Below are 60,509 nucleotides of genomic sequence, written 5' to 3' on the forward strand. Positions count from 1 at the left end.
TCTCCCCACTTTCATTTATTCTGTTCTCTCTCTCCTTTCATCCTGGCCCTGTCCAAAAGTGTATTGAATCTGAGTACCCTCTCCCTCGATCTTCCTCTCTTCTATCACCTATTCCCATCCCTTTCCTCCCATCCTTCTCCAGGGCAAGATGGATTTCCTCACCCTATTAAGTGTGTATGTTATTTCCTCTCTGAGCCATTTCCAATGAGAATGAAGGCTCACTCATTCTCCCTTGCCTTACCCTGTTCCCCTCCATTGAAAAAGCTTTTTCTTGATTCTTATGTGAAATCTCTCAGCTTCTTCTTCATCTCCTTTTCCTTCCTCCCAGTACTTTCTCCCATCACTATTGACTCCATCCCTTTACCACATCATACCATCATATTCTGCTCCTTCCTATGTCCTATCTATATATGCTCCTTCTAACAGCTCTTATAAATGAGAAAGTTCATATGAGTTATCAATATCTTCTTCCTGTGCAGGAATACAAACAGTTCAACATCAAGTTCCTCATAGTTAGTTACTCTCTTCCACTCCTTCTATGGTTCACCAGTGTCCTGTACTTGGAGATTAAACTTTCTGTTCAGCTCTGGTCGACTCATTAGGAAAGTTTGAAAGTCCCCTGTTTCATTGAAAATCCATCTTTTTCCCTGAAAGAGGATGTTCAGTTTTGCTGGGTAGTTGATTCTTGGTTGTAAATCAAGATCTTTTGCCTTCCAGAACATATTCCAATTCCTATGAGCCCTTAATGTAGATGCTGCTAAATCCTGTGTAATCCTGACTATGGAGCCTCAATAGTTGAATTGTTTGTTTCTGGCAGCTTTTAGAATTTTCTCTTTGATTTGGAAGTTTTGGAATTTGGTTATAATATTCCTGGAAGTTTTTATTTCGGGATCCATTTCAGGGGGTGACCAGTGAATTCTCCTAATTTCTATTTTACCCTCAGCTTCTAGGATCTCAGGGCAATTTTGCTGTATTATTATTATTTTTTTTGCAAGGCAGTGGGGTTAAGTGGCTTGCCCAAGGCCACACAGCTAGGTAATTATTAAGTGTCTGAGGTTGGATTTGAACCCAGGTACTCCAGATTCCAAGGCCAGTGCTCCACTGTGCCACCTAGCCACCCCCCTAAACTGTTTTTTAACATATTATTTTCTTCAGTATTTTTTTGTATATCTTTCGCCAAGCTTTTGATTTGGTTTTCATGATTTTTCTGCATCACTCTCATTTCTCCTCCCAATTTTTCCGCCACCTCCCTTAATTGCTTTTCAAAGTCTTTTTTGAGTTCATCCACAGTCTGAGTCCATTTTTCTATTTCTCTTGGAGATTTTGGATATGGAAGCTTCGATTTTGTCATCATCTGAGTATGTGTTTTGATCTTCCTTGGGACTAAAGTAATTCTCTAAGGTCAGATCCTTCTTTTTCTATTGTTTACTCATTTCCTCAGCCCAAGGCTAATTTACCACACTTTCAAGGCTTTGGGATTGTTTTCTGGGGGGATACTCCACTAGGACCTTTTTTGCTCCAAGGTCTTAAGCTTTCTTGCTTTGATATGTAGATGACCCCGTACTTCCCTCTGCACTGAGGCTATAAGGCAGGATCCAGCAGTATGGAAGCCCAAACTGCAACCTGGGTCTGAGTGTAGGCAAACAGCAGAGTTCTACCCCTACCAGAAAAATCTCTGCAGACTTCCCTTACCATCTCTGGGGGTGCAGGCTGCTTTCTCCTGATTCTCACTGCAGGCTCTGTGGTCAGTGCTCCTCGCTCCTCACACCATACTCACCGAGGTGCAGCAGAGTTCTCTCCCCCATCCCTTCAAGCTGTTGCTGGTGATCTCTGGGCTGCACTGGGCTGGGCTGGGCTGTGCTGTGCTGTGGCTTTTTTTCCCATCCCCTGGTCCTGGTGAAGCACACCTTTCCCATGGAACTTCTAAGTTATCTTGGACTGGGAAATGTATCACTCAATCTTTCTGTGGGTTCTGCCCCTCTAAATTTTGGCTAGAGCCATCCTTTGTTTTTTGGGGGTTTGGGGGGTCGGAGTTGTTGGGGAATGCTGCCTTCATGCTGCCATCTTGGCTCCATCCCCAGTCTTTCTTTCCTTAAAGGAATCTAACTATATCTAAATCTAAAATTTTATATCTATATCTATGTCTATATTGACAAGTACATCATCTATATCTCTATCCATATCTAAATCCACATTCATATCTTTCCCTCTTTATTTATTATATCTCCCCTCCCCCCCAAGGAGAAAGCAAGATATGATCATTAAATCATTAACCCATGGGAATCGGTCTTTTGATCATGAAACCCCCAGAAGTGGGTCTAGAGCAAAGGGAAGGTCCAAGACAGAACCTTGTAAATAGTTACAATTAGGAAGTAGGATATGGATGATGAGGTAGAGAAAGACTGAGACAGAATGATCTGAGAGGTAAGAGGAGAATCAAGGGAGAAAAGCAATGTGAAACTCCAGGGAAGAGAGAGTATGTAGGAGGAGTGGTATCAAATGTTGTAGAAATGAGAACAGAAAATGATTAGAACATTGCTTATAGGGGCTGCTAGGTGACATAGTGGATAGAGCACCAGCCCTGGAGTCAGGAGTACCTGAGTTCAAATCCGACCTCAGACACATAATAATTACCTAGCTGTGTGGCTTTGAGCAAGCCACTTAACCCCACTGCCTTGCAAAAAAAAAAAAGAAGAACATTGCTTATAACTTGGGGGAAAAAAAGCAGTTTTAGTTCCAATGAAAGGGTCAGAAACCAGATTACAAGGGCTGGGGGATGAAAAGGTGAGTAGGAGGAGAGGAAATGGGGGCAAGGAGTATAGATGTTATTTTCTAGACCTTGGATTGTTGAAAAGGAGAAGGGTTGTAGTAGGGTAAGTAATTCCAGTCTTCGAAAATTATTATTGGACTCTGCTGTGGGCATAGCAGAGTCCAATAATAGTTTACAAAGACTGGATATATTTGAAGATCATTTGGGAGGGGGGAGGAAATAGGGAGAGAATAAAAGAAGTTAGAAAAAAAGTATATGATGAGAGTAGGAAAATCTGGTAGAAGAGATTGGAGGCACAAGTACAGAATGTGGCCTTGGCAGAGAGAAAACAGGAAATAAACATTTATTAAGCACCTACTGTATGATAGGTATTATACTAATTGTATTATGATACTGCATTCAGTTCTCACAATCATCTTGAGAGATAGGTTCTATTATTATCCTTACATTATAATTGAGAAAACTGAGTCTGATAGGGGTTAAGTGACTTATCTAGGATCACACAACTAGTAAGTATCCAAGGATCCATTTGAATTCAGATATCCTGGGACTGGCCACCTAGCTGCCTCTAGCACACTAAAAAGGGTGGGCAAAAATCCAATGGTCTTACCTTTTTGTCTTGATTTTGGTTTGATTTTGTCTTCTTCTGCAGTTTCTTTCCTTGGGTTCAATGATCTATATCTAGCCACTGATATCTGATGGATTCAGAGGACAGAGTGAGGCTTTGTACAACTCTCCCAAGATGTCCTGGTCCTCTTCAAGAACAAATGACAAAAAACTTTTCTCCTTCAGTCTTACCTAATTGTTCCTTCTTAGTTTCTTTTATTGAATTGCCATCTAACTCTGTGAACAAATTGTTGTTATCCCCCATCTCTAATGAGGAGAGGGGCAGTTCTCTTTTCTCTGTACACTTTCCTTTTTTGGGGGAGATTTTTTTGCAAGGCAATGGGGTTGAATGACTTACCCAAGGTCACACAGCTAGGTAATTATCATATTTCCCCATGTATAAGACACACCTTAATTTTGGGGCCTGAAATTTTGGGAAAAATGTATTACATAAAGTTATTGAAAGTCAAGTTTTATTTTTTTATTTTTATTTTTTAGGTTTTTGCAGGGCAATGGGGTTAAGTGCCTTGCTCAAGGCCACACAACTAGGTAATTATTAAGTGTTTGAGGCCTGATTCCAGGGCCTGTGGTCTATCCACTGCACCACCTAGCAACCCCACAAGTCAAGTTTTATTCATCCTGAAATTCAAGGACTTTCTGCTCATAGCTTTCTGGCATCTTTTGGGCAAGTCTGATATGTGGACACATGCTTAATCCATTCTGTTTCATGAATCTGAAGCATCAATTTTGTCCTCCTTTGAAATCAGAACTTCTTTTTCATTAGCAATTCTTCCTACAAATTTGCCGATTTCTATTTCCCTATTCAGGGTATTACTATTCATTCAGCTCTGCAATCTTTGAATTACTTTTGACTTCCCTCTGTATTCCTCTGGTTACCTTGTCTTGTTGATCCTATCTCTATAACACTCTTGCATCTATCCCTTGCTTTCCATTCCTCAGATACCAACCCAGTTAAGGCTCAAATAATCTTTCCCTTAGTTACTTTTCCTGCTTTCAGTTTCTCTCCTTTCTAAAAATTCTTCTATGATACTTCCAAAAAAACTTTGTTAAGGCACAAGTATGAATGTGTTACCCCTTTTCTCAAAAAAAAAAATGAAAAAGTATATTTAGGATAAAATACCAACTCCTTAACCTAGGGTTTAAGGACTATTCCAGTCTGGTCCCAACCTACTTTATTTCATACTCTTTCTCTTTATTTTTTGGGGGAGGGATTTTATTTTTGATTTCCAGTTACATGCAATGGGAGGTTTTTCATCATTCATCCATTTGCAAATTTATGAATTCCAAATTTTTTAACTACCCTCTTTCCCTTCCCCCTCCCCATGGTGGTGAACAGTTTGATAAAAGTTATACATTTAGATTACTGTTTAACATATTTTACATATTAGTCAAGTTGTGAAGGAGGAATTAGAACTCAGAGAAAAGAAAAAACCATGAGAAAGAAAGGAAAAACATAAAAGAAGTTTTAAAAAAGCGACTATAGTATGCCTTACTCTGCATTCAGACTTTGTAGTGTTTTTTACCTCTGGATGTGATTGGCATTGTCTATAGCAGGTCTTTCAGGGTTGTCCTTGATCTCTGAACTGCTGAGAGGCACTGCATCTGTCATAGTTAATCATCTCACAGTGTTGTTATTAATGTATAAGTATTCATGCAAGTCTTTCCATGCTTCTCTAAAATCCAACCACTCATGACTTCTTATAAAAGAATAGTATTCTATAGCTCCATACTATAATTTGTTCAGCCATTCCCTAGTTGATGGGCATCCCCTCAATTACCTTTTTTTTTTAGATTTTTCAAGGCAATGGGGTTAAGTGGCTTGCCCAAGGTCACACGGCTAGGCTAGGTAATTATTAAGTGTCTGAGGTCGGATTTGAACCCAGGTACTCCTGACTCCAAGGCTGTTGCTGTATTCACTGCGCCACCTAGCCACCCCATCCCCTCAATTATCAATTCTTAGCCACTACAAAAAGACCTGCCATAAATATTTTTGAACATGTGAGACTTTCCCCATTTTTTATGATTTTTTTGTAATTATAGACCATGTATTATTATTATTATTGCTGGATCAAAGGCTATGATCAGTTTTACTGCTCTTTGGACATAGTTTCAGATTGCTCTCCAGCATGGCTGGGATCAGTTCACAACTCTACCAACAGTGTATTAATGTCCCAATTTTCCCACATTCTCTCCAAAAGTTATCACTTTTCTTTTTTTGTTATTTTAGTCAATCTAAAAGATGTGAGGTGGTATCTCACATAATTTGCATTTCTCTACTCAATAATGATTTATAGCATTTTTTTCATATGACTATCTTTATCTGGAAACTGCCTGGTCATTTATTCAATTGGTAAATGACTTGTAATCTTATAAATTTGATTCAGTTCTCTATATATTTTAGAAATGAGTCCTTTATCAGAAACACTAGCTGCAAAAATTGTTTCCCACTTTCTGCCTTTCTTTTCATCTTGGCAACATTAGCTTTATTGGTTCAAACCCTTTTTAATTTAACATACAGACTCCCTTTATAATAATAGCTAGTATTAAATTAAAAAATCTTATATCCCATCTCACCCTCATAAGATTGATAAAATTGACAAAAAAGGAAAATGACAAAGTTGCAAAGAAAATAGGTACATTAATGCATTATTGGTAGAGCTGTGAATTGGTCCAGTCATTCAGGAAAGTAATTTGGAACTATATACCCTCAAAACTATTAAACCTTACATACCTTTTGATCTAAGGATACTGCTACTAGACCAATGCCCACAAAGATCAAACAAAGAGAAAGGGAACCCTGTGTACAAAAATATTTGTAGCAGTTCTTTTTGAAGTGTTCAAAGAATCAGAAACTGAGGGGGTATCCATCAATTGGGTAACAGCTGACAAGTTATGGTATATGAATGGTGCTATAAGAAATAAGGAAAGATTTCTTTTCAAAGCAACATGGACAAACTTGTATGAATTGATACAGAGTAGAGTGAGCAGGGGCGGCTAGGTGGTCTAGTGGATAGAGCACCAGCCCTGAAGTCAAGAGTACCTGGGTTCAAATCTGGTCTCAGACACTTAATTACCTAGCCATGTGGCCTTGGGCAAGCCACTTAACCCCATTGCCTTGCAAAATCTAAAACAAACAAACAAACAAACAAAAAACCAGAGTAGAGTGAGCAGAACCAAAATGTAGAGATAATCAATTTTAGAGATCCAAGAAGTTGGTTGGTTGGTTCTTGTCCTTCATTAGCTCAGAAGATGGAGATGCCATCACTATGTTAGAGACAGGTTACAGTGTGTCCAACTGTGACTGATCAGATAATTTGAGCTCAGAATGCTTTACCACTAGTCAGACGCAAATAGTCCACGTGGGTATTCTAAACTGCATTTCCTTTGAACTGTTTCCATTTTGCCTTGCTCATAGAGTACAGGACCCTCTCTGACGTGGTTATACCGTGCTGGGTGGTCCTGTGCCAGTGTCTCCCATGTTGCACAATCAGTTCCAAGGTTCTTAAAAGAAACCTTTAGGCTATATCTCTATTGCTTCTTCTGACCCCTGTGTGAGTGCTTGCCCTGTGTGAGTTCTTCATAAAAATTGTCTTCTCTGTAATAAATAGTTAAAAGCTTGAATTTAGTTCAAGAAAAGGACCCCAGTGGGGGGCTGCTAGGTGGTGCAGTGGGTAGAGCACCGGCCCTGGAGTCAGGAGTACCTGAGTTCAAATCCAGCCTCAGACACTTAATAATTACCTAGCTGTGTGGCCTTGGGCAAGCTACTTAACCCCATTGCCTTGAAAAAAAAAAAGGACCCCAGTATCTGGGATTTTATCTTACCAAATGATCTTCAGAATCTTCTTCAAACAATTAAAATGGAAGTGATTCAATTTCCTGACATGATGCTGGTAGACTGTCCAGGTTTCATAGGCATGCAGCAATGAAATCATCGCAGGGGTAGTCAATCTAATACCTCTTCTTTCCCACACTTTCTTTCCAAGCTTCTCAAATACTGAGCAACCTCTGTCAACGCTAGCGTCATCCTCATTGTCGATGTGTATCTCCTTGGAAAGGACACTGCCAAGGTAAGTGAACTTGTCCACAGTATTCAAAACTTCTCCATTTGCTGTAACCAATGATTCCACATGTGGATCATGTGGTGCTGACTGATGGAGAACTTCCATTTTCTTGATGTTAATTGTTAGGCCAAAATTAACACAAACAGCAGAGAATCAATCCATACTTTGTTGCATCTCATTTTCATAGACTGAAATAATAAACAGTCATCTGCAAACAGAGAATTACATACCAATACTCCTTATGCTTTGGTCTTGGCTCGTAGCCTTTTCAAGTTGAAAAATTTACTATCAGTGCAGTAGCTGACCTTGATGTCATTTTCACTGATGCAGATCAGTGAAGGCTGATTAGTGCATATTATTTTCACTTTTTAAAAAATTTGTTTTTTTCTTTCTCATGGTTATTTCATTTTGACATGATTATATATTTACCTGAGGAAAATTGTGTATGTAACTCAGGAGGACCTTAGTTCAAATCTGGTCTCAGACACTTAATACTTACTTAGCTGTGTGACCTTGGGCAAGTCACTTTAACCCATTGCCTTGCAAAAACAAAACCAAACAAAACAAAACAGAATGTTCCAGCCTGAACACAGCCTTGTTTCCCTCCATTGGTGACTGGGACATCTCAAGAGCATCATCTACTATCCAGAACCTGGGCAAGCATGCCATTATGAAATTGATGCTTTCTTCAGGCAACCAAATTTTGACATAATTTTCCATAAACCCTCATGACTGACAGTATCAAGATCTTCTGCAGGTCTATAAACCTTGTATACAGATCTCTGTTCCATTCCTGGCGTTTTTCCTGAAGTTGTTGGGAAGCAAACACCATATTGATTGTCCCCTAACTCTTTCTGAAGCCACACGAACTCTCAGGTAGGTGTTCATTTTTCAGGTGAAGGACAAGTCTATGAAGGAGGACTCTGGCAAGGATCTTGCTAGCAATGACTGAGAAACCCCCCTGATTGTCACAGGATAATCTGTTCCCTTTGCCTTTATAGAGACAGATGATGGAGGTATCCTTGATCTTCTGGGGGATAAGCTCCTCATGTCATATAACCTTGGAAATTTTTAGTCAGCTTTTGTATGAGCAAGGGACCCCCCCCACCTTGTAGATGTTGTAATAGAATCAGCACTAGGTGCTCTATCCCAGCTTCATGGTGCTCCCTTTCACAGCTACTCTAGAAAAACGTGTTTCTAGCTTTGACTCAGTAAGCTAACCTTCCTTTGCCAGCTTTGTTTCACTCAGGGCTGCAATTTGGACGTGACACTTGCTGATTTCTCTTGCAACAAGAGCTGGATCTTGTATCGTCTATGAGTGTGTGCACATTCCATGCACCAATGGTGAATGGAATCTTTTTTGAAGAAGTTTTTGTATATTTTTTTTTTTTGTGTGTTTCAACCTCAGGGTTGGAACCCCCCATCGTAATCAGACCAAGGTTGGATAAGCAGGCAATATTTAGGGCATCTTTTCTATCCCCTTCCTCACACTAGGAGGTGAACAGTGCCATCCTTAAAGGGCTGCTCAGGCATCAGGGGGCTACCGAATCCCACTGCTGCCTCCAGTGAGAAGACAACCCTATGCTCTGGGCCACTTGTGTTCAGGGTTATGACTACACCTCTTGACCTATCTGCATCTGTTGCTTCCATACTTGCCTGTTGCCACAGGATTTTGAGATAGGAATGATAAAGTGGTATAGGTGGTATCTTTTGTTTGATTCATGTATAATTTTTTTTTTTGCAAGGCAATGGGGTTAAATGACTTGCCCAAGGTTGCACAGCTAGATAGTTATTAAATGTCTGAGGTCAGATTCTAACTCGGTCCTCCTGATTCCAAGGCCAGTGCTCCACTGCAGCAACTAGCTGCCCCCGATTCGTGTATAATTTGGATTTAAGTGAGTCAAAGTTGCACGAAATCATTGGCCTCACTCTCTGTTCCAAAGTCATCCTGATCCAGTGGCAAGACAAATTCAGGACAATGGGTAACAACATTAGATGCCATCATGATTAATTTCTTTGTGTCTAACCAAAGTTCTAAGCACTCCACTGCATCTGCTTCAGCTGCTTTCATGGCTGATGGAACAAATTGTTTTCATCTACCCATTCCACCAGTGGAAGACTTCACATGCTTAGGGTAGACATCTCCATAACTCACCTATGTATTTGAGACTCTTTCAGTTCCCTCAACCTGATTTAGTCCATTTGCAGAAATGGTTTGCAGGGTATGGCCACTACATATGCTATAGTTTCTTTGAGCTACCTCCAAGGTGACTCAGGTGGACACCAAAAGTGGGAAGCAATTCTGGAAAGGGCTCAGCAATCTGTACACCAGAGGTACTAATTTTCCTTGAATACAGGCTACACTCTTGATTATCTAGTAAGCAACCACAATTCCAGAATTTCAAGATGAGATATGCTATCACTTCCTGTTAGAGAAGTGATGGGCTCAGCATACAGATTGAGATTTTTTTTTTTGCAAATGTGTCTGAGGCTGGACTTGAATTCAGGTACTCTTGACTCCAGGGCTGGTGCTAGATCCACTGAGCCACCTAGCTGCCCCCAGATTGAGATTTTTTTTTTAAGGAAATGGTCATTATGGGAATTTGTTTTATTCAATTACTGACAACCTCTATGAGTTTGGTCTTAATAAATTAAAATTAAACATGGTGTTGACCTCCAGTGTTTCTCCTAATAAGAGACAGAGTTTGATATCAAGAAAGAACAGAATTAGATTAACATGCATGATGTTTGGAGAGGGTTTTTTTTTTTTTTTAGTTTTTGCAAGGCAAATGGAGTTAAGTGGCTTGCCCAAGGCCACACAGCTAGGTAATTATTTAGTGTCTGAGGCTGGATTTGAACTAAATTACTCCTGATTCCAGGGCCACTGCTCGAAGTATCAGACATTCCTTTAGATTAAGGGGAGTGTCCCTCTCAGCTCAGTACCTTTGTATCTTCTCAGCTACACTAAAAACCTCCCCAAAGCATGTGAATTTTCCAACTTCAAAAGTTGGCCACCATCCAGTGACCACTGATACATTGGAGAGATTCATTTTTTTTAGAAAGAAAAACAAACAAAATTTATTTTTTTAGGTGAGACCAACACTATACATATTCTTTTTTTTATTAAAGATATTATTTGAGTTTTACAATTTTCCCCCCAATCTTACCCCCCCCCCCCACAGAAAGCAATCTGCCAGTCTTTACTTTGTTTCCATGTTGTACATTGATCCAAACTGGGTGTGATGAGAGAGAAATCATATCCTTAAGGAAGAGACAAAAAGTCTAAGACATAACAAGATCAGACAATAAGATATCTGTTTTTTCCTAAATTAAAGGGAATAGTCCTTGAACTTTGTTCAAACTCCACAGCTCCTTATCTGGATACAGATGGCACTCTCCATTGCAGACAGCCCAAAATTGTTCCCCATTGTTGTACTGATAGAATGAGCCAGTCCTTCAAGGTTGATCATCTCCCCCATGTTGCTGTTAGTGTGTATAGTGTTTTTCTGGTTCTGCTCATCTCACTCAGCATCAGTTCATGCAAATCCCTCCAGGCTTCCCTGAAATCCCGTCCCTCCTGGTTTCTAATAGAACAATAGCGTTCCATGACATACATATACCACAGTTTGCTAAGCCATTCCCCAACTGAAGTACATTTACTTGATTTCCAATTCTTTGCCACCACAAACAGGGCTGCTATAAATATTTTTGTACAAGTGATGTTTTTACCCTTTTTTCATCATCTCTTCAGGGTATAGACCCAGTAGTGGTATTGCTGGGTCAAAGGGTATGCTCATTTTTGTTGCCCTTTGGGTGTAGTTCCAAATTTCTCTCCAGAAAGGTTGGATGAGTTCACAGCTCCACCAACAGTGTAAACACTAGGGTGGCTAGGTGGCATAGTGGATAAAGCACCAACCCTGGAGTCAGGAGTACCTGGGTTCAAATCCAGTCTCAGACACTTAATAATTACCTAGCTGTGTGGCCTTGGGCAAGCTACTTAACCCCATTTGCTTTACCAAAAAAAACAGTGTAAACACTATAAATATTTGTAACAGGGGTTTCATTTTTCTTATTACTTCAGTGGGGGGTGGGGATGGGGATCTGAAAATAAAATAAAATTTAATTAAAAATTAAAAACTAGCATTTATTTGTTATTTTTAGGTTTCAAAAGTGCTTTAAATATGTTATCTCATTTGGTCTTCACAACAATTCTGTGGAGGTGCTTTATTATTATATTATAATATCCATGCAACATTATTATGTTCACTTTACAGATGAGGAAACTAAGACTAAGAGAGGTTAAATAACTTAACCAAGGTCAAATGGCTAAGAAAATGCCTGAGATAGGATTCAAACTCAGGTCCTCTTGATTCCATGACCAGCATTCCAACTACTATCTCTTTAGCTGCTGAGTCCCTTCATATATTCTAAATTTCAGATAAAACTGACCTATTAGATGCTCCCTGAACTGAACATGCTATCTTATCTTTAAGTGTTCTTTACTTTTAGAATAAACTGCCTCTTTACTTTAGAGTCTCAGAATCCTATTTTTCTTCAAGGTTCAGTTCAGCTTAGGTACTGCTTCCTACAGAAAGTTTTCCTTTATCCCCTATGCATGTTAATGCTCAATCTCTCCTAAATTTTCCTTGTGTTATACTTATTTGTACACATGCTCATAGGATGCCCTCAGAAAAATGTAAACTCTTTGAAGGCAGGTACTGTTTTGTGTATATCTTCAAAGCTTCAAATTCTCAAGATATCATGTAAATAGTTGGTGCTTAATAAACATGTATTTAATTGAATCTCTTAATTCCCATGGGGTCAGTTATCACCTCTATGCAGATCCCTCTCAAATTAACATATATTTCATTGTCAGTTGCTCGTTGGGAGACTCTTCCTAGAATTCTCAGTAGTCAGCATCTCAAATTCAACACATTCATTACAGAACTCAAATAATCTCAAAGCTGGAAGGCCCCTTAGATTCCAGCCTAGTCTAACCTATTTCTGAACAGGCTTATCCTTTCCAACATACTTGATAAGAGTCATCTGTTCTTACCCAAAGAATTCCTATTATAAGGGGGTAACCAATCAGGTAGCCCAATTTCATTATCTTCCCAAATGTCTCAAATTCACATGGGAGGTATTTAATAAAAGTTTGTTAAATTGAATAAGTTGGATCCAAAGAGTGGAAATTAATAGATCAATACTAACCTTAATTATAGGATTATAGATTTGCTTTCTAATTGACCCTAGGATCAATCATAAATACTTTGTCACTCATCCCCAGTATAAGGCTTTCCCTTCATCTTCCCTGTCTTGTTACATCTTATTCCCTCTCTGACAGCCTCTTCCACCCAGAGACTCCTGGTTATTCCTCAAGAGATGCGCCATGTCTCTCTCCTCACCTCCACCTCCTGACTTTTCTGAGTTCCTTCAGATCTCAACCTCTACTGCAAGCTTTTTCAAATCCTCTTAAATCTAATGACTTCATTCTGAGCCTATCTATTTTTTATCTGGTCTATAGATCTCTTGGTATATATTTGTTTGCATGTCTACCAATTAGACTGCAAGCTTCTTGAAGGGAGAGACTGGCTTTGGTCTTTATATCCTCAAAATTTAGTATAGAGTTTGGCACATAGTAGAAACTTAATAAATGTTTATGGGTTAACTGACAGAAAGGGATCTTGGAAACTATCTAGTTCAATCTTCCCTGAGACCTAGGGAGGTCACATACCTTTCCAAGTTTCCACAAGTAAGGAAGTGGTACAGCTAAAATTCAGATTTTTCTGGAAAATACCTTTTGTACCAAGGTCTCAAGATATCATCCAGATAGCATGCTCTTGGATCTAGCTTTTCCTTTTGCCTCCTTTCTTCTGTTTTTAGCATGTCATTCCTTTGCCCAAAAACTCCACTAGTTTCCATTGCCTCTAAAACAAAATATAAAAAATGTTCAGATCTTTTACAACATGGCTCCAACTTAACCTTTCTGTGGGAATTTCATACTGCTTTCTTTCATACATTCTACATTAGTACTCCAGTCGATAAACTATCTCTCCCCCAAGCCTAAAATGTCTATTTTCCTCATTTACCTCTCAGAATCTTTAACTTTCTTCAAGGCTTAGCTCCAGGTGCTGCCTTCTAACCCCTTAAGCACTGCTCTCTTTCTACTCAAATAACTTTATATTTACTTGGGTCCATATACTTGCTTCCTGAGGACTAGGACTGTGCCTAGCTAATACCCTCTCTGACAGTAGACAATACTTCATGCCTTTGAAACTCTCTAAAGAGTTGTTTGAGGAACAGAGATGAAGTGATCTGTCCAAAGTCACCTAGCCAGTCAGTGTTAGATTGAAGTCTTGCTCTTCATGATTCCAAGTCCTGAAATCATCTCTGCTCCAATATAGCCAACTCTTAAGAAATGTCCATTAAATTGAATTAAATTAGATGGATTCCACCCTCCTTGCCTGCTTTTAAAAGGACAAGTCTAAAGGCATTCTATACTCAAGTGTGGGATTGGTTGGGAAAAGTAAACAGTATCAGTTGATTTCCTTAAGCAGTCCTTTCTTCTGGCTTTGATACCATCACCATGAGCAGAGAGGGCTTTATCTTCTTATGATGATGGCATCAAAGCCAGAAGAAAGGACTGCTTAAGGAAATCAACTGATACAGTAATGGAAAGAAAAATATTAGGAACTTTGTTCTATGCCTTGCCCAGTAACATGGTTCAAGAAGACTCTTCCCACTTCTTGTTAGAGAGATGATGAATGTCAAGGCGGCATTTGAAATACATTTTTCAGACATGGCAAATGAGTGAATTTGTTTCATTTGATTGGACAGATTTATTTGTTATAAGGAAGCACTTCCAGTTAAGATAGAGAATGGTTGTGGGAAAGAGTTGGTGGGCAGTGATAAAGATGAAAAAAGAATAAAGAAAGAAAAGAATAACAATAAAATAATGAAAAAAGACAGATTTAGACAAGCAAGCTACTATCACGTTAAATCTAATAATGTACACTAAAAAAAGCAAAGAGGCTTAGTTTCATATACATCCTCTTCACTGTTCTTTGTATATTGAAATGGTCATGTTGATGGAATTTATTAATTTAATAATAACAACAATAATAAATCCCTCAAAGGTTGGTCAGTGGGGCAACTAGGACCCAAGTTCCAACCTGCCTCTTCAGACTCCTTCATCCATGTCACCCCATTAATTGAGGGTATTCCCTAAAGCTCTCTCCTGGGCCATCTTCTCTTTGCTCCTTTTTTCTTTTCTTTTTCTTTGATCTTTACACTTTATACTCCTTCTACTATATACTTTATACTTTGCTCTTTATAGAATTATTTATATATACTAAATGCCTTGGCTCTCCCCAGTTCAATTATTATCTCTATGTCAATGACTCACAGATTTATATATATATATATATATATATATATGTTTATATGCAAAGTCTCTCCTACCAGTTCATCTCATACTCAACATATCCCAAAATGATACTCATTATCTTTTGCCTAAATCTTGTTTCCCCCAAACTTCCCTATTACTCTAGATAAGCATCACCATCCATTCATTCACCCAGGTTCAGGACCTTGGTGCCATCCTTGGGTCTTCACTTTGACCCCATATATACAAGCAATTACCAAATCTTGTCATCTCTGTGTGCCAAACACGTCTTGTTCTCTCCCCAAGCACACAACTACAATCTTAGTAAAGATCTTTATCACCCCTCACTTGGATTTTTGTATGCCTCCTGCTTGGTCTCCCTATTCAAGTTTCTCCCTAACCCAAACCCATCCTTCACCCATTTGTGATTTTCCTAAACTATAATCTGACCATGTCACTCCCCTACTCAGCATACTCTAGAAATTCCCTATTATGTCTAGAATCAGATATGACTACCCCTTTAGGGAGTGTTAAGCTTTTTTATAGCTTGGCCTTTTCCTTTCTTACCAGTTGTCTTACTCATTATTCCCCTCCACATACTGCATGGTCCTTTGACTATTGATTGGCCTACTAGCTGGTTCTCACTCACATTGTTCTATCTCCTGTCTGCAATCCTTTCCATTGACAGTCTCCCATGACCGGCTGCCTTCTTTTATCACCTTTGCCTTAAAGAATTCTTGGTTTACTCCAAGATTCAACTCAAGCGCCATCTTCTGGAGGAGGATATTCCTAGCTTCCCAGCTCCCAGTGCTTTCCCTATCATTTTTGTTTATATATTGTGGCTACCTCTATATGCCTATATTACCTCCCTCATTAGAATGTAAGTTTCTTAGGGGCAGGAAATCTTTGGGGTTTCCTTTGTTTCCCCTTAGCCAGTGACTGAACTAGGGTAAAATAAGTGCTTAATGCTTATTTATTGTTGCACAGGCTATTCAGTTTCTTGACTTAATTGGAGCTTATCAAAGGCACATACAGAAATGTAGGATGCCTTACAGGAATTGATATTAAATAAACAGAATGAAGACTATATAATATTCACAATGACTATAATAATGTAAATGGTAAGAATTACCAATGAAATGGAAATGTTGTATAATTATAATAATCAAACTTGACCCCTAAAGAAGAGAGGAATACACCTCTTTTTTTTGTATGAAGAGGTACTTTCATTCTCAAAGAGGAGCAAAATGACATCCCTGTATTAGAGTCATGTTACAGTGTGTCAGGACTGACTGGTCAGACCAAAAGGAGCCCAGAATGCCCCACCAAAGGATGGGCACAAGTAGTCCATGTGATCATTTGGGGTAGATTCTCTCAATTTGTGAATTTCTCCCTTCTTTTGAGCTATTTTAATTCTTAGCACAAGCACCCACTCTGAAGAGGGCAAGCAAGCCATGCTGGGCCCTATTGGGAGAGGGTTTCCATGTACCTCAATGAAATTGATATAAAAGCAAAGATATTGATAATATTTTTGGAAGACAACCATTTATTCATTTCAAGAAACATCTATTAATCACCTACTGTGTGCAAAGTGTTGAGCTATGACACGTTCACTTCAAAGAAAAGAAAAAAAATGATGGTTGGCCTCAAGGAGCTCAAGTTCCAGGAGGGAGATGCGATACTCCAAACCAAACTTCTTCAAAGTTTTGATGAGGAAACTACGGGGTTGTTTAATAAAACATTTCTAAATTAAGTCATTTCTACAATGCACCGGGCTTTAGGTGACTCACTGGGGGTTTTGCTTGGGGAGACTCTCCCTCAGACGGATGTGGGTTATACTAGGAACTTCAAATCTGTTCCATCTTAGAACCCAGAACCATAAGATTCTCTGCATTTTGCTGGTTTTTGTTGAGGTCAGTGTGGTGAAGTAGCCGGCCTTGGGGCAGTTATCCCGGCTTGACGACCCTCCCTAGGGGCGTGCCTCGGTTTCCCCATGAGACCCAATGAAGCTTGTGGTCCCGAGGGTTCAGCAGGTCAAAGGGCTGAGCTCAGCCCGCCCCTCCCCCCGGCTTCTCTGGACCTCAGTTTCCCGCCCTGTGACACGAGCAGGTGTCGGGGGGCCCTGCTGCGTCAGCCTGGACCCCCCCAACTGGCAGCGGCCCGGCTCCCGGGAGGCTCCTCCCAGCTCTGACCTCTGACCGCTGCGGGCTGCGGCCGCGCCTCCGGGGCCGGGGGGCGGGGCGGGGCCGTCCGGGGGCGGGGCCTGGGCCGGGGGGCGGGGCTGCTCTGCTGGGGGGGCTCGTCCCCCGCGCCCTCCGGCGCCGCAGCATCGGGCGCAGGCGCACCGGGGGCTCCCTGCAGAGGCTCGGCGCTCCCCTCCCCCTCCCCTGCGGCCCCTCTCCGCCCAGGGGCGGGGCCCCTTCCCCTCCCCTCCCCCCAGCTCTAGCGGGTCTCCGCCGGGGTCCGGCTTGGCTTGTCCTTCCTCCTAGAAGCCGTCGGGGAGGTGAGGCCGGGACAAGCAGGACGCAGGCAGGGTTAAGTGACTTGCCCAAGGTCACCCGGCCGGTAAGGCCAAGTGTCCGAGGCTGGATTTGCACTCAGGTCCTCGGGACTCCAGGGCTGCAGCTCTATCCGGCATGACACCTAGCTGCTCTATTTTAACAGTTGAGGGAACTGAGGCAAACGGGGTCAAGTGCCTTGCCCAGGGTGGGACAGATCGTGTCTGATACCAGAATTGAGCTCAGGAACATAATCTTCCTAATTCCAAGCCCAATGCTCCATCCCCTTTGCCACCTAGCTGAACCTGAACTTTAATCTTTTCAGTTTTCCATTAACCAGCTCACCTATAGTCATACAATATTGGAGGTGGAATTTGAATCCACATCTCTCTGGAATCCAACACCACCTTTTCTTCCCTTTGGATGCCTGCAAGTAGCCATCCTGTGTCCTTTTGCCAAAGTCTATCGATTTTACCTTGGCAACACCTCTCATTTTTGTCCTCTCTTCTGACACTGTCACCCCTCTTTTGCAGGCTCTAGTCACCTATCAGGTGGGTCTGCTTGCCTCGAGCCACCCTCCACTTCAATACATCCTCCATTCAACCACTAAAGTGCTTTTCCTAAATCAAAAGTTCAACCACTTTCAATCCCTTTCCCCCTAAACTTCAGTGGTTCTAAATCATCCCTAGGATCAATCACAAAATCCTGTTTGGAATCCAAAACCCCCCAAAACCGAGCCCCTCCTATCTTTCCAGTCTTACACTTTACTCCCTTAATATATATATATTCTTCAAATTTTATTTAATACTTTACTTTTCCTTGGTTACATGTAAAAACAGTTAACTATTGTTTTTAAATTTTTGAGTTCCAAATTCTCTCCCTTCCTCCTGCTGCACCCCATGCCATTGAGAAAGTAAGCAATTTGATATGTTATAAATGTATAACAGATATTATTTCCTCACACAAGACATTTCACTTGAGTTATTTTCCTTGGCTGTCCTCCCTGGCTGAAATTTTCTCTTTCCTCAGATCCATCTCTTAACTTCTCTGACTTCATTCAAATCCCAGCTGTAATACATTTTTGTTTTTAGGTTTTTGCAAGGCAAACGGGGTTAAGTGGCCTGCCCAAGGCCACACAGCTAGGTAATTATTAAGTGTCTGAGGCCGGATTTGAACCCAGGTACTCCTGTCTCCAGGGCCGGTGCTCTATCCACTGCGCCACCTAGCCACCCCCTATAATACAATTTTTTATATAAAAGCTTTCTCAAGCTCGTTTAATTCTAATGTCTTCCTTCTTTTAATTTTTCCTATTTATTCTGAATATAGCTTGTTTGTACATATTTGCTTGTTATCTCTCCAATTTGTTTTTGCCTCTTTTTGTATCTCCATTACTTAGCACAGTGCCTGCACATAGTAGGAACTTAATAAATACTTTTTGGTTTTCTGAGGCAGCCCATTGCATGTTTGCTTTGCTCTAATTTTGTTTTTGTTTTTAATTTGATAATATTTTTTCCAATTACATATAAAAATAACTTTCTAGGTGGCTAGGTGGCGCAGTGGATCGAGCACCGGGCCCTGGAGACAGGAGTACCTGGGTTCAAATCCGGCCTCAGACACTTAATAATTACCTAGCTGTGTGGCCTTGGGCAGGCCACTTAACCCCGTTTGCCTTGCAAAAAAACTTAAAAAAAAATTTCGGCATTCATTTTTGCAAAATTTTTCACTTCTCTCCCCAAAATTTAGCAAGTAATCTGATATAATACCTATACAATCATGTCAAACTCATCTTCATATTAGTCATATGATAAAAGAAGAATCAGAACAAAAGAGAAAAACCACAAGAAAGAAAAAAATTTTAAAAGTAAAAATAATATGCTATAATCTGTATTCAGACTCCATAGTTATTTTTCTGGATGTGGATAGCATCTTCCATCACAAATCTTTTAGAATTGTCTTTGATCACTGTATTTCTGAGAATATCTAGGTCTATCACAATTAATCATCACACAATATTACTGTTACTGTGTACAATGTTTTCCTGGTTCTGCTCACTTCACTCAGCATCAGTTGATGTAAGTCTTTTCAGTTTTTTTCTGAAATTCAGGTTGAGGCAAAGGGTTTTCTATTCTTTTGTTTTATTTTAATATTGAGCTGAAATCTCCTTCCCTGTTCTATCTGGTTCTACCCTTTGAGTTGTTTTCCCTCTAGTGGAATGTCAGTTCCTTCAAGGTAGGGACTTTCTCACTTTTGTATCCTTATATCCTGATGCCTAACAGTGTCAGGCAAATAGCAGGCTCTTAATGAATGCTTAGTTGTTTGATAGGGCTCTCAAAAACACAGTAATTCAATTTTCCTTACTTTAGATTCTTTCTCAAGAGTAAATATTCTCAGCCCCTGTAACCTTGAATGTTTGTTTCTTTAAATCTTAGGCAGGAGGTCTGGTTTCCCTCTGAGATAACAGGATCTAGACAGGATGAAGGGGGTGGGAGGAATATGGTGGTGTGACTTGCTATAAGCTTATTTTGTAATTTTATTTCTGTAAGGGTCATGAAGAGGTGGACCTGATAGAAATGATACAACAAAAAAGGATTGGAGGGCCTCAGACACTTAATAATTACCTAGCTGTGTGGCCTTGGGCAAGCCACTTAACCTCATTGCCTTGCAAAACCTAAAAAAAAAAGGATTGGAGGACAGGAGAATTAAGTATTGACTTTCAACTTCCCATATAAAACTTTGTTTTAATGCATATATTATACAATAAGTATTATAGTCATCAGTGTTTGTAGTCAACTTTTATCTGTTTTTCTGTATCTCTAATACTTAGCTTGGTACAGTGCCTGGGACATAACAGGTTTATTGACCATTGAATGGAAAGGCAAGTCCAATGGGAGACTATATCTTATTTAAGACTTGCATTTCTCTTGGTATCTCATATATAGAGAGTCTACCACACCAAATAATATTTGTGGATTGAATTTTACAGACATATCCCTGATGCCTTTTGGGTTGGGGAAGCCAAGCTCTTCCATTGCTTGAAGAGGTATCGACTGATTGGGGCGAACTTGGAAATTTCTTTAATGGAGGACTTTTTCTGTGATTCTCAGGTAAAACTTGTAGGACAGTTGTAGATCTAGCTATAAGGAAGAATTTTCTTATGATGGTCACTTCAGGGAATTTATAGAGGAGATTCCTTTCATCTTGCTTTAGACTCTCTCTTGTCCCTTCTATCTCTGGAAAAGTATAATACTTATATAGTCTCAGCAGCTAATCAGGATTATTAAGATAAATTTGAAAGTCAGCATTCCCATATCCATCTAGATGTAGAGATATATGATGTATGAAGTTCATTATTCCCAACCGTATCCAAAGAAGTACTCCTACACCTTCTTCAATCACCCTTAATATTTTATGTACACGAAAATGTTTGTGAATGAGTCATATGAGATGGACAGGTTTGAATGATTTACAATCTACATTTGAGAGGATGTCTGCAGTGTTGAGGACAGGGTTTCATTTGACTAAAATGTTCTGCTGGATGTTGTTATATTTCTCACTCTTCTTTGACATCCGAATTGAGTATGCCCTATATAGAAACAGAATAAGTATGACATTGGAATAGAAAACTCCTAGGGGAGGGGCTTTCTCTTCCCCATTCAAATAGGTATCTTTGCAGGAAATTTCTATATAGAAAGATTAAGTGCTTTGATGAGGGATACATAACTTGCATGTGTTAGAGATAGTATTGAATAGTATTGAATCGTTATTTTCATACCCTTACCTTCAAGGAGTATACTCAAAGGAGTATAAATTTTGAGCTCAGGATATCTTGGGACTTTATAGGCCTCAAATCACTCTGGCCCTTACTGATTGGCCAACAACTGGTCCCAGGTCAAGCACCATTTGGAAATTGTTTGGGTCTTGATTGTCTTAAGAATGAATGTAATTAGCAATTGTTTCTGTTTCATCACAATCTCTGAGGGTTTTCCCAACCTAAATTGTTGTTGTTTATTTTTTTTAATTAGTGAAAGATACCATTCTCTACCTCATTTCTTTCTTACCTAGCCTTTATCATTGAATGGGTCTGGCCAAGGTTCTCCACTGCATCCAGGACCATGTCCAGTGGCCCTGATTTATATCTGGCCACTGGACCCAGATGGTTCAGGAGGAGAAAGTGAGATTGGTGACTTTGCATAGCCCTCCTTCACTTAAATCCAATTTATTTGTCATAGCATCACCTACCTCTCTGATGCCATGGTTCTTTCTGAGAATGAAGGACATATGTAACCTGACTGTTTGCTGCTGAGGGGAGGGGGGTAGAAAGGAAGGATGTTAGGAAATGTTTCATTTTAAAAATGTTCATGTGTGTATGGATGAAAATAAATTAAAAAAAAAAAGAGAATGAAGGACAAATACCAGCTGTCTATATGCTGTGCCATGTTGCCCAAATAGAAAATAAGACAGTTAAAAATGGGTTTTCCGGTTGTCAAGACATCTGGCTTTTAGATTTGACCCTCCCATGGAGCTTGTGGCCTTGAAAAATTTCCTCTCTGGGAAAATTCAGTTTTCCTATTCTATAAAATTAGGAGGAGAGATTAGATAATACATAGATAATAGATTAGATAATCCTTGTTTATTTTTTCATCTTGTCCTCTGGGTTCACATTCATAAATCCTTCATATCTTTGCTTAGGTCTTCAAGAATTGGTGTGGCTGAAAAAAATCAATCATCTGTTGGTCAAATCTTAGGCCTGTAAATCTAGCTCACTTGCTAAGAGAAGAGCCTATGTTCACCTTCTCTTCTAGTCCCTTTTGAATAATGCATTACTTTTCCCTCTCTCTGTCACTCCCAGGGACCTCATCATTGGTAAAAAAAAAAAAAAAAGGGAATCAAGGTTACATTTTAACCTCATCTTGACCTTCTCCTTTATACATGCTCAAAGAGATCTATCTGTTCTTGTTCATTAGTATAATGAGCAGGGTGGGGAAATATATAGGAATCAATGTATCAATTAGATTTGTGACCCCAGCCTATGAATGGCAAGAAGGGGGTAGGAACAAAGTCTTTCCAAGTGCATAAAAGAGCTTGTTATTGTTGGAATTTCCCCGCCCCTCTCTCCCACCAATAGAGACGTGTGCCATTTTTAGGTTTTTGCAAGGCAAATGGGGTTAAGTGGCTTGCCCAAGTCCACACAGCTAGGTCATTAGTAAGTGTCTGAGACAGGATTTGAACTCAGGTACTCCTGACTCCAAGGCTGGTGCTTTATCCACTGCGCCACCTAGCCGCCCCTTGCTAAGATATCTTAATAAAAACCATTTTAATAATTAAAAAAGGTTACATTTTAGGAAGGGATGGTGACAGAAAGGTCTGTCTGCTTTGATTCTTGTTACCTGACCACAGACACTTGCCCTCTTAGGCATCCCTTCCATCTTCCAGGCTTTAGATCTGTGGTCCTTCTAGGTGGACTCTACCTAGGGATGACCCGCTTCCCCTACTCTTGCCATCTCCCCCAAGTCCTCCCTAGGATGAGTTGGCAGTCCCCTTGGAGAGCACCTGCAATGCAAGAGGGACATCGTCATGGGATGGGGTCCTGCCCTCTGACCCTGCGTTACCTGATGAGGTCAGCCGCAGAGTGATGGGCGTTTGTGGGCATTTACTACCCCTTGGGCCGAGCCCTAGGGCCATCTCTAGAGCACACCGAGGATTCTGGTGGGCAGTTGTGCTTGAGGTCCGGCTTGCGACTGTCTAATGCGCTAAGAGGCCTCCAGCCGTTGTGGCCTTCACGTGTAAGTGTCTTCGTCTGCGAGCCGGGCATGGCCTCCCCTCACGGCCAGGCGGGTGCTGCCCGGGGCTCGGCCTGCTGCCCGGCGGGCAGCCACGGCGGCACCGGCACCTCAAGGGTCAAAGGGATCTCTGGCGCATGTGCATTACGTCTCTTCTTCCCGCCTCCCTCGCAAAAGTCAGCTGACCTTGCAACCGGCGTCGGGCTATAAAGGTGCGGAGCGTTGACGTCAGCGTCCTCTTCCGTCGTCGCCGCCGCCATTCTCGGCGCGACTCACCCCAGTCGGATCGCGAGCCGGAGAATCCACCGCCATCCGCCACCATGGTGAGGGCCGCCGCCCGCTTCGGGGGTCGAGGCCGCGCCGGGACCCGTGCGCGACGAGGGGAGACGCTCCCGGGCCGGGAGGACTGGCGAAGAGGGCCGGGGGAGCCCGGGGAAGGGCGATGGGGCAGAGGAGGAGGAGGCCGCCGCCGCCGCCGCCGCCGCCATTTCGGGGAGATGCGGCAGCCGGCGGTTCCGGGCGCGCGCCCCCGCCCAGCCTCCGGCGCGAGGCCGCGCCGCGCCCCCGCCCAGCCGCCCCCCGGCCGGCCCCGGCCCCCCGGCCGGCGGCGGGCGCGATCGCAGCCGGGTGATGTGGCAGCGGGAGCCGGGGGAGCCCCCGCGGAGGGTGGGGGAGGGGCGCGCCGGCCGCGGGCGGTACTGCAGCGGGGCCGCGCCCGGCCCGGAGCCCAGCCCGGGGGCCGCGTGGGGGCCGCGGGGGCAGGCGGGCCCTGACCGGCGCCCTCGGCTTCCTAGGTGAACTTCACCGTAGACCAGATCCGGGCCATCATGGACAAAAAGGCCAACATCAGAAACATGTCGGTCATCGCTCACGTGGATCACGGCAAGTCCACCCTGACGGATTCCCTGGTTTGCAAAGCTGGAATCATTGCCTCCGCCCGTGCCGGGGAGACCAGGTTCACCGACACGAGGAAGGACGAGCAGGAGCGCTGCATCACTATCAAGTCGACGTAAGTGCGGAGGCCCAGCCTCAGCCCCGCAGTCCTGGTGCTTGGTGTTGGACAGTTTGCAAAGGATGTGATTCCCAAAGCAGGGTGGGGGGGTGTTGTGCCCCCCGCAGCTGGCGGACTAAAGGAGAATAACCCACCTCAAACTAAAGCTCTTTGAAGTCCTCAGTAAGTATGGCATGTCTGAGGCCAAAAAAAGTTTACAAACTTCTTCCACAAAAGAATCGTGCTTATATAATGGAAAGTAAAACAATTAGATGAATAACTGATGCGTCATTCCCCAGGAGAAAAGAGAAAGGCATGTGTTCAAATTTCTTTAAAAAAAAAAAAAAGAAACTTAGAGCCAGTACTCTCTTGGCCAGTGACCTGGAAATTTAATGTCATCCCACAGCAGAATTTTGAATATGTCAATATGAAGAATCTTCTCCACTTAAAGGGATAAATGTCTGTTTTACTATGGCTAAATTAATTCCTATTGTATTTAAGTTTGTAAAGGTCCCTTGACGCTCTTCATCCATCTGATGGGTCCAAAGTGGATTTCTCATCTACTGTTGCTTTATCTCTTCAGTGCCATCTCCCTCTTCTACGAACTATCAGAAAATGATTTGAACTTCATCAAGCAGAGCAAAGATGGTTCTGGTTTCCTCATCAACCTCATTGACTCACCTGGGCACGTTGACTTCTCATCAGAAGTAACAGCTGCACTCCGTGTTACTGATGGTGCCTTGGTTGTGGTTGACTGCGTATCTGGTAAGCTTGCTTGATTAGAGAAAGAAGAGGGTGTTTTGTGGTCCAGATTCTCTGGGCACTAAGAGGAGGGGAGGGGTGGGGGCTGGACTGTCAAGTGGGCCACTACAAACTCTTCCCTTTTCTCAGGTGTGTGTGTTCAGACTGAGACTGTACTTCGCCAGGCTATTGCTGAGCGAATCAAGCCTGTCCTGATGATGAACAAGATGGACCGAGCCCTACTTGAGCTGCAGTTGGAGCCAGAGGAACTGTATCAGACATTTCAGCGAATTGTAGAGAATGTGAATGTTATCATCTCCACCTATGGGGAGGGCGAGAGTGGCCCAATGGGAAACATCATGGTAAGTCTGAGGAACTGATTAAATTTATGGACTAGTTGGTAACAGTGTTTAACCTGATAAGTTCTTAGAGTTGACTAATTTTTAGGTGTTCTAGTCCTCTAGGCATAATTAAAACAGCTTTAAAATTGCCTCTCTTTGTCGCTTCATAAGCACTTATCATAGCAGAAAATTCAGTTGCAAAACTAAAATTTATGAAGTCAGTGTTATTTCGATATCATAGGAATAGATTTAATTTTTTTGATGGAGGGTTAATATTAAGGTGAACTTGAAATTTTATTGAGGTCCTTTGTGATATGGAAAAACATTCCATCTATGGAAGGTGGGGGGGAGTTTGAGTGAGTGCACTCCTTTAGAGTGAGGCCAAGAAACAGCTTTGAAAGCTGTTAAGTGGAATTAAGGACTAGGATAATAATGATTTTTGCCATGGTACAATTTGCCTTTAATAGCTGGTTTCTGTATAGCCCTTTGTGGAATGGTAATGTGGATAGATTTATATATTCTTTAAACCATATTTGTTGAATTTATTCATATTTATTGAGGTTACTACTGAGTAAGATAGGTCTTTTTGACTATAACCAAGCTTTTAGAAATGGTATAATTGCAGACTTGTTTTATTTAAATTGGAAATAGTGGTACCTGAAATCATAACTTGAGTTGTTTAAAGAGTCAGATGAGGTGTTAATGTGAAAGTTAAACAAGACTGGTCATCTAAATTGTAACACTTTTGTATAGTGTTTTAGGGGTGTGTGTGTGTTATATATGTTTATATATATATACACACATATACACACACACATATGCTTGTTTTTCAGTACCGAGTTCATTAAAAGTTGGGGGTTTGACTATTGGTTGGTAAAATCCAATAACTTTACTACTTTAACCTTTCAGATTGACCCAGTCCTTGGTACTGTTGGCTTTGGCTCTGGGCTTCATGGTTGGGCCTTTACTCTGAAGCAGTTTGCAGAGATGTATGTGGCAAAATTTGCTGCCAAGGGTGAAGGTCAGCTGGGACCAGCTGAACGGGCTAAGAAAGTAGAGGACATGATGAAGAAATTATGGGGTGACCGGTGAGTGGACTTGGAGATGAGATTTGTCATTAATCTTAGTTTTGCAAAATGTTATTTAAATAAGTTTTTAAGTTCAGGAAGACAGCTTAGTATTCTCGTAATAAGGTTGAATATGTTTTGCTTTTATTCTCCATCTAGGTATTTTGATCCTGCCAATGGGAAATTTAGCAAATCAGCAACCAGCCCTGATGGAAAGAAGTTGCCTAGAACTTTCTGCCAGCTGATCTTAGATCCAATCTTCAAGGTAAGAAGATAATGAGTACTGCTTTGTTCTCAAGTATTTTTTAACTTGACTGTTATGTTCATGATGATGGAATATTTCTTCACTTTGACCTGATGTCTTATGAAGAAATCTTAACTTCTGAGAAGCATGCAGTTGTTAAAATATCAAGATAAGAAAAGGTGATTTCTTTAGAAGTCAGTCTTTAAATTTTTTTCTAGGGAAAATAAGTTACCCTGAAAAATTTAAGGGGAAAAAAATCTCTTTGTATATCTGGAAGTAAACATTTTCTTTTAAACTTTGTAACCTGCATCTTTATCAGGCCTTGTGTAAATTTGTCATCGATACATCTCTTTCCTAGTTTCTGTGCTGGAATCTAAATTTGGAAGCAAGTAGGTTTTCTTGTTTTGATTAAATAAACTGATTTCTCTGCCATAGGTATTTGATGCAATTATGACCTTTAAGAAGGAGGAGACTGCAAAACTGATTGAAAAACTTGACATCAAACTGGACAGTGAGGATAAAGACAAAGAGGGAAAACCACTTCTGAAGGTAAGGCGGAAAAGGTCTGTGACAGCTTAGAATTAAGGATTTAGAATCTTCCCTTCCGGGGGTTGAAATTACAACCTGTGTTTTTTGGTCCTGTTTATATAGGCTGTCATGAGACGCTGGCTTCCTGCTGGAGATGCACTTCTCCAGATGATAACCATCCACCTGCCTTCTCCTGTAACTGCTCAGAAATACCGCTGTGAACTGTTATATGAGGGTCCTCCTGATGATGAGGCTGCTATGGGTATGTTTTTTTTTCCCTTTTTTACCTGGGCAGAAATCTTGGAGCTTTTAGTTCTCCAAGGTAACACTGCTTGTCTCAGCAAGGACCCAAATCCATCTAGGTTGATTCTTTTATTTTCTGCTTCCTGATAAGTGACTTTTTCCCCTCATTTTGACTGGATTAACTGAACATTAGTCAGTTGTTACAGATGAGAAGGTTTCAACTTGTATGGTTACTCTAAATGACTTGGCTTTTAAGTTTAAAAAATGCTAAGGTCAACTCCTGAATAGCAGCCAAAATCCTGAATAAATTTTCCCAAATTCATTTCCAAGAAATTAATAATCACAAGTGTTTGACTTTGTGTGATTCCAGTTATGCCTCTCATTACCTTTCTTCTCAGGTATTAAAAGCTGTGACCCCAAAGGTCCCCTGATGATGTACATTTCTAAAATGGTGCCAACCTCGGACAAAGGCAGATTCTATGCTTTTGGCCGTGTATTTTCTGGTCTTGTTTCCACCGGCCTAAAGGTCAGAATCATGGGACCCAATTATACCCCTGGGAAGAAGGAAGATCTCTACCTGAAGCCAATTCAGAGGTCAGAAGTTTATCCTTTCTATACTTTTAAGGAATAAGAAAAAGAAGTGCATGAAATTATTCCAGTATCCTGAGGCAAGAGCCTTTTATGGTATCACACTTGACATGCTGGTCCCAAATTCTTTGTCTTAAAGCAACTAATTCATCACGGCTGACAAAATTTTGAGCTGCCCAATTATTACTTGAAAACTAGGATTGGCGTCAGTTTTGCCACATTTGAGCTGTATTTTATACCAAAAAGGATGTTTTATATAAAAAGTAACTTGTTAAATTCTTTTGACTTGGAATGTAACTCATTAAGATTCAGAACCATCCTTTATAGCCAAGTCAGGAACCAACAATAAAAAAAGGATAATTCCCATCTTGCTTATGAACTTAGATAGCCAGCCACACAAACTGAGAGACCTAAGAGCTATAGGTGTTTCCCTTATCCTTCCCCTCTTCCCTGGATGAGCATTTTGAAATTTTCATTTGCATAGTTTGGAAGATATTTTTTAGACCAAGGGTTGGCCTGTTGTTTTTTGTTTTTAAATACAATAAACTTAAAACATAAAAACCATTCCTAACTCACAGGTAAAGCCCCCTACCCTTAGAATAGAAGAAGATTTACTATTGTGAATGACCTTGTATATGTTAGTAGTTCTTGATTTGTCAATTTTTCTTCAGGACAATTCTGATGATGGGCCGATACGTTGAACCCATTGAAGATGTGCCTTGTGGTAACATTGTTGGTCTGGTTGGTGTGGATCAGTTCCTTGTCAAGACAGGTACCATTACTACCTTTGAGCATGCCCACAACATGAGGGTGATGAAGTTTAGTGTTAGTCCTGTGGTGCGTGTAGCTGTTGAAGCCAAGAACCCAGCTGACCTGCCCAAACTAGTGGAAGGACTGAAGCGCCTGGCCAAGTCTGACCCTATGGTCCAGGTAGGTTGCTTTTAAGTGCAAAATTTTCTTAATTTACCTATTGCACTAAAAAAAAATTTCCTAGGAAGTTTCACTGGTTATCTTTACTCAGTTGAGATCTCCTGGTGGCTTATCTGAATTACCTAAAGGAGACAAGGTCAAGAAGGATGTTTTCTTAGAATTGTTTTGTCCTATCTTTCTTGTGGTTTCATCTTTCTTACCTTTTACATCTATACCAAAATAGTTCATATTTCTTTGTACATTGGCTCTTTCTCTTTTCAGTGTATCATTGAGGAATCTGGGGAACATATTATTGCTGGTGCTGGGGAGTTGCATCTGGAGATCTGCCTGAAAGATCTTGAGGAAGATCATGCTTGCATTCCCATCAAGGTAAACCTCATCACTTTAAGTCTTAAGAAAGTAGGGAAGGAAACAAGGGATTGTGAACATAGAACTTATTTTTAGACTAGGTAGCCCTATTGAGAGTAATGAGAACTGATTATCCTCAGAACCTAACCCTGATTGAAAAGGAATAATTTAATTCAATATTAAAGACTTGTCACAGATCTCTAGTCATTTAAAATTCCTTTTATGAATCTGGAACTATTTTGTGTATCCTTAGACCCTTTTTTTCTTAAATGTTAGGTGTACTTGCTTGTTTTAACTGATGTGTATTTTTTTCTTTGCAGAAATCGGACCCTGTTGTCTCCTACCGAGAGACAGTCAGTGAGGAGTCAAATGTTCTCTGCCTTTCCAAATCTCCCAATAAGCACAACAGGCTGTACATGAAGGCTCGGCCCTTCCCTGATGGCCTGGCTGAAGACATTGACAAGGGTGAAGTTTCTGCCCGTCAGGAACTCAAGCAGAGAGCTCGCTACCTGGCTGAGAAGTATGAGTGGGATGTGACTGAGGCCCGTAAGATCTGGTGCTTTGGTCCTGATGGAACTGGGCCCAATGTTCTCACGGATATCACCAAGGGAGTACAGTACCTTAATGAGATCAAGGACAGCGTGGTGGCTGGATTCCAGTGGGCTACCAAGGAGGTAGATTGTGTTTAAAATGTTGGGTTATTATATTCTGGATATTCAGTTTAGATCAGAAAAAAATGCTTTTTATTGGGGGGTGCAGCTGAGGTTTCAGATAAGACAGATAAATTGGCAAATATCAATTATACTTTGCATGGAAGGTTCTTAGTTATTTTTTTTTATCTCCAGGGAGCCCTGTGTGAAGAAAATATGCGTGCAGTCCGTTTTGATGTACATGATGTGACTCTGCATGCTGATGCCATTCACCGTGGTGGTGGCCAAATCATCCCCACAGCCCGGCGCTGCCTCTATGCCTGTGTGTTGACTGCCCAGCCTCGTCTTATGGAACCCATCTATCTTGTGGAGATTCAGGTATGAAAAATGGCTATGCTACTTATAAGACTTTGAGAAACAAAAGTTCTAGGTTGAGCTGACTTCCATCTTTCCCACAGTCATTTAATAAATTTTTTAAAAATTTCATTTAGTGTCCAGAGCAAGTGGTTGGGGGCATTTATGGTGTCCTGAACAGGAAGCGAGGGCATGTGTTTGAGGAGTCCCAGGTTGCTGGCACCCCTATGTTTGTTGTGAAAGCCTATCTGCCTGTCAATGAATCTTTTGGTAAGTATTAAATTCTGAAAACCTTTCAGTAAAGCTTGTTTGGGATGTCATTTGGGCCTTAATTCTGTCACTAATCTACTGATTTGGCATCTATCACATTTTCCTCTTAAAGTGAAGTATAATCCCCTTCCCTCCCTGATAGCTGTAAGGTTCAGATGAATTTTTGATGATTGTAGCAAGTATCTGGTGCTTTACAAAAATGATCTTGGTTTGGTAGAATTCTAACAACACATTTTAAGAACTTTTTTTTTGTTGTTGAGGGAGATATTCTCAGTATATATTGAGTTAGTCATTTTTATGTTTGAAGCATTAAATTGCATTTTTAGCTTTTTAAACTTTTGCCTTTCTCATCCTTTCCCTTTTCTTCCAGGCTTCACAGCTGATTTGAGGTCCAATACAGGTGGCCAAGCCTTCCCTCAGTGTGTATTTGACCATTGGCAGATCCTGCCTGGAGACCCCTTTGACAACACTAGCCGCCCTTGCCAGGTCGTGGCAGAGACCCGCAAACGCAAAGGGCTGAAGGAAGGTATCCCAGCCCTGGACAACTTCCTGGACAAATTGTAAAAGCTCCCTCCAACATCAGTTCAAACTCCTGTTGGACTTTAGCATAACACCAATGCAGCAAATTGTTAAAACTGCAGTGACATCTCTTTGCATATACTTAATCAGTTCATAGCAACTTGAGACTTTCAAAACACATTGATATTCAGCCTTATAGGTTTCTGTGTTGCACATGACACATTTGGGGCCCACTTGGTGCCATAACTTGAAACATTTCCACTTGATGCAACTTGAGTTGCCTGTTTCCATATTTATTCAAGTCTTCAAAGAGGCAGAAAAAGGTGTCCTCTTTGCAGGGTATATTTGGCCCAGGGGGGTGGGTTGGGATGGGTCCCTAAAATTTTCTTCATTTTTCAAAGGGAAACATAGTGCCCAAAAAAGTGCAAATGAGTGCATTAAGAGGTTTTGCTTGAGTAAATGGCCTGTAGTGGATCTTCAGGAAGGGTGAAGGGAAAGTTCAGGAGATATAATCTAGTTGGCCAGAAACTAGAAGGCAAGAAAATTTTGTGCAGTGTGATTGTCATCATGAACATCTACAGATGTATTAGTGCCATTGGAATAATAAATTTGATATGGTGATGAATATCAATAACAGTGTTCAAGTGATTCATTCCAAGTATGGGTCTTTTACCTAAAATTGGACTGGGGTAATTAACAAGGTCTTTTTGTTGCTGCTTTTGGATTTCCACACTCAGCTGGCAAAGATCCTGGAATCCTAAGAAATCTACAATTGGTTAACAGCGTTTATTGAGAAACTTCTGGCACTTAAAAAAAGTTTAATGCTTATGATTATGAACATTTTTTTCCCCTTGTATTCTGAAGTAACAGTTGTCCATCTTTGGCATAAAGTGGTTCTATTTGATTATGAAACAAATATTACAGGTTAACTATCCTTCAAAATTAGAATGTTAATTCCTTAATTCTCCCCAAATCTAAACTACTTGTGGCATGGATAAAGGACTAATTGAAGTATCTGAAAGTTGTTTTGTCCAGCCTTGTTGGGATGGTGACCTGAGATCCTTGCATTCCATTCCTCGAGTGTGAGGATAGCTTGAATATGTGGAGTAGCACTTGTAAAATCAACCTGACTACAAAATGGACAGTCCGCTTTAATATGAATTTAATTGACCCTGGGGAGGGAAAGCTGAGATGTATTCTAGTCTCTTAGTGTTTTAAAAATCATCCCATAGTAGATATTTGACTTTTAGATAACTGAATTTTGAATTTGAATCCAGGTGTGTAGCTTTACAAATCTTTGGGCAGCACATACACTTAAAAGCTTTGGCATGGGTTAGGATATATGGGACTGCTTGCCATATTTGTTGGGTTTCAAGACATGGCTGGAATTGGCAACTTCAAATTGATATATGCCTCATGCCAGCTGAGATAGGTGAGTAGCTGTTACCTCTTTGTGGTATGTCAATAGTAATGTCCCTTTTTCTACTGGCACGACTGCCTCGTCTGAACTGCTGTAGCTTGACCCTTTAAATCGCTGTCTAGCAGCAGTCTAGAAACGACCAGGAATCTTTAGGCACAGCTGTGAGCAAGCCGGCTGATCCCAATGGGCAAGCGTGTGATGGTGTCAGATTGTTGAGTCTTGACTTCCTGATGCCGTCTGGGATTTTCTGTCTGGGATGCTTTGCCATTTCCTCTGGCTCATTTCCCAGTCATCTGTTTGCCTCATGGCAAACAGGATCTCGCCCCTAGGTGACTCGTTCATTTACTTGAGGAGGGTCTGCTGACTATTCACTGCACCACTTAGCTGCCCAGCGTCTGAGAAGGCCAGAACCTGGCCGGGCAGGTCAGTCTGTGTAGACCTGAGGGTTAGGAATCTCAGCTGCCTGCGGCTTCCGGAAGCTCCATTCACTACCCTGGTCCCCATGGCAACAGGCGCCAGGCAGCAGTGCCGGGTCCCGGGCCAGCCGCTGGAGAGCCCCGGAGCCCCTGCCTTCCGGGAGCGCACGGTTGGAGTTTTCTAGTTCCTTATAAAATCTTTTCAAGCCTCAAAGCACCACTAGCGAAACGCAAGTCCTGCGTGATGCAGAGCAGAACTTCCGGTCTGCACTGCGCAGGTAAATACTAGCGCTGAATGAATGAAACCAGGGGCCGGCACTGCATGGGCGGGCTAGGAACCGGAAACTAGTCTTTTTTTGTCCTCCGCCACGCTAATTTGCACCTGGAGCAGCCAATCAGGTGCTTTTCTGGACCTCTTTTGTCCCGCCCTTCTTCCTCAGCGCCCTCTAGCGGCCGGTAACCCGGGTCGACGACTCGGCTTCCCAGAATGCTCATGGGCGGGGTTTTCCCGGAGAATCTGGGGTGGGGGGGGAGGGGATGAAGGGTAAAGAATGACAGCGCGAGTGTGGGCGGGGGACGCCGGGGCGTGCGGACGTTCGGAGACGGGGCTCAGGATTGGCCAATGGGGCGCCGGCGCGATGACGTTGCGTACGTCGGAGCGCTGCGGCGGCGCAGAGCGGGCGCTGCTGAGGTAAGCGCCGGGGCTGGCCGCAGACTCGCCTTCCGCACCGCCTCAGACGCGTCCCTTGCGGCGCGGAGCCTGAGGTGGGAGCCGGGGGGCGGCCCGCGCGCCGGGACGTCTGCGGGAGCGGGCCGGAGGAGGGAGCGGCGCACCGACCGGGGCGGGGCGACGTCCTCGGGCGCGGTGTCCGGCCCGGCCCGCAGCCATGTCCACGTTCAGGCAGGAGGACGTGGAAGAGCACTACGAGATGGGCGAGGAGCTGGGCAGGTAAGGCCGGTCGTGGTCCTGTCCCCGCTTGCCCCTTCCAGGGGGCGGCTCACAAGCTGCCGCTGCCTTGTTCTCCTTTTCCTGGAAAGCCTGGAGGGAAGGGGAGGAGCAAGAGTTCCACCGAGACCTCGGAGAAACTTGGAAAAAAGCGGCTCGGCCGCCGCCGCCAGCCCCTGCTGTCTCACTGGTGTGACAAAAGTTTAAATCTCCGATCCGACCGAGCAGATGATTTCCTGTTAGTCTGTGTTAATCCGGCTGGGCCGGACTCTGCCGTGCAGCCGCGAACCTTATATGGTCCGGCATCTCTCCCAGGGCCGCCTATAGGCCGGGCGGATGATGTCACCGGACAAAAATGTAAATAACGGAGCCTTGTGTGTGGCTTCTGCTGAAAAGAGCTTCTTCTGAGACCACATGGGCCTCTTTGTTCCTTTAAACCCTACCCTGCTACTATTGGAATTCCCTCAAGTTGAGGCATGCCCCTTAGGAGGATGAAGGTAACAGGGCAGGGTGACCTCCAACCGCAGCTCACCTTCAGAAAGGACCGTCAGGCTTACAAAAGAACTTTCTGACGTAGGTAACCTGCATTTTATAGGGAAGGAGATTGAACCTTAGAAAAATGACTTTGCAGTTTTTCTTTTCTTTTTTAGAATTGGGGATTTGAACCTGTTTCATGAGTCGGTATTTTTATTATTGAACACCTTGATTCTTTGAATTTCTCACTTAACTGAGAAATCGTTCAATGTACTTTGAACTAAAGAGGACAGAGAAGAATTGTTAAGATGTGGTTCTGAAGCTTGTGGCTGCTAGATACTTCCCACCTGGCTTCAGAGTTTAACTGGAAAGATAAAATTTAAATGAAGCAATTAGCAGTTGATGAGAATTTATATGGTACTGACTATCAGGAAAAATAGGAGTTTGGAGAGGGGAAAGATAATGGTTTAGAGTGATCAGGTTAAGCTTCTTGGAGGAAGTGGGATTGAGGCTTTAAAGAATGGATAGGCTTTGGAAAGGTAGAAGAGTAGATAGGCATTCCATGTGGGAGTTGAGGGAACAAAGGAATCTGGAATGAGTATAGTGTTTTTGGTGTAGTGTTTGGCTGAGTGGGTGGTTGCTCTTGGTGGAACAGTAGCACTGAGAAAGTTTTTTAGATAAGTGAGCTAAGAGTGAATAAATTAGGGTAAGACCTGGTTAAGGAGACTTTCCTTTTCTACCCTTGTAAGACTTATGTTCTATAGTTTTTGATTTATCTGGTTTATTACCTGTTTTCTTGCTTTGAGAATCATCTAGCTACCCGTTCTTTTGAACATATAATCTCACATCCAACAATTGGGAAGTTAGGGCTTCAGCATCCAGTTCTCTATGTATTCCATCCAAAGGAAATCTGATTATAATATATGAATATGTGTATGGGGATGTCTTGACCTTTATCCTACAGGATTACTATCTTCAAGGGCCTACCCAAAATTGACCTCTATACAAGCCTATTTCCCATAGCTGAGTTATACTATCAAAGGTCTATATTCTTAGTTCTGGCAGCTGCTGTATCATTCTTTCCTAGAGTTAGTAGCCTTCCCACACCTTATAAGAAAAGCGTATGTCTGGAAGAAGTTAAGTGATGTGGGTGCTTCATCCAACATTGTGGGAAAACCATTATTGGAATTTGAACACAAGCCACACCACTCACTAACTGGACATATGGGAGGAATGAAGAAGATCTTTACCTTTCTAAGAGTTTTTCTCTTTTTCTTTCTTTTCCTTTATATTTCTCCCTAACTTGTTTTTTTCCCTGAACTCTGTACAGTGGTCAGTTTGCAATTGTACGGAAATGCCGTCAGAAGAGCAACGGGATGGAGTATGCAGCTAAGTTCATTAAGAAGCGTCGATTGTCATCTAGTCGTCGGGGGGTAAGCCGAGAGGAGATAGAGAGAGAGGTGGATATTCTTAGGGAGATCCAGCACCCTAACATCATTACCCTCCATGACATCTTTGAGAACAAGACAGATGTAGTGCTGATCTTGGAGCTGGTTTCTGGGGGTGAACTCTTTGATTTCTTGGCCGAAAAAGGAGTCCCTAACTGAGGAGGAGGCAACCCAGTTCCTTAAGCAGATTTTAGATGGTGTCCATTATCTGCACTCCAAGAGAATTGCCCACTTTGACTTAAAGGTGAGCCCTGTTTTCCTGTCTTACTTTTTCTTGGACTTTTGAGGGAATAGAGAACAGTTTTCTCTAACCGTCTGTTTTTTCTTAAACTTGGTGAAATGAAGACCCTTGGTTTGAATACTGCCTCTGTACTTGTAAGCTATGTGACCCTGGGCAATCACTTAACCTCTCACCCTCAGTTTCCTTATTTGTAAAAGGAACCGGTTGAATTCAGTAACCTCTAATGTGGACTCTTAAGTCTGAAATCATGATTCTCTTGTTTCTGACCCTGAGAATTCCAAGCAGTATTAGAAATTATGCTTCTTCAGCTCCTTCCTTATATCCTTTTTTTTTGGAGAGGAATTAATTTATGTTTTTTGGGTCTGGTTATTTAAGCCTCTATCTGTTCATTTTTCTACTTTTCTTTCATCTTGGACTTTTTGGACCTCTCTATTTTGTTAGTTTTTGTGGAACTTAAGTTCAGATTAAGTTTTTTTCTTTTCAGAGACAGCTGCATGTCAGTGCTTGGTCCAAGACTGGGAGGGTTAGATGGCTTTTTTCTAACATAAAGCTTATTTTTTTTAAACTTATGTTTCTTTAAAATAGGGAGTATTTTTGACAATAATTGTTGCACTACATTTATTTTTAAACCCACGAAACCTGATTTGTATTTCTCTCTTACAGCCAGAGAACATCATGCTTCTAGATAAAAACGTGCCCAACCCTCGAATCAAGCTCATTGATTTTGGCATTGCTCACAAAATTGAGGCAGGGAATGAATTCAAGAATATTTTTGGAACTCCAGAATTTGTAGGTAAGTGACCATTCTATGTAGTAGAGACCCCATAGAGACTATGGGAAGAGACTATGTTGGCTATGCTTTTTTTTGGAGAGGGAAAGACTGAGAATGCTGGCTTCATCATCTTTTAAATTCCAAGAATACCTGGCTTGCACTACAAACAGTTTCTGTTATTACCTTCCTGTTTGTCATGTTATCCTCTCCTTTAGGCGTATTAGAAATTCAAGGACCTAAGTTGTGTCTCATTAGACTGGTACCCCCCAATTTTCCTAACCATGTTGCATGTCTGGGTATATATACTAGAGTTGATCTTTTACAAAGTAGGACTGATCCCCCTTCTCTTCCTATTTTTCCTAAGCTCCTGAGATCGTGAACTATGAGCCACTAGGTCTGGAGGCAGATATGTGGTGAGTGAGAGGAGCTGATGTTGGGCTTCCCTGATAACCTTCAGTTCCCCAGCAGTTTACTAGGACTCAATTTGGAAATACATCTAGAATTATAGTATCTCTTAATATAGACAGATGAGGCAACTTTTTTTTTTTGTAATGTCTTTCATTCCACTTTTATGCACATCTCTTAAAGGAAATGGGATGATCAGACCAGTCTCTACCTCCTTTTTTTTTTTTTTTTAAGATTTATACAAGGCAAATGGGGTTAAGTGGCTTGCCCAAGGCCACACAGCTAGGTCATTATTTAGTGTCTGGGACCAGATTTGAACCCAGGTACTCCTGACTCCAGGGCCGGTGCTTTATCGTGTACCGAGTCTCTACCTCTTAATAGCCTTACAGGTTCAAGGCTAAAACAGGCAAACCTAAGACTGACTCGTTCCTATGACTTCTTCCCTCACTTGAAATGTTAAAACCCGGAGGAATTTGGGCCTGCCATTGATCTTTTGTTCCCTTCTCTCTTTTTTCCTTTCCCTAGTTAGTCTTCCTGATTTAAAGATGCCTCAGAATGCATCATGTTTCATAGAAGGAGCCTTTAGACACTCATTCTCATTATATTCTTCAACTTTCCCAATCTGGGGCTAGTGTCTAATGGATGCTTCATGGCATTATTTGACCTCTTGAGCTCTGCCTTGGTTCCCAGTATGGAGGTGATTTTTAGGCAAATTGGTATAGAAACCTTCAGTATTAATAATCAGGAGGCATCATAGAGATCATATAGTCCAAATACTTCATTTTACAAGTAGGGAGAATTGAAGTCCGTGGAGAGGAAAATTTAGGCCAAATTGTACATTGTTTCTTGATCTCTAATTATATTTCTGAAATCCCAGGAGTTCTACTGAGGTTTATAAAACCTTATGTCCTTGCTGTCTTCCAAAAACTTCCTTTCTGTTGTCTGCTCTGCTTTTTTAAAAAATAAATTTATTTAAGGGACAATGGGGTTAAACGACTTGCTCAAGGTCACCCAGCTAGATAATTATTAAGTGTCTGAGGCCAGATTTGAACTCAGGTACTCCTGACTTCAGGGCCAGTGCTCTATGCACTGGGCCACCTAGCTGCCCCTGTCTACTCTGCTTTTAACTTTTGACTTGATAGTGGTAAATCCAGAACAGGGTTGCCACTCTTTTTATACAGAGAGGCTTTGGATAGAGCTGTGCTAAAGAAAAAGCATGGGTTTTGTCCCTTCCATGTGAGTCATTATCTCTGGAGTTATAGAATAATGTTCCATTGTGATCAGTTTTTTCTTTTCTTTTCTCAGGAGCATTGGAGTGATCACATATATTCTGTAAGTATTTTCATATTTATTTCTTCTTGCAGATGGTCTCTGGTTAGGACAGTATATCTATGGCATGTCAACTCATTCTCCAAAAAACAGCTTTTGAGCATGTAGAAAATCCTCTGCCCTATAGTTACTGGTTCTTGTCCTCACATACTTCCCACAGAAGAGGAAGGCAAGACATATTTGAAGTAACTAGAGAATAGTTACAAAAGAGAATTGAGTGCTGGCTTGTGTGAAAGAGCTTAGGATGCTCTTTCCTATTGTCCTTGTAGTGTTGCACAGCTGGCTCTTTGTTATACCACATGGTGGCTTTCTGTGTGCTTGAGAAAGTTTGGGGTGCTAGGGTTAGCGTTACAAATGCCAGAAGGCTCAGTAGTTTTCTGACTTTTTAATAGGACAGTGAAGTGCATTTCCCTCATTTATAAAATGGGGTGAACAAAGTGGTTGTTGGGTATTGGGAGATTGGGGAGATAATTCTTGGACTCTTATCTCATGCTTCTTAGAGTTGGCAGCACAGGATGGTGTTTGGGGAAAATCTACTGTTGAAACTCAGACCTATTATCTATCATGCCAAGTGAAAGAGTAAGGACTTTGTCCTTATCATGTTTTTGGATCCTATAACTTCTGGGCTTTGTTTACATAATGCAGGGGTACCACGGGCTTTGGTTGTTTGTCCAGGCTCTAAGATTTGGGGAGACCTCTTTGATGAGATGTATGTATATTTTCTAGCTTGAGTGGAGCATCACCATTCTTGGGTGAAACCAAGCAGGAGACTCTCACCAACATTTCAGCTGTAAACTATGACTTTGATGAAGAGTATTTCAGTAATACCAGTGAGCTGGCCAAGGACTTCATCCGTCGATTGCTTGTCAAAGATCCCAAGTATGAGGTTCTAGGACCTTGGGATGGGGTAGTACTATAATTGGGTGGTATCTATGGCATAGTCTTCCCACTATATAGTGTTTGGGTACTAAAAAAGTGTGGCTTGGAATCCTAGCATTGCTGCTCACTAATATGCAACTTTGACAAAATCATTTATCTTCTCTGGGATTGCTTATTTACTTAACTTTGAATGGATATCCCTTCCAACTATAGATCTTTAGGCACTAGGTCATGAATGAGTCTGAGTTTTCCTTTTTTTTAATTTAACTAAATCTTTATCAGTGAAATGATGTAAAAAAAAATCCTTACAAATCTGAGAACTTAACCATATATGAGAGAAGTAGAGGTATTAGATATTATTCCTTTCCCCCTCTGCACTTTACTTCTGTCATTTTTGGTTTCTACTTTTTTTCTTGAGCCATTCCTATTATTGATCTAAGGTAATAATAGATGTTATTTACTATTTCCAAGCCCATGAGAATTTCAGAGCACAAAACTTAAAAAAAATAACCCACCCAGACCACAACTTGATAATGAACATCAAAGTCAAATGCTTATCCTAAAAGGCTGGTATAATCATTCACCCATCTTTTCTGAATTCCATTTTGATGTTTAAATCTGTTATTGAAAAAGTTCTTCCTTCTAGGGCCTTGGGATGGGGGTAGTACTATAATTGGGTGGTATTCATTTGAAATATCACTCTCTCTCTTCCACCCATGGCTTGTTGATTTAGTTAGTCTTTCTGTGAATCAGTTTTTCTGTTTGTCAAATGGGGATAATACATATCACACATAGTGTTTGAGGTTGAAATCAGGTTGTATTTGAAAAGTGTTTTGAAAATATAAGTGCTATATAAATAAAAGATGATATTTTTCCAGGAAAAGGATGACCATTGAGCAGAGCCTGGAGCATTCATGGATTAAGGTGAGTAGGGTTTAGGCCCCTCTGCCCTTGGATTCACAAGCCATTGGTCTGGTATTTTGGCAGAACATTCTCAGGGACTGACTCAGTAGTCTCAGATTGAACTGACCATGATGTGTTGAGTTGTCCCCCTCTAACTTTGTACAGAGGATTAGATCAGTCTCTTACCCTTTTATGGTGTTTTGGGGGATTCTTCACCCTGAAGTCTGATGAACGGCCAGATTGATTGTCCAGGGATGATGTTGTTTGTCTTATAGCTTCTGGAAAAGGAACTTGGGGAAATCCTGAAGGCCTACTCCTGCCCTCTCCAGCCCTAGTAGGCTTGCTTGAAGATTTTTCCCCTGAATAGTTCCTCCTCACATTCAACTCCTACTGAAAGCCTTTCACAGCATTCCCCCCTCAGTGTTTGGTCATGTCATTAGTAGCAAGCATTTCCCAGCCTCCATGCAGGTCACTTTGCCCTAAAGAAGTCCTTATATATCCAACCACTCTCTTACCCCTACAGGTGATTAAGAGGAGGAATGTGCGGAATGAGGACAGCGGCAAGAAGCCAGAGAGGCGACGGCTGAAGACAACCCGCCTCAAAGAGTACACTATCAAATCCCACTCAAGCATGCCCCCGAACAACACATACATCAACTTTGAGCGCTTTTCTAGGGTTCTGGAGGAGGTGGCAGCAGCTGAAGAGGGCCTGCGAGAGCTGGAGCGAAGCAAGAAGCTGTTCCGTGAGGACATTGAAGTCCTGACTTCTATCTATGAGGAGAAGGAGGCTTGGTATAAGGAGGAGAATGAGAGCATCGGACAGGACCTCAGGCTGCTTCGTCAGGAGCTACACAAGACGGAGGCACTGAAACGGCAGGCCCAAGAAGAGGCAAAGGGGGCTCTGCTGGGGGCAAATGGGCTGAAGCGCCGCCTCAGCCGTCTGGAGAACCGCTTTGAGGCCCTGGCTAAGCAAGTAGCATCCGAGATGAGGTTTGTTCAGGACCTGGTCTATGCCATGGAGCAAGAGAAGCTGCAGGATGGGGACTGCAGTGTGCGTTAATGACCCTGGGATGGAGGAGAGGAGGAGGACCAGGTGGGGGGGGGAGTGGGGGGTGGTCAGAGGTAATGTTCTGTAGCACTATGAGGCAGAAGAAAACTGTGATTGATAACTTGGATGAAGATAGAGGATCTTGGATTGGCTACTCTCCAAAGGGCTCTCTAGTAAAGAGTAGAGACAGTGCTGTCATTCCTTTTATTAACCTTCCCTGGGAGCCTCTGATTTAATTCTGAATCAGAGGGACAGGAAGGTTTGGCCAAATTGGAATGTCAGAACAAAATAAGAATTAATGTACTGAGCAATGTCAGTTTCTGCAACATTGCTGCTTACCCTCTCTTAGTCACAGTTTGGATTGAGTGGATTTGAAAGACACAACTTTCTTTATTCTGCCTTGGAACTGAAAAAAATTGTCATAATTCATACAACTGAGGGACATTCTGGACTTGGAGGGTCACCCATCACCCCCTTGTCTGGTAAAACAAAAAAAGTACAAATGATACTTATGCCATTGGACAGATTGTCTTCTGGAAGAACCTCACTCTTGTGGACTGTTGTAAGTTTCTGAATGGAGAACATTATGACCAGCGTCTGCTATATAGGCAGCTAGAGAAATTCTGCACAGGACCCTCCTATCTTGAGCTGACCTTATTTGAGAAGATTCCACTCTTAAATTAGATTTGCAGAGGCACAAGCTACTTGTAGATCTAAGCCCTAATAAAGCCATGAAACTACATGAGAATGAAATAGCATCATCTCCCAAAGCTAGACCCAATTGGAATATAGATGTATTTTCTTAAATTTAACAAGTGTTTTTCTAGCCTTGTATAAATGCACTAAGTGAAAGAAAATCTTGATCTGGTTAAAGTCACATTGAGCAGTCCCAGCATCAAATAGTGGCCCAGACCCAGTGACTGTCCTGACTGTCTCCCTTTGCCTCCTGGCCATTTATTACCCTTTATATGGGTGAAAAGACAGCTCTGGTGGCAGCAAAGCCTCATGCTGTCTGTGACAGTGTTTCAGACTCATTATTGCCCAGAATATTTAGAGAAGAACTGGGCTGATTCCTTATTTTTAGCTCCCAGGTCAGTCTGCCCACTCGTACTGCCTTTCCCCCTCACTGCTGGCAGCTTTGTTTTAGAAGGTGTCCCCCAAATCTTAGTGCAATTTTAATCTATTTGGGTTTAACACTGCACTAAGGCTTTTGAGACGCCTTGTATTTTGTGAAGTCAGATTCTAGAAATCCTTTAAGCCATTTTTAGTTGCACGGGGCAAGCTCCTTGAGGGCAAGGACAGTGTTTTATTTTTCAGGATTGGTTTTCTCCATCTGTACACTTGCATTAGCTACCTCAGAATCATTGGGGGGGAGTGCTTTTCAAACCTTTAAGTGCCATAGCAATATGAGGTTTTATTATCTTGTTCTTCTCTACAGCACCTAGTAGATAGTACTTTATTCTTGATTGTTGACTCTTGAATTCTGAGTCAAGTTTTTTTGGTTTGTAGACTTCCCTTTTCCTTGGGCTCCTGAATGGTCAGCTAATTGTAGGAGTAAGCAAATTCAACCCAAGTCACATTTAAGGACCTATTATTTACTGTATTTACTAAGTGCTGAGAGAGAAAAAAGGATTATGTGGTTCTTGCTCTTATGAGCTTATCTTCTTGTAGGCTATATTAAAAAGGGTTAAAAACCAGAAGGAATCATTTAAACCATTGGGGTCCCAAACTCAAATAGAAATTGGGCCACTAAACTAAAAGAAAAGCATCTCTTAAAGGCTGTATATTGACTTAGAAAACAACATATTAATGCTATCTATGTTCTATTGTATTTCTATTTATTTTAAGTATTTCCCAATGACATTTTAATATGGTTCAGAGGTGTTAAACACCTTTGATCTGTCCTCATTTTACAATTCAGAAAAAAGTTCAGAAAAGTTGTGACATGTCCACAGGGGAAGAGAAAGGGTATTTTAAAAAGCATGAGTTATTTATGGGAACTAGAAGGGACCTCAGGGGTCATTTAGTCCAAACTTCTTTTCACATGAAGAAACAGGCCCAAATAATGTAGGAAGGGAGCTCTTCAGGGTAACATGCTGAATTTGTGACGTCCCAGGTTAATCTAGGCAGTCATTACAGATCATGTCAAATATTTGTTGATTCAACAGTGGTGCAGAGTAATGCTCTTAGATCATGGGAATACACAGGAAAGAATACTTAGAAACTCATGTTTTCAAGGAGCCAGTCACCTAATACAGGCATAACTTTATGGAACATCTATATGTTATTCTATTGGTCTGGTTGTGAAGAAAATTCAGTTTTCCTTTGGGTTTTTGTTACAGAGTTAGAGATATGTTCCCTTAACAGACCAATTCGAATACTTTTTTCATGAGTAATGAGTTGATATGGTGGTCATACTTCAGACATTATGGATATTTCTAATTCTAGCTTCTCTTATTTCACTTCTTTTCTTCCTATCAACCTTTTCTCAGATCATGATAATTTCTTCAGTACCTGAGGATCCAAATTCTCTTCTTAGTCCTTGGAACTTAGTCCTGTTCTTTTGGGTTAGGTAATTTAGGTTATGTAATAGGCAATAATACCATATGTGGCCACTAGATGCTGCCTTCTGACAAAGTATATATACTAGCCTAAAAAAAGGTTGAGGTAATAGCTTTTATAAAGTGAATTTGTGCCCAACTTTATCTAACTCTATAAGTCTGGAAAGCTGTAAAAACAAGTTGACCTAAAGTAAAAGATGCCTGTATATTCTTTTCTTAGCCTAGAGAGTGTTTGGGCACACTTTAGGATACTGGAGTTAGGAATAGTAGAAATGAACTCTTTGGGAGTTTCTTTTCATTCTTGATTTCTCCTAGTGAAATTCTCTTCACTTTTCATATTTAAATGCATAACTTTTGAAGCTCCAGAGTATTGAAAAAGGTGTATTTAGTAGAGAAAGATGAGTAAGCACTTCTCTTTACCCTCCCTTGAGTCCCTTGAATGGTCATGGAGATTGAAGGACCCAGGCATGGACAAATCTGAGATTTGACTTCTCTTGGATAAGGATAAACTGTTGAGGGACAAGGAAACACTTGAACGGAAACATGAAATACTTCTGTTCTAGGAGAGTGGAAGGGATTTGGTGCCTCTCTGATGCTCAAGGCCTGAGATATAGGTGGCCCTACATGCCCCATTTGTTGGAGGTTGGGGTGTAATGGTATGAAGTGTCAGAAATACTCTCTTCCTTGCAGTTAAATTTGTTGGGGGAGAGGGATAGTTAAGAGGGGCCCAAGGATCATAGTAGTAATGAACCATGACCCTAAAGCACTGGTGATGGTGAAAGAACCTCCCATCATTCATTTAATTAATGGGTTAGTAAGTGTGAGGCATTCTGCTAAATTCTAAGGACATACAGACAAAAATGGATTAATGTTTCCCAGCTAACAGGACAGGGAAGCTGGTTCTAGGGGAGGGAGCTTCACAATCCCCTTCCACCCACCTTGACATGGGTTCCCTGCCTTGTCAAGACTTAATGCTTCCTATCCTTTCTTATACTGTGTTATTCCCATAGACCTATGTAATCTGGAACTCTATAGTGTGCCCTGGGCTATAGCTATTGTATGTGCATGTTCTTAAGTACCTTGAATACACATGCATATGCAGTAATATGTCACAAACTGAAAGGAAATAAAACTTTTATATTTCTTGGACCCTGGGATGTATGCTGGTTCATTCTCTGGGTCGTAGGGAGAAAACCCAAACCTTAAGGCCTTAGGTTTGATTTTTTTTAAAAAAATGTTTATTTTTTAATATTTATTTTTTTATTTTGAGTTCCATTTTTTTCTCAAGCCCCTTTTCCTCCCATTGACAAGTCAAGCAATATACTTATTATACTTGTGAAGTCATGTAAAACATTTTCATATTAGCCATGTTACCAAAAAAAATAAAATGAAAAAATGTGATTGTCTGTACTCTGAGTTCATTGGTTCTCACTCTGGATGTGTGTAGCATTTTTTATCATGAATCCTTTGAAATTGTGGATCATTATATTATTCAGAGTAGCTAAATCTTTAACAGTTGCTTATCATTAACATATTGCTGTTACTGTGTACTGTGGTCTCCTGATTCTGATTTCTTTACTTAGCATAGGTTCTTATAAGTCTAACCAGGTTTTTCTGAAACCGTTATCCACTTCAAGACATTTTACAACACAATAACTTTCTATCTCAATCATACATCACAGCCTATTAATACATTCCCCATTTGATGAATGATTCTTCAATTTTCAATTCTTTGCCACCACAAAAAGAGCTGCTGTAAATATTTTTGTACATGTGGTTCTTTTTATTTTGATCTTTTTTTGTGGAATCTAATAATGATATTTCTGAGTCAAATGGTAGGCACAATTTTATAGGACTTTATACATAATTCCAAATTATTTCCAGATTGAATGGATCAGTTCACAGTTCTACCAACTGCATTAGTGTAACTCTTTTCTCTCATCCCCTCTAGGCAGGCTTTATTTTTAAAAATCTTTATTAGCCAGGGACTTAGTATTTTGTGGGTTAATTATGTTTGCTTCCTTCCCTGTTGATTGTTTCACTATTCATTACTATTGCTTTTGGTGGGAAAGCTGGGAAAAGAAGAGGGGCGGCTAGGTAGCAGTAGTGGATAAAGCACTGGCCCTGGAGTCAGGAGTACCTGGGTTCAAATCTGGTCTCAGACACTTAATAATTACTTAGCTGTGTGGCCTTGGGCAAGCCACTTAACTTCATTTGCCTTGCAAAAACCTAAAAAAAAAAAAGTAGAAACCAAAATCCCTCTACACTATTAAAAATTACTAGGACTCCCCTCTCCCCAAAAAAACTTTTTTTTTCCAACATGGGTTATATCTGTCAATGATTACTGATTAGAAATAAAGCATCTTCATATTATGAAAAATTTTGACCTTGGGGATACCCTGAACCACACTGGTACAGGAGATGCTGATGCTTATCACATAAGGAATTTTTGCAAGAGATCCTAGAGAAAAGGGACTCTAAAAATTTTGTATCCATGAGAAAGAATTGGTGAATGTTAGAACTAGTTGAGAACTGAGAAATCAGAATTCAATCTTTTTTTTTTTTAAACAGAGACAGAGACCTGCCCAAAGTAGAAAAATTTTACAGAAGAGGAAACAGGCCTAGAGAGAAAGGGATTTATCTAAAGACAATTAAATTTTAGAATTAATAGGACCCGGGCCTCTGGTTTTCCAATCCATTGAGCTTTCCACAACACAATTGTTTCTAAATACAAAACAGTTATATTTTCAGCATTTTGAAAAATGTAACCATTATAGATGAGGAAGCATGCTAAGAGCAGTTGAATGATCTGAGAGTCACAGAGATATTTAGAGCCAGGACTGAGATTTGAATCCCCTGTCTTCTGATTCCAATATTATTTGTAAATTTTGAATGACAGCTACTATTACTCTTAATAGACTGATAAAACTAGAAGAGAAATTTTTTAGAATATATAATGTCAGAACTAGAAGGTACCTTAGGTCATTTAGACCCATCTCTTTTTTTAGAGGAGGTGGACACAGGCCTAGAAAGGGAAAGTTTGTTCAAGGTTGAACCCAGTTGTGTGGTCTTTTAGTTCAGTGCCTTTTCCAAGCTTTATTTTCTGTATAAAACAACCATATTTTCACATCAAATATAGTGTAATTATACTATAATTACTTGTTAGAATCACCTGTTATGGCTACCTTATATCTCTTGGAAAATTCAATGTTTTTCCTTATGACCATTCCTCAAAACAAAATAGAACAAAACAAAAAAAAAATTTCTCCCACCTTTTTATCTTGTTGCTAGGTGACTTGGATGAGACTGGATATGAATTGATATTGTAATATAACATTTTGAAGGTTTAAGAACCTGAATTGGTACAGTTCATTGAGAGATTTAAATGGATTTCCTCCATTCAGATCAGTGTCAAACTAGGACCTCTCTAGGACTTAAGGCGTTTTGGATCTTGTGGTTTAATATATGTGGAGAATGAGTTCAGAGATTATAAAATGGCCAGCTAATATTGACCTAGCTCTAAACAAACAATTAGTCATACTTAGAGTGTGCAGGTATCTGTGTAAGATACTTCATTGAATGACATGGACATGGTGCCTGCCGTCTGCTCATTTCACTAAGCATCAATTCATGCAAGGTTTTTCAGGTTTTTCTGAAACCCCTTCATGATTTTTTTTTTTTAGGTTTTTTGCAAGGCAAATGGGGTTAAGTGGCTTGCCCTAGGCCACACAGCTAGGTAATTATTAAGTGTCTGAGACCAGATTTGAACCCAGGTACTCCTGACTCCAGGGCCGGTGCTTTATCCACTGCGCCACCTAGCCAGCCCCCTTCATGATTTCTCACAGAACAATAAGTGTTCTATCACATGCATATACCACAATTTGTTCAGTCATTCCCCAATTAATGAGCATTCACTCAGTTTCCAATGCTTTGCTACTACAAAAAGAACTATGAATATTTTTATATATGTGGGATTTTTATCCTTTTTCATGATCTCTTCAGTGTACAGAACCAGTAGTGAATCCAAGGGTATGCACAGTTCTATTGCTCTTTGGGCATAATTCCAAATTGCTTTCCAGAAAGGTTGGATCAGTTCACAACTCCTATAGACTGATTTTCTATGAGAATTGAGAGGAGAGAAATGAGACAGATAGGGCTGTTCAAAGTTGCTTTCATAGAAGAGGGTAGGGCATTGTATATTGAATATTAGATGGTATTTATTTTTGGTGGTGCTGGGCTAGGCAATGTAAACAAAGAAGATCCTGGAAGGAATCATAGATTTAGAACTGGAAGAGACCAATGCCCTTATTCTATGAATGAAGAAATAGGTGCAGAGAATTTGTCACTTGCCCAAGGTCAGAAAAGTATTAAGTGCTATATATGTTATGACTTTCAGGGAACAGTGAGGGAATCCAGGTGACTGAACTGGGAAGTTTTTAGTGATGATGCTGTAGAGATGTCTTTGGATGAGCTCACTTTTCATTTTGACTCATCTCATCTCTAGTCCTGAAACTATAGGATTAGCTGGTGGGACATTCTTTTAAAAGCTATTCAGTCAGAGATTCCAGGGCAGAGCAAGATGGTGGTATGAAGCTAATATACTCCAAGAGCTTTTCCCTACCAAAGATAAATGACATTTGAGCTACAGATCCCACCAAGAAAAAGAGAAGATTCAAAGAAGTTTTCCATGGTAGAAATTGTGGAGGATCTTCAGTGAAAGTCTGTCTCTTTGGGGGAAAAGGAGAAGTAAAGTCCAGGAGGTGGGAGAGTGGGGAAAGCCAGCAGGAGACACAAGGCAGTCCAGGTCCCAACAGTTTAACAAGAGCAGAGGTCCCTGCAAGCCAGTAGGGAGGGTCCCAGCCCTAAACAAAATCTGAACCCTTGGGAACCACTGGTATAAAAGATAGGACTGGGTCAGGAACAAACCACTACTTAGAACCCGGACATAAAAAGAAACAAACCTCTGCAAAGGCAAGGCCTGGACTGCATAAGCAACATCTTGACCAATGACAAGCCAGGGATCAGACTCCAGCCCCAGCATAAAAAGCTAGGATCTATATTCCCTATACCTCAGGAGCAGAACTAAAACAACAAGGATGAGCAAAAAAAAGCTAAAAGAGCACTCACTATAGAAAACTACTTTTCAGATAAAGGTGATAGCAATGACATGTGGGAAGATGAAATCAGTGAAAAATCACTCACAGAGGAAGTCTCAAAAGAGTCTATGAATTGGACTCAAATACAAAAGCTCATCAAAGAGTTTAAAAAAGAATTTAAAAACCAAAGAAGGGAGGAAGAAGAAAAATGGAAAAGAGGAATGAGAGTCATGCAGGAAAATTATGAAAAAATTAACCAAAGAAATCAACTGTGTTAAAAGTAAAAATAACCAACTGGAAAAGGAAACATGAAAACGAGTTGAAGAAAATAAAACCCTAAAATTAGAATTGAACAAACAGAAACCAATGAATCTACAAGATTACAAGAGTCCATCAAACAAAATAAAAGGCTGAAAAAATGAAGAAAATGCAATGTATCTTTTAGGGAAAACAGATCCAGAAGAGACAATCTACAAATCATTGAACTACTAGAAAGCCTAGATTAAAAAAAAGAATGTGAAAAACATCATGCCAGAAATTATAAGGAAAACTGTCCAAATCTGCTACAACAAGAAAACAGTAAAACCATTGAAAAAATCCATAGAACCCCTCCAGAAAGAGATTCCAGTATAAAAACTCCAAAGGCTGTTATAGCCAAATTCCAGAACTCTCAAATGAAGGAGAGAATATTGCAGGCAGCAAAAAGAAAACAATTCAAATACAAAGGAAACACAATCAGAGTCACATAAGACTTATCACACTCAACATTGAAGGATTGGAAGGCCTGGAATAACAATGGAGAGCAAAGGTTTGGGGTTACAACCCAGAATGTACTACCCTGCAAAATTCAGCATATACTCTCAGGGAAAAAGATGGATATTCAGTGAAATAGAGGACTTCCAGAATTTCCTAATACAAAGACTAGACAGGTTTCAAGAGTTACATAAAAAGGTAAATGAAAAGGGGAAAGGAAAAAACAAAGCAAAACAAAACAAATGTTATTGAAGATCATCACATTATATACAACCCTAACAGGGAAGATATAACACTTCTAATTCTTGAGAACTTCACTTCCCTTAAGATAAATAAAGCTTGAATATAATTGAAGAAACTGGACTTAAAGGATATGGGTATGGTTGGGTTTTATCTCTCCATTGAAGAGGTCCAAGATGACTTCAATATGTTTGAGACCAAAAGGCCTGATGAAAAGCAGGGGTGTTAACTTTAAATTTAAGTGTCTCTTTATCCTTTGACCCACTTTAATTCTATTGTGTTTAGAACCTTGTTTAATGAGGGCATTATAAATTGCAAGGTCCTGAGTCAGTGTCTTTGTAATTTATAATCATTTGTAATCTCAGGTGAGACTTCCAGAGCCTCCCAGCACTTAGAAATCTTTAAGACACTTGCAATTAATTAGATCAGGTTTTGACCTAATCCACCTTTCATTTAAGAAGGGGTTAAGTATCCTGGGTGGGGAGGGGGGGTGTAAAGTGGGAGAGAAAATAGGCCCTGCTTCACTTAACCAGGGGTTAAGTACCCTGGGTGTGTGTGTGTGTGGGGGGGGTAAAAGTATGAGAAAAAAATAGGTCTGGGGAGAGGGACACAGTTCAAGAAATGATCTGGCTTTAGATGATACTTTGGCTCATGAGGAAGACTGTGTTACTTGAGAAAGGAGTAAGGTAAAAAATGATTATAAATATAATTGGATGTAATATGAGACAATGCTTCTTATCAAGCAATATGTGATAAATTTTTGATAACAATATGAACTTATCAAGCAATCAAATAATAAAATTGTGATTGATAATACCTGCTTAATAGTACTAAAGTAATAACATCAAGTGAAGAGGCACAAAGTTTTATAATTTTAGAGGGAAAGAAGGGAGAGAGTCAATTCTGAATAAATTCTATTCACTAGATTTGGCCCAGAGAGGGAATAAGATACATTCCCACTTGGGTTTAAAAATTTGTCCTAATCTACACAGAAGGGAAAGATAAAGGAAGAATGGACCAAATAAAAGGGAAGGCGAAGGTAAAAGTGAAAATAAACTGAAAGTTAAATTTTAAAAGAAAAGACAAAGGGGAAAGGGAGTAAAGTTTTGGGGAGGAGGAATAAGAGGAAAGGAAAGAGAAAAATATAAATGGAGAAAGACAACATGGAGGAAAATGCAGAATTAGTAATCTTAGCTATAAATGTGAATGGGATGAACTGTCCCATAAAATGGAAGCAGATAGCGGAATGGATTAAAAACCAGAATCTTACAATATGTTATTTACAAGAAACACATTTGAAGCATAGAGTTACACACAGGGTAAAGATAAAATGTTGGAGCAATATATATTATGCCTGAAGTAAAGAAATCAGGAGTAACAATTCTGATCTCAGATAAAGTAAAAGCAAAATCAATCTGATTAAAAGGGATAAGGAAGGAAACTACATCTTCTTAAAAGGTACCATTGGTGATGAAACTATAGCATTACTAAACATATATGCACCTAGTAGTATAGTATCCAAATTCCTAGAGGAAAAACTGATTGAATTACAAGGAGACATAGACAGCAAAACTTTAATTATGGGGGGCATCAATCTCCTCTCAGAACTAGTTAAATCTAACCACAAAATAAACAAGAGGGAAGTTAAGAAGATGAATGAAATCCCAGAAAACTTAGATATGATAGACCTCTGGAGAAAACTTAATGGGGATAGAAAAGAATATACCTTTTTCTCAGCAGTACATGGCACTATACCCAAGTTGACCATGTACTAGGGCAAAAAACCCTTTTATTCAAATGCAGAAAGGCAGAAATAATAAATACACACTTTTCAGACCATGGTGCAATAAAAATTACATGTAATAAAGGGTCATGGAAAGTTAAACCAAAAACTAATTGGAAATTAAATAGCTTCATCTTAAACAATGAATGGATCAAACAGCAAATAATAGAAGTAATAATTATATCCAAGAAAATGATACTAATGAGACATCATACCAAAATTTATGGGATGCAGCCAAGGTAGTTTTGAGGGGAAACTATATCTCTAAATGCCTATATGAGTAAAATAGAGAAAGAGGAAATCAGTGAATTGGATATCAATTTAAAAAGCCAGAAAAATCAAATTAAAGATCCCTAATTAAATACCAAATTAGAAATTCTGAAAATCAAGGGAGAGATTAATCAAATTGAAAGCAAGAAAACCATCGATCTCATAAATAAAACTAAGAATTGTTTTATGAAAAAGCCAATAAAATAAGAATAAAACTAAAATAAGTAATAAAAATGAATAATTAAATAAAAGAGATAATTTGGAGTTATTTTGTCAAACTATGCCAATAGATTTGATAGCTTTAATGAAAAGGATGAATATATACAAAAATACAAATTTCCCAGATTAACAGAAGAGGAAATAAATTACTTAAATAATCCCATTTCAGAAAAAAGAAATTGAAGCAACCATCAATAAACTCCCTAAGAAAAGTTCCAGATGGATTTGCAAGTGAATTCTACCCAACATTTAAGGAACAATTAATTCCTAATCTATATAAACTCTTTAAAAAATTAGGAGAAGGAGTTCTGCCAAACTCCTTTTATGACACCAACATAGTGCTGATACCTAAACTGATACCTAAACCAGGAAGAATCAAAACAAAATTATAGACCAAACTCCATAATGAATATTGATGCAAAAATCTTAAATATAATTTTAGCAATGAGACTACAGCAAGTTATTACTAGGATAATACACCATGATCAGGTAGGATTTATACCAGGTAGGCAGGGATGGCTCAATATTAGGAAAGCACCAACATAATTGAACAGAACCAATAGAAATCATATGATTATCTCAATAGATGCTGAAAGTCTTTGATAAAATACAACATTCATTTCTGTTAAAAACATTAGAAAGTTTAGGTATAAATGAAGTTTTTCTTAAAATAATAAATAGTATCTAAAACCATCAACAAATATATGTAATGGGAATGAACTCAAAGCATTTCCTTTTTTTTTAGGTTTTTTGCAAGGCAATGGGGTTAAGTGGCTTGCCCAAGGCCACATAGCTAGGTAATTATTAAGTGTCTGAGACCGGATTTGAACCCAGGTATTCCTGACTCCAGGGCTGGCGCTTTATCCATTGCACCACCTAGCCACCCAACTCAAAGCATTTCCAATAAAATCAGGGGTGAAACAAGGATGCCCATTATCACCATTAATATTCAATATAGTATTAGAAATGCTAGCAGTAGCAAAAAAAGAAAAAGAAATTGAAGGAGTCAGAATTGGCAATGAAGCAAAGCTTTCATTCTTTGTAGATGATATGATGGTATGCCTAGAGAACCCAAGAAAATCATCTAAAAAACTCTTTGAAACAATTAAAAAATTCAACAATGTAGCAGGATATAAAATAAACCCACATAAATCCTCAGCATTTCTACATATGAAAAACAAAGCCCCAGAGCAAGAGAAATTCCATTTAAAGTAACTATAGACAACAATTAAATACTTGGGAATCTACCTCCCAAGACAAACCCAGAAACTGAATGAACATAATTATAAAACATTTCTCACTCAAATAAAGTCAGATCTAAATAATTGGAAAAATGTCAATAGCTCATGGTTAGGTTGAGCTAATATAATAAAAATGACAATTCTACCCCAATTAAATTACTTATTCAGTGCCACACCAATAAAACTACCAAATAACTACTTTACTGGGCTAGGAAAACTAGTAAAAAAAATTCATCTGGAGCAACAAAAGGTTAAGAATAGCAAGGGAACTGATGAAAAAAAAATATAAAGGAAGGTGGCCTCACTCTACCAGATCTAAAACCGTAATATAAAGCGGCAGTCATCAATACTGCCTGGTACTAGTAATGGATCTGTGGATTAGGATAGGTTCAAAAGAAACACAGTAAATGACTACAGCAATCTGCTGTTTGACAAACCTGAAGACATCAGCTTCTGGGATAAGAACTCACTGTTTGACAAAAATTGTTGGGTAAACTAGAAAATAGTATGACAAAAACTTGGCATAGACCCATATCTCATACCCTATACCAAAATAAGGTCAAAATGGGTACAGGATTTAGATTTAAAGGACCACACCATAGATAAATTATCTATATAAATTTATGACCAAACAAGAATTAGAGTATATTATAAAATGCACAATGAATGATTTTGACTATTAAATTAAAAAGTTTTTGCATTAATAAAAATCAATGCTGCCAAAATTAGAAGGAAAGCAAAAATCTGGGAAACAATCATCACAACTAGGAGTTTTGATAAAGGTCTCATTTCTAAAATATATAGAGAATTGAATTATTTATAAGGTTACAAGTCATTCCCCAATTGATAAATGGTCAAAGCATATGAATAGAGAGTTTTCAAATGAAGAAATTAAAGCTATATATAATCATATGAAAAAATGTTCCAACTCATTTTTTATTTTAAAGGCAGTGGGTTAAGTGACTTGCCTAGGCAATTATTAAATGTCTGAGACCAGATTTGAACCCAGGTACTCCTGACTCCAGGGCTGGTGCTCTATCTACTGCACCACTTAGCTTTCCCCTACAATTCATTACTGATTAGAGAAATTCAAATTAAAACAACAATGAGGTATCACCTCATACCTATCAGATTGGTGAAAATGAGAAAAAAGGAAAATGATCAATGTTGGAGAGGTTGTGGGAGGATTGGGACATTGATGGTGGGCATTGGGCATTGATGGTGGAATTGTGAAAGGATCCAACCATTCTGGAGAACAATGTGGAAGTATGCCCAGAGAGCAATAAAACTGTTCATACCCCCTTGACCCAGCAATTCCAATTCTAGGTCTATAACTAGAAGAAATTATAAAAAAAAATGGGAAAAGTCCTACATGTTCCAAAATGTTCACAACAACTCTTTTTGTAGTGGCAAAGAATTGGAAATTGAGGGGATGCCCATCAGTGAGGGAATGGTTAAACAAGTTATGGTATATGAATATTATGGAATATTATTGTTCTATAAGAAACCAGAAATGTCAGACTCTAGAGAAACATGGAATGATTTAGGGGAATCTGATGCTGAGCGAAGGGGTTAGAACCAAGAGAACAATGTTCACATTAACAACATTGTGAGATGAATAACCTTCATGAATGCAGCTCCACTCAGCAGTTCAGAGAGCTGGGACAACTCTATTAGACTGGCTATGGACAATGTTATCCCCATCCAGAGGAAGAAATACAAACAAAACAAAAAAAAATCCTTCAGAATCTGATGAACACTTTATAAAAATTATCTCTTATGTATCTCTTTTCCTTAATCCTAAGGATTCCTCATTCTGAAAATGACTAATATACAAACATGATTATCCAAAATATGTATGTACAACACTAACATGACTGTTCGCTGCTGAGGGGAGGGGGGAAGGAAATTTTGTAACTTAAAAAATATACACGTGCATATGGATGAAAATAAATAAATTAAAAAAATAAAAGCTATTCAGTTGATTACAGGACACAACCACCAAGTGGCACCCTTGAGTTGCATACATTTCCTACTCCAAAGAGTGCAGAATTGGACAGGGGAATTCTTTGGTATATTCCAGCTGAGAAGTTCTTTAAAGACCACCTAGTTCAATCCTTCTATTTTATAGAGGAGAAAATAGGCCCCAAAGTGTTGGGAGGCTCATACATGTGAACATTTTGAAATGCACAGAACACTATACACGTGGGGCGGCTAGGTGGTGTAGTGGATAAAGCACTGGCACTGGAGTCAGGAGTACCTGGGTTCAAATCCGGTCTCAGACACTTAATAATTACCTAGCAGTGTGGCGTTGGGCAAGTCACTTAACCCCGTTTGCCTTGCAAAAACCTAAAAAATAAAACAAAAAACCCCCCACTATACACATGTGAGTGATTACACATTCCAACCTCAAGGTCCTAAGGAGAGTAATCCCTAGTCAGGGAGTGTCCCAGGATGAAGCATGGAAGAGGGTAAGAGTATCTGCTTTTGAATGTCTCCATTTCTGAATTGTGGGATCACAGATTTAGAAGTTTATCTAGTTCAGTCCTCTTCTTTTTTTACCATAAAGAACTGAGGCTCAGAGAATGACTTACCCAAGATGGCTCAGGCAGAGCTGAGATTCAGTCTCAGGTGTTATGAGTCCATTTTCTTATTGAATTTCACCTGCCTCTCTGGAACTCACTCAGACCCATGGGGAGAGAGGTCAGTTCAAAGCCCTGGCTGTCCTATGAGGAATCAAGGAGGTGACATCTTGGGCGGTGGGGTGGGGGGCAACCCCACTGGGATCTCCATCTTCTTGGTGACAGTCTGGGCTGCTGCAGTGGGATTGAACTATTTCATTTACGACACTGAAGATAGTTTAGTTTACCCAGCTAGAAGTCCACCCAGTAGAAGGGAAGGACCATTGCTCTAGTATGCCTTTGATAAGCCCCAAATCACTGCTTTAGTATTATGGTACATCCTATAAAGATTTTTCCTTTTTGCAGAGCCAGGTTTATCTTCCTCTTTTTAGTTTGCCTGATAGCTAAAACTGAGTCTGTCTACCCCGCCCCCATGAGTGGAGAGTGGAAAGACTTGGCCAGCATTTAAATTTTAATTAATTAATTTATTATTCCAACTACATGCAAAAATAGTTTTTAACATTCATTTTTTGGTAAGATTTTGAGTTCCACATTTTTCTCTCTCCCTCTTTTCCCTCCTACCTTCTCATGATAATTAGTAATCAAATAAAGAGATTAAATGTTTAACTTGACCAGTATTTTTAAGGGAATCCTATTGGATGGGGATTGATTATTTACTATAGGCCCACTGAATATTGATGTTTTCCTCTTTCAGTTTCCATGCAAATACAATGAGAGGATTGCAGATAATGCTGTGTATTTGGGCAATGGGAGGAAGATCTGACCTTTCATTGACCTTCCATCCTCATAGCTTTTCAGGCATTTTTCAGAATGTTTGTGTTGGCTGTTTCCTTGGACTGACAGGCAATCAGGGAGGCAGTTCTGTAGGGAAAAGAACAGACCTGGGAAACCTGTGTAGGACCACAAATTCACTGTGTGATTTGGATAAAGTACTTTCCTTCAGTGATTTCACTTTCTTGCTCTGTTAAATTATGAGGCTTGAATTAAAGTCCCTTTTCAGTTATGAAAGCCTGGGGTTCCAAGTCATTATAGACAAGGCTACACAGAGGTCTGTGTCCCCTCCCGTTGTGGGGCAGAGGGCAGGGTAGTCATCTCCCTTGGCATGGAATGTCGGGAGGGAAGTAACTCAAGGAAGGACTGCAGTACACTGACAGCTGCTTCAGTTTTGCCCAAAGTTGGGCAGGAAGGCTTGGGTCACTAGGTGGTACTATTAATAACTTTGGGTAAGCCTGTCCCCAGACTGGCTGGCAGCTTCCATAAAGCCTGAGCCGAGGACCCAGAAAGTCTTCTTCAGCCCCTGAGACCTTTAAATCCCATGTTGTGAGACAAAAAAGAAAAGTAAGTACAAGAACCATTCTTCCCCTGACCCCCTCCCTCAAGGTGTAAAAAACAGTTGGAAGAAGAAAAGTGGAGAAACAAAGATACACTATTAAAGGATCCTTGGACACACAGATCCTTCCTTAATGGTATTAAAATGTCCTGGGGCAGCTCAGTGAAGGGCAATGAGCCCATACGACCTCTCACCAGCCCCGTTTAAGATAAGGGGGGGTGAGAAAAGAGGAAAGGGGGAGGAAATGAAAGGTGGGAATCAGGCCTTTTCCTCCACTGTCTTGACTGTCTGAAGCTGCTCAAATAATCTTGTGCATGCCTAATTTATGTGAAGACCCCTTGTGCTGTTCTCTAATGTTGGCCTGTCCACTGGCTGTTCCCCTGGAGAGGGGGAATCAGGATCATTGGTTTTCATGGTAGCAAATGGTGGGGGCTGAGGAGGTCAGGAATATGGTCCTGTCTCAGGTTCCTCAGTCCCTGAGCTTGTCAACCCTTCTCCTTAGGGCATCATTTCTACTTGATCCCATAATGGAGAGGGATGGAAGCTGTTGTCAGTTGGACCCTTTTGGGAGGGGGAGATGGTGGCTATGTTATTTTGGGGAGGGTGTAATTAAGGTGAAATTCTGTGGTAGATTTCAGAGTAGAACCAGATAGTCCATTTACTGATGAGAAACTCCAAGTTTGACAGTCTTTGGAACCTGAGAAATTCCCCCTTGTCCTGCCTATTTGTAGGTGATTGATTCCTCCTTGTCATGAAGTTGACTCTGGGTATCATGAGTATCAAGGTGTAGTAAGAAAAAGCATCTTATTTGGGATTAGTGAAACTGTATTTGTATCCAGACTTTGCTCCTTGCTACACCTGTGACTTTGGGCAGGTCCCTTCCTTTCTCTGGGTCTCAATTTTTCCATTTTCCCCTCCACCTCCTAATCCTGAGGTATCTTGGTAGTGTGGAAGTAATGAGTTCATTGAGAACTCTTTGGGACTTGGGTAGGATAAATAAAAAAATAGCCCTATCCCATGAACAGAAAAGTAGATCCCTTAGGGAGGATGGGAGCTCTGTGGATGTCTTGTTTTTCTCCTGGCATGAGTAAACATGTTCATTAATTTTCACATGCTTACTAACTATATTCCCTTCCCTGCCTCCCTCCTCTTTCCAGTTAAGAGCAACCAGGTGTTGCCTGATGATTGGGTTGCCTTTCTGGAGTGGGGGAGGGAAAAGAAATCACTGTGGCCCCTGGGTGGAGACTGGGGGACTTGGGTGTCACCTTCCTCAGAGTAAATGCTGATGATGGAGAAATGGATTGAGTGGAACTTGACATGTATAGCAGATGGTCTGCAGAGAATGTGTTTAGAAATGAGAAGATGGAAAGGGGAGTAAGACGAATATATGTGTGTTTGTGTGGGTCTAAATTAGAAAATTTTTCCTCCCTCTCTTTATACCCAGTAACTTTCTTAAGAGTTGAATTAAGCCTAGAATAAGAGGTCAAGATGGTATCTTGAGTGGGGTTTTTGGAAAAGAGCTCAAAGGATCTGTCATTAAAAAAATAAAATCCTTATGTTTATATAGTATCCCAAAGCACCTTCCCACTTATTTTTCCATTTAGTCTTCATGCCACCACTGTGAAAAACTGTGAAATAATATTATTCCCATTTCAGAAATGAGGAACTAATCCCCAAGGACAGACAGGAGTTAGTCATAGTCAGAATTAGGACTAGGGTCTCTTGGATCTTCAAACTCCCAGATCAGCACTCCTCTTCTTTATTTCATACTTGAAGAAATCTTGAACTTCTCATGTGTTTTCCCAGACCTTGTTCCAGTTAGACCAATTCAGAAGTCAAAGGTGATAGGGGTCTTGGGATTGATTTCCGCTTAAAAGGTGAAGGAAATGACAGGGATCAGGATGATAAATATCTATCTGGGGAGGAAACCCACTTACTCCCCAACACAACAGAACTTTGGACCCAGCTCCAAACTGGGGCATGAAGTGAAGCCAATCTTAGGGCTTGGGAGCCAGGAAAGGAGATGGTTAAGTGTTCTTCAGCCCCAGAGCCCAGCCTCTTTGCCGGCCAAGCACCTGGAACTGGTGCTCACTTGGCTTGGGAAGGTGTCAGCCACGGGATGTCACATTTTGAGGACAAAGCATGTGCCTCTTGGGGAGGAGGTCATGGGACATCCAGAAATCTCCTCTGAGTTCACCTTCCCATTCTATGCCCTTTCCAACTTGTTCTTTTTACAATCAGTTACTCAACCTATAATAAGCCACTCATAGGCACTTAGCCAGGGACAGCAATGGAATGAAGGGGGCTTTGGAGCTAGGTCCTCTTCATTTTCCTCACCTTTTACCTATCATGGTCCTCTGCGTAAGTAGGCGTTTAGTAAACTTTATTTGAATGAATGAATAAATGGTCCACTCTCTAAGAACTGGAAGAATTCAGAATGTGAAATAACTGTGGTCCAAAAGAATCAGGGAAAGAAGTACGGGAATAAGTATTACAAGCTTTTAGAGCTCTAGATAGAAGTCAAAAGAATACCAGAGCTGTAAGGGATCTTAGAGATAGTCTGGCACAAACTTTTGTTGTTGTTTTTTTTGAGACAATCAAGGTTAAGTGACTTGCCCAGGGTAACACAGCTGGAAAATGTCTGAGTCTGAATTTGAACTCAGGTCTTCCCTGACTCCAAGGCCAGAATTCTATCTACTGTGCAACTTAGCTACCTCCAACCCTTTCATTTTACAGAGGAGGAAAATGAGACCAAGGTCACCCAGCTAGTAAGTAACAGAACTGAGATTTGAATGAAGTCTGGTTTCAAGCTAGTGCTTTAACATTTTGTTGTCTTTTTTTTTTTTTTTTTGCAAGGCAATGGGGTTAAGTGACTTGCCCAAGGCTAAGTAATTATTAAGTGTCTGAGACTGGATTTGAACTCAGGTACTCCTGACTCCAGGGCCGGTGTTCTATCCACGGCACCACCTAGCCACCCCTGGTGCTTTAAAATTTTAAGACTAGATATCTTTTGTTATACCACTTCAGTTTCTCTCAGTATCCCTCCAACCCTTCCTTCCTTCTCCCAATAGCCATTCTATTGTTCTTTGGACACTTCACCCCCTTGCCCTAGGGCTTAAGGAGAGAGGAACTGAGATATGGATATGAATTGAAATATGA

At 40.5% G+C, this 60,509-nt stretch overlaps 2 protein-coding genes and 1 non-coding gene across 3 annotated transcripts; all 3 read left to right on the top strand.

The window, feature by feature from the left end:
* The first annotated feature begins 23,306 nt into the window (after positions 1 to 23,306).
* EEF2 (eukaryotic translation elongation factor 2) lies at positions 23,307 to 31,568 on the top strand. Its single transcript, XM_074204037.1, has 15 exons — positions 23,307 to 23,443; positions 23,915 to 24,129; positions 24,695 to 24,876; positions 25,003 to 25,214; positions 26,103 to 26,281; positions 26,420 to 26,525; positions 26,940 to 27,053; positions 27,156 to 27,294; positions 27,674 to 27,869; positions 28,535 to 28,793; positions 29,055 to 29,162; positions 29,462 to 29,815; positions 29,987 to 30,169; positions 30,283 to 30,415; positions 30,786 to 31,568. Exons 1-15 carry the CDS (start codon positions 23,441 to 23,443, stop codon positions 30,977 to 30,979), a joined length of 2,577 nt encoding a protein of 858 aa, XP_074060138.1. The 5' UTR covers positions 23,307 to 23,440; the 3' UTR covers positions 30,980 to 31,568.
* LOC141503826 (small nucleolar RNA SNORD37) lies at positions 26,582 to 26,648 on the top strand. The gene has a single exon (XR_012473127.1). It is a non-coding gene; the product is annotated as a small nucleolar RNA SNORD37 (small nucleolar RNA).
* A 1,907-nt stretch (positions 31,569 to 33,475) lies between the features above and the next one.
* DAPK3 (death associated protein kinase 3) lies at positions 33,476 to 41,261 on the top strand. The gene is given in 9 exon segments (XM_074204038.1): positions 33,476 to 33,719; positions 35,521 to 35,779; positions 35,781 to 35,882; positions 36,543 to 36,672; positions 37,016 to 37,064; positions 38,362 to 38,388; positions 39,112 to 39,264; positions 40,143 to 40,188; positions 40,691 to 41,261. Coding segments are annotated over 9 exon segments (1,365 nt in total). The 5' UTR covers positions 33,476 to 33,657; the 3' UTR covers positions 41,228 to 41,261.
* Positions 41,262 to 60,509: the final 19,248 nt, after the last annotated feature.

This window comes from Macrotis lagotis, chromosome X, assembly GCF_037893015.1.
Source record: "Macrotis lagotis isolate mMagLag1 chromosome X, bilby.v1.9.chrom.fasta, whole genome shotgun sequence".
NCBI classification, from domain to species: domain Eukaryota; kingdom Metazoa; phylum Chordata; class Mammalia; order Peramelemorphia; family Peramelidae; genus Macrotis; species Macrotis lagotis.

Bases quoted from the DNA above. Each gene is read 5' to 3' on its own strand.
- EEF2 (XM_074204037.1), top strand. The intron at 24,130-24,694 runs GTAAGTGCGGAG...TTATCTCTTCAG, and splicing joins TGCATCACTATCAAGTCGAC to TGCCATCTCCCTCTTCTACG. The intron at 27,870-28,534 runs GTCAGAAGTTTA...ATTTTTCTTCAG, and splicing joins TACCTGAAGCCAATTCAGAG to GACAATTCTGATGATGGGCC.